The sequence below is a fragment of the Megalops cyprinoides genome, chromosome 24 (genome assembly GCF_013368585.1).
Source record: "Megalops cyprinoides isolate fMegCyp1 chromosome 24, fMegCyp1.pri, whole genome shotgun sequence".
Lineage (NCBI taxonomy): Eukaryota > Metazoa > Chordata > Actinopteri > Elopiformes > Megalopidae > Megalops > Megalops cyprinoides.
This window is the reverse complement of record NC_050606.1, coordinates 6,743,493-6,815,298: the sequence shown is the minus strand read 5'-3', so window position 1 is coordinate 6,815,298 and position 71,806 is coordinate 6,743,493. Positions and strand designations below refer to the sequence as shown.

Here is a 71,806-nt window from a genome sequence, read left to right as displayed (position 1 = left end):
GCCCTGTTGGGGAAAATGGTAATAATAAGAGTGTGAAGGAACAGCACTTGACACACCACTTCTAGTTCTAGTGCGCTTGCGCTTGCAAGGTTAATAATCCTCTTTATTTGAAATTGTGCCGGTGTCTGAAGGACAATGCTGCAGCCGCAGTTGCGCAAATGAACGTGGGCATAATTTGCTGGACTGCGTTCTAAAAGCAACACCATCTGAACTGGGCCGTAATCAAATTTGGGTCTGGCTGTCTGAGGTAATCACTTGCATAGCAGGTGCCCATGGCCGAGTAGACATGCAGCGCGTACAAATACAAATCTCCATCTTACTGTGCACACAGACATCACCGCTCCTGGGATCCACACACAGCCTATTATTCAAGAGTCTACCATCCTAAAGAGTACAACACATTGTTTCACACCACTGTTATTCTTATTGTGAATAGAATAACCACTCAGTGTGTGAGATATGCTAAATACCTTATTCTAACTCTATTTGTTGTACTTGTTACTGCTTGCATAAGAGGTCACACAGCTCTCAGTGCATCATAACAATGTACCACGCTCTCAGTCAGAGGTAATAAACGGTGTTTATGAATGATTATGGAAGTTGTCAAGTAGAGGCACGGATGGTAATGAAAGGTTATGAATACCACGTTGGAGTCATTTTTAATTTTTATAGAGGATGTATTACCCCGACAGTGATGTTATCAAAGAGTGTTTTCTTTAAATGTCTCCGCCCAAGGAAAAATCCCAAATATCTGGTTTCTGACCAAAATGAATTGAGAGGGGATCAGTGTTAAAATTACTAATATGAACTGCAGTAAGTGAGGGAAGGGGGGGTTGCTGAAGTTTCAGGGAATCTACAGGAACCACATTGGTCCTTTTTGACTTTTTTTTGCTGCATCACTCTGTTGTCCTGTTTCCACAAACTTTCTGTGCCGGGGACTTCCTGCCAAATTATAAACCCATCCATTTCTGTGGTCAAAATCACTGTCTTATTTATTTGCATTGGCCCGAGAAGTATCCTCTGCAGAGGAACGACGTTAATGATAATTGTGGCTGATTGCTTCACAGACACATTAGCCGTAGCGCGCGCTCCGAAGAATACCGTGCTCCGTATGCTGGCTCATGCGCTCATAAACAAACCCCCCGAATTTAGCCGGGGGGAAAACATGAGGATCCGGGAAAAGCTCTGGAACAGTTCCTCCGAGCCTCGCTGGTATTCATTTGCAATCCGCGTGAGGGAGAAAAACAATGCAATTTAGTCAATCAAATCATGGGCGTGTTTCGATCACATCTCAGGTGGCATTGCTTTCTGTTTTTTTTTTTTTTTTTTACTTTAAACCAACCTTTTTTATTTCCAACCAAAAATAAATTAGAAATGTTTTCAAAAGTAATAATAAAAAAAAACCTTCAGTTAAAGCCAGCCTGCACTGAGCTTTAATTGAATAACCTCCTTTAGGCTCAGCCCTCTCCAACTGAGGTAGTTATAGCTACATTAATTAGAGAGGTACAATGATTTACAGCTCGTAGCTGTGATACCGATAGCGGTGATAATTATTTCCCGAGAATCTCACCTACAAAATAAAGAGAGAAAACAAAGCAAGTTAATTTATGGTATTTATTTGATATTTATTGAACAACTGAGCTCCATCGCCTAGTTCTAGTCTCCGAACAAATGAGAAACTTTTCAGCAGAGCTGAATCGGTTTAATTTAAAGAGCACCCCACTCAGTCTAATAATGCAGAATGATCGGAGCACTGGTATTTCACACATTTTTCTTCCTTTGTGACCATTATCGTTCTGACACTGAGAAACATAATTACCTTACATCCAGAGAGCTGCTGAACTTTCTTTGATTTATATGTGATTGTTTTTTTGATCTACAGAGTACTTTAAAGCTAAAATACTAAGTTTGAAATTATGACCCATCTAATGTCACTCATTTTTAAATGTGTGTTATTCCCTTTGGCTTTGACATAAGACAACTGAAGCTGTATCCCCAGTTCTGCCCAAGCCTTATAAAATTCTCATGTTAACCCTTTTAGTCTTAATTCATGAAATGCATATGTTTGCTATTTCATATAAGCACGAGTAGCTATCAGGAGCAAAGGTCAGGCCCTAAAATAGGCAGGCACTCGCTACCCTGAGACACTGTAGCTGAGGGAACATTTCTTTTGTGTCTAAATAGGAATTCCTGGCTCCGTGAACCACTATCAAAGACTCCCTGGGGATGACCGGGGTCAAAGTAACTTTTTTCTCAGCAAAGTAATTCTGTAACACTCAAATATAAGATTTGAGTCCACCTTTGACAATCTGATCACTGGATCCCCCCCAAAAACAGAAAAATAATAGGTTAGCGACAGAATACCCACTGTCTAGGAGGCTTTGGTTTGTGACAGGAGTCTGCATTCCTGTGCTGACCGTGGAAGTTCTGTTTTAGACCAGGCCTCTTCAAGACTGTTACTAACAAGCAAACGCATCAGAATACGTTCATCTTAACCAACAGCAGAGACAGAACTGACTGTCTGGTAATTGTGTAAAAGATGTGTGCTGTTACTAAGCAAAGTCCTACAGCATGAGAGACATGCAAACAAGAAGAAGCCCACGAGATGCCCTCTGCATGCTCATTGATCATTTATTTCCCTGGTATGCCTTCATTAAGCAACCTGAACGGACAAAACGCAGCTGGAGGCGAAGCCTCACGCGTATCGACTTCTCATGGTTTGTCCAATCAACGTTTGCTCGCCACACAAATAAGCAGGTGTTCAATGCAAAACAATCCTAACAAAATATTTCAGTCTGTGAGGAGATTAGGGTGTCGTTGAAAATGATTTTTGATGATTTACTTTGGACAGCTACGGGTGTAATATCATAATCCATTGCGCACTGATTGCATGTTATTGTAAGGCTTTAAGAAGACATTCTGTTCTTTCCTGATTCAATCATTTACATTAAATGTAAATGTAATGTAATTTACATTGTGCATCAGTTATCTGAAAAAGGAAACTTTTTTTCCAAGCTGAGGAATAGCACTGATTAAAATGACCTGCTGCTCTGGAACTACTTAGAAAAAATGTCGAGTTTAAATGGAATTAATTTTTTATGTCCTTTTATAACAGATTAAATATATATTTTTTCTGAAATATGATACCAAGTGTTTTAGACAAACAACAAGCAAGGAGGTCCTTTTCATCATCACTTCCCCTGCCATCCCTGGCATTGCCTAAATGGCATCACAGTTGACCCAAATAAAAAGAACAGCCCAAGTCTGAAGTTGAAAAGCAATAGCTTGTACTTTCTTTAATAGGAATCTATAAAACCACTAAATGAATGAATCAAATTTGACTCAGGTGGCCAATTTTTTTTTTATTGTTCATTAATATTTATCATAATCAAGAATTACTGCCACGTTCAACGTGAGAAAAATAAAACATCAAGCGAGCATGCGCAATACAGCGAAATCGAGAAATTCATTAATGTGAAATGTTTACCTTAGCGATATTCACAGAAACGAGGCTCCTCTCTGCTACAGTCCAATGGCGGGAGCACCAGACTCAAGGACACCATGCTAATATGCCGCAAAACGTTGAAAGGCAACTTCCAGTTTCCCGTTGGAGCCTTCCATGGGCCCGTTTCTGTACTGCCCGCTTGTCGTCTTCCGCTGTAGATGGAGGCACGGTCAGCCTGTAAGCTTACTCATGGCCGGTGCTGAACCAGGGGAAGTCAAGGGTGTAATGTTCTTTTGAGGAGGATTTAATCAAACCCACCTGAATCAGTACTGCGGTAAATTACCACAGCGGTTTGCGGTTGTATTGTCAAATACAAGGGAGCCATTTTTAACCCATGTGAGAAGGCCACGTGGGAAATACAACTTTCCCCACCAATCGCTTCAAAATAAAATAAAATAAAAAAAATAACAATAAATACGATAATGCATTAAATTGGAAATAAAGCAGGGAGACTTGGCTGTGCGCAGCAATATTGGTTTACCTCCCCTCACACCATCAAAGCTTCAGCTGTGGCTAATTATGATTCTAATACCCAGAGCAGCCAAAACACCTGAGACTTGCCTCCTTCTAAGGAAGCCTGCCTCTAAATGTTTACAGAGAGTCGAACCTCCCCGTTCTGTTAATTAAACACAAAAAAGAAGTGCGCCTGATGAATAGATGCAATTAGGGAGCCCTTGTCGTTTTCCAAACGTCCCAAAACATCACATTTGAAAGTAATTGCTTTCAATTAATACATTAACCTGAAACGCAGCGGCGCTTCGAGGCAACCGCATAACCCTTTTGTCTCTGTACGTCGCAAGTCGGCTCGTCCAGCACTGCTCGGGCCTGTGGTTCCCGCTGTGAATTGTGGTTTGTCGAAGCGAAGCGACCCTACCCTATCGTGGAGCCAGGAACTGATCGGTTTGCGCGCGTGCAAGGTTCGGACTGGTCACTGCATCTGTATTCATTGTAGAGTTGCACTGCAGCGTCATTTCCAGTGTCCGCTCCATCCGTGCCCCCAGGCGAAGTACACACGCACACACAGAGGAACACCAGCCGACAAACTTTCACACATTTGAAATAATACTTTCTCGTTACGGCATGTCATATAGACATCTATTAGATTGTTAGATTACTTTGAACCATTCTGTATTAATGCAGTGGCAAAATTTGATGAGACGGAATGAATAACTCCACAGAGGCGCTGTTTTCGTGAAAGCGGGACGAAGAGCGTCTTCATCGCTAGCGGATGCACGGACCTGGCTGCAACTCCAGGCTACAGACATCCATTTCACAGCTTACAGCAAATGTTATATTGCCCTCTTCTGTTCCCTTCTCTCCTGCTCAATCAGAAGGGTATGGTCTTAATCTCATATTTCACGAGGACAGGGAATAAATCACTCCGCGATGCTACATATTGGATGTTTTCAGGGCCGAGTTCCAGTTTGTTAAATTCGGAGTACTTCTGACATTTAATTATGGACATTAACGAGCCCCATCCATCGTCTTGTGGCGCGTGCTTCCAGGGATTGTCAGTAAAAGCAGCCTTCTCTGCCGTGAACGCTGCCGTGTTATTGAATCTTTGTGTATTTCAGCAGAGGACTGTCAATTACACAAGAAGACCCCCCCCCCCCCCCAAATATCAAAGCTTAGAAGAAAAACACTGCGGACAAGTGCACAGTCAGGCTTTCCCACAATCCTTTGCCGGCCGTGACCCAGAGGCACCCGGGCCTCCCTGTAATGCGGAATGAATGCTGATTAAGCCTGACCCCAATCATCGTCAGATTGCGAGAGAGAGAGAGCCCTGTGATGGAGACGTCAGGCAACTTCCCCGAGAGCTGACAGCAGACAATGAGGGAAAGCTCAATTCACGAGCACCAGAGGGCAAACTGTAAAGAAATTAAGTTACTTATATGTGTCACACTTTATTTTAAGGACCTATTTATACCTTTAAAATATTCAGACTGTTGAATTCTATTTAAAAAGCATTTATAAATACATCACTAACTATGAATTAAATATGACTTATTTTTAACAGAGGTAAAAAAAAAAAATCTAGCCAGATAGCCAGAAGGTAGTGAATGGGTAACAAGTTTATAATTTTTGGATTTTCAATTAAATCAATACATAATTATATACATCATTTTCAATGTACCTTTTGAATGCTCACATTTGTTGTTATGAATTAATGTGAAGTCCTAATATTGACATTTACTACTGTTACACAATTGGTTACTTGCTGAAAAAGAGATATTTTATATTTTATTATCAGTTTACAACTTGCTTACTACCTGTTTATTAACTGTTTGAGACATTTTTAACATGAAATCTTACCAGTTATAACTGCATTGACTTTGACCATTCATGGAAAATCACTATTAATGTTTGTCTGATTAGTCTGTTGCAAAGAATCACAATGGGTTTGACCAGAGCTGAAACCTGGAAGCCACCATTTTCTGTTAGAAAAGAGAGACGTGAGAGACAAGTGCTGTTATTTCTTATCTCACCTATTTTAGCAGCATTGCTCTCCGGAGCATTCACTCCGGCCATTTCCAGCACGCAGCACTTGTGACACGAAGAAGGCGGAAATGAGGTAGGAGCTCGTCAGACCCCAATCGGAGCACAGCGAGTGGCCTCTCCAGGCAATCCCACATCGACACAGAGGCCCAGCAAGCATATTCATTGGGTGGTTAATGCCTCTTCACAGGGTGATGGGCTTGCGGATGCAAAATGGTCAGAAATGTGTTTCATTTCCTTGCATCTCTGCAATACATTGCACACAATTGACAGTTTCTTTTCTTTTTTTTTTTTGTTCCCTGTGAATGAACATTCTCAGGAGGCGTGGGATGAAAGACTTGAACCAATCCACTGCTGTCCTTCTGTTGCTACCTGTGACGGTGATTTTGGCAGGTGCATTTGCAGTGTTATTGATCAGAATCTTATTTGCAACTTAAGTGTCTTATCATATTATTACAATTTAATTGTTTTAAGATACATTACATAAATACAATCCTGATCTAATGGAAGCCTGAAAACTAAGAACATTAAGCTTTTAAGATGCACACCATCGCAGCAGAATAAAATCAGTAATGTGGGAATTTATTTTAAACCCCCACAGAAAGAAACACAGCTTAGTTAAATATTTATCTTGTAGATTTATTTACATTTTCTTGCCTGCCAGCATTTGACAGAAAATAAACATCAAACTTGCAAAATGCCCCAGTGAAAATTTCCCCTGGAAAAGTGCTGAGTGAACACTTTCTGCCAGAATCTGTCTTTTTTCTTCCCTTCATTTATTCTTCCTGTCTTGTACTTTTTCCCTCATAAATTCAGGGATTTCCTGTCTTTGAACCTCGCATCCTGTGTTAACATACATGCTGACAGCAGTTCATTAACAATTAGAATAGCATCAGCGCAGGAAGCTTCAGATAGATCACAGCGTCTTACGATTACTGCAAAGGTCCTGGCGTGATTGACTCTGGATAGACTTCATTTTAAGAGCCTGAGGAAAAACATTGAAAGGCTGACTTGTATTGACCGAATTTTGTAGCATGATTGCATTTTCACTGCCATGGGTACTTCATTGTATCAATACTCTCCTTATGATTGATAAAGTTACCATTGACACAAACAAAGAATTAGTCAAAAGAAAGAGGGAGAGTGAGAATATCTACGATGGCTACTGCTTGCATTTTAGATTTCGATTTGATACCCACACAAAGAAAGACAGGAGCCAATGGTGCATATCACCTATGATGATACAAGGGATTAAAATAAAACTGAAAGCACGCTAACTGCACTCCCAAATCTTTGTGTTCATCCCCCGCATTTGCTGTGGCGTGGTTTGACCTTGAGCGAGATACCGGTCGGTCAACGTTTAAGATATAACCGTCGTGGCTTCCTATTTTTTCGCGGAGTCCTCCGGGGACGGAGGGAGGGGGGGGGGGGGGGGGGGGCTGAGCTACCCCCGCACCAGTCTGGAGCGGCAGCCAGCTGTTGGCACCGGATCAAAAGGAAGCCGGCTCCTGAGTGCACTCCAATTATAACAGCACACACGATCAACTACAAATACAAATAGCACGTAACTGATAGCTCTTGTGGTCTAAATGATCACTGCCAGTGTGCAGCCAGAATGTTAATTAGGATACCTTTTGCTATGGGCTATTTAGGGAATAGCCTCTTATCAGCACAATCCCTTATGTGAAAAAAGGGGAAACCAAATCCCTGGTTGCTTGGTTCAAGGACAAATCACTGTAAAATATATATATATATTTTTTTTTTTTATCTCCGCTCATGGCCAATATCCATGTTAATTATTCAAAAGAATAATGTGCAAACCACATTTACTAAAATGAAATGAACTTGTATTTGTTGAGCGCGTCTGTGGTTTAAGAGGGAATTACTAGAAGGGGGTGGTTTTTGATGAAGCCTGTGAGATTTAAGAAATAATGGAAGAGGATTATATTTAAGTAGATTTATGTTAAACTGCAAAATGCAAGGTGTTGTGTAACGTACTCTCACCAAAATAGCTCAGTTACAGGTGTAAAATGTGGGATTTGCGACTATTGATGACCCCCACACCCAAAAACAAAAAAAAAAATAAAGACAGCAGTAGTCATTTAAGGGTCAAACAACGCTTGGGGCATCGTTGTTGTTGTATTTGGCCTGCGTAAATACTGAGCGCCATGGTAACGGGGTGGGATATGGTGGTATATAGGTGCAAGCGGGCTGCTTGTGAGATGTTTTTCGGAGGGTGCAGCGGTGGCCCGGGCTAACAGCGGTGCTCATGCCTATCGGGCTGTTACCGAGCGTGCCTCCGCTGGTACAGACACCCCCCCGGTCCCTGGCGCGGGTCCAGAGCCGGGCGGGGCGGCGGCGGGGGCGGGGGGGCGGTGGCAGGGGCCCGGCTGGAAGCACACATTGTGCACCACAGGACCCGGCGGCCGCGGCCTGAAGGCGGAACACTCAAGGACAACGAGAACTGGGACAAAGCTTCGCGGGCGCCCCCAGCTGCAGCCCGGACTGTGGGAGAAGTTTTGACACCGTCAGTAAATTAGCGCCGTTAGCCGCTACGGTGGGCTTCCAGATTAGTCGGCATGACGTGAGGTGCGTGGCCAAAAAAAAAACAAAAAAAAAAACGCTGCCTCTGAGTCGGTGGAGGTGCGCGGGAGGAAACGCGGGTTTGGCGGCGGGTTTGTAACTATGGAGGGGAACATGTGTAAACACGGCCAGGCCCCAAATCCTGAAGTCTTACCATGTACAGCACAGGTCAATGGGAGGAACTACATGTGCTCATGATTTCTGCACACTTTGATGTGCCTTCGACAAAACTTATGAATTTTTCCCATAGGAGGTCTCTCGCCTGAAACCCAGCTACTTCAGCCAGACCAGTTACTTTCTAGTTTTATGAAGCTAACCACATCTGTTATGGTGGGATGAAATATTACAGCTACTTTCTTGTGTCCATATTCATGTTTTTACTAGATTTGCAATGTTTTGACAGGTCTTTTCTCTGGTAGTTTTGCTCTTTGGTACCAATATTTGTATACTGTATATCTTTATATGTTCTGCAGCTAAACATACATGTAATGTATTTGAGTTTACTTTAGTATATTTAAAATTATATATAATAAAACAGGTGGCAGGGTTTCTTGGCTTCTGGGCTGTAAAATTATAGAATAACTTGCTATCATTTTTGAGAGAGACAGATCAGAGACAGCCTTAATGTTAAATTCAGACAAAATGCCATCTCTTTGGCTCCTCTTGCTTTGTATTTCTCTTCCTCTCTGTGGTGTCGTTGTGTCTATCCAGAGCTATGCTGCCATGGTTTAACTGCTGCTGAGGTGTCACCTCGGTGTCACCTTGGTGTGGGCTGAATTATCATACTGTGAAGCTATCACACTCCTACAATCAGACACTTACTACATGGGGGGCTGCAGGCCCCCTGTCCTGCTGTTCTTCCCTCACATGTACCCCACTGCAGGGAACTTCAAAATACCATGTCTGCTTCAATACGTGCTTTGCTCCGGATCTGTGCAAGGAAACCCAGCCTCTGGCCAGTGCAGAAACCCTGTTCTACTCTAAAACCAGGGGCTGTCTCCTCCCCTTCTATCTGTTGTGATCTTACAGAAAGCTACAGTACATTTTGTGCTTTGTTTATTTCCTAGTAAACTTAAATGGACACTAACTCTTAAAAGTGAAACTGTGAAGCTGCTCTTTACCTTACACTTTATTTGGTATGAGAATGAGGTGCATTAAATTGTCTTGGAGGCAGAGGATTCTCCTACTGGTTTTTCAGTTTTTACTCACAGAGTGTCGACACGTGACATTTCCAAATCTCTGGGAAGCCAGAAATGGAAGCCTACTTGAGGTTTGACTCCCTGCAACAAGTCAGCATGATTTACCATCTCACTAAGAGCCCTCAAAAGCTTAAAATATGCTGAATTCAGAAAATAAAGTTCCAGCTACAGGAAATGTGACACGCAACATATAACGTTAGCGGTTTAACTGTACTTGAAATATACTACATACAAAAAAATCTGGCTTTGGTGGCCACAAGGGAGGAAAGGGAAATTTTCCACTGTACTCTCCACAGTATGTTCTGAGAAAATCATATTCTCACTTTTTACAGGGTCTGCATAGCAAAGTGGCTGATCTAAAGACTGGACACTTTGAAATAGACCCCAAGAGAATCAAGATAAAGGGGGACATGTAGCAGCAGTAACACGAAGCCCTCTTGGCAGACCGCGCCTGTCGAATCAGAAACAGGACCGAAAGTCAAAAAGGTAAAGATTTAGAGATTTTATTTTTTTTCTTTCTCCCTTCCATTCAGGTTGGGGGACAGGCCCAATCAGAGCCAGCTGTGCCTGTAGCCCCCTCCTGAAAGAAAGCCCCCACGTCCGGCGAGCTCTGGTGACGGGGCGTCGGGAACACTTGCACGCGGAGAGGCGCGATCAGCGACAACACATCGATCGGGGCGGCCCCCATGCCGGGCCCTAATGGAAGCCGTGTGCCCGGGACGTCGTCTCCGGCCCCGCCGGCGGCGACCCCGCGGGGACCCGCTTATCATTTAAAGCAGCGGGTGCATCTCGGATTTGTATCTGGGCCTGCGTCGTGGGCGTCGTCCCGGCGACCGCAGGGCCCAATCCGCCGCCCCCGGGTTAATGCCTTACCGGACGCCGCAGCGCCGGGTCGATGCTTTTATTTCCATAAAACACGCTCGCGGTGAGGGCCGGGGCGTGAAAGGTGTCCTAATAAAGCGCGCCTCCCGGCAGGACCCGGGCCCCGCATCGATCCCCACGCGCGTGGCGCTGCGTGTCCCTTCCAGAGAGGGATCTATCTGCGCCCGTCCGTGAGAAGGATGGGGGTCCCGCCGGCTCTGGCTCCGCAGAGGTTCCCCAAAAAAACATCAGAACAACAACGCTTGCAAATCATCCAAAAGGAAAGACAATTACGCTGACAAACCTGCTGGGGAGATGCTCAATCTTTTCAAACGGACAGCATTTAAGGTGGAAAACAAAGTTGTTAAAAACTTCCAAGAGGAGTTTGCTTTCCTACAGCTCATTCTTGCTAGATGCACACATGGTGTAACGTGATATTTCTGCATCAATGTCTAATTAGTTAATGTGAGATGTTAAAACATGCTTTAATATTGTAGATACTCTTAGAATACTTGGCTGGCTGGTGCCTAAAAAGACTGTACAGCATACAATGCACGTTATGACAAGGAGTATAACTCCCACACACTAGCATTGCACATAATTGAGTTCTGATTGAATCTATCCAAACACTTTAAAGACGTGAGAAATAAAAAAAATCCCAAAGCATTAACACATTTTGTATCATATTCAAATTCTAGATCTTACTCCTTGGTGTTTTGCAATTCAATATTTTTGTTCTCTTTTGGTTAAAAGAAATGTTTTACATGAGGCAGATAGAGGCACCAACAAAGCAAAATAAAGCCATGCAGTTAAGCCATGTGCAGCGCTAGAATGCTAAGCAGCTGCAGAACCCGCATGAAAAATACAACTCTTAGGCTGGAACACAAAGCAGACAGATGTGCACTCACAGTATGAAGACCAAAGAGAAAGCTAACAGGTGAGGGGTGCATCCCAAACACACTCTCATGGGTTTCAAGAGGTTTTGTCTAAATAATGCTCACAAATGAAGTTCAATTTCAAGAAAAGGGGCAAAAAAAAATCAATACGGATAAGCTATGCAAGAAAGAGAGCAAGAGGCTCAGAGAGGGAGAGCGGCAGGGGCAGAAAGAGACAGAGGGAGAGACATTATGGATTTTTATGGATTTCTTGCCATCTCCAACTGCAAAGACTGAGATCTTCATAAGCTTGCTGTTGCTATGTGACAGACATAGTTCCGGGACTTAGCGTAGGCTTGTACATGTAGAGTGTGTTATCCAGTTTTTTCGAGGTATATTGTTATCCTGGGGTGACTGTCACAACTTACCTCTCAGACACAACGCCTACTACTTCAGCTGTGGGTTTCCTGAAGCAATTCAGGTACAATACCTCAAGGTACAACAGTGTCATACCTGACATTGGAACCTGAACCAAACCAGCACATAACCTGTCCCATACACCCCAGCCCAGAGACAGGCAAAGACTTGAAGGCTGATGGGTATACTCTTTCAATTAAACGATCAAATAAGTGAAAATACACAGCTGATGCTGGTAGGAAAACCACGATGAATGTCGGTCTGGGGTTAATTTGTGGTGGAGTTGCTGGACGAGGAGAGAAGTAAATATGTTTGAACTCCGTCTGCTCCAAAATCGCAGTGATTTTCCTGTACTTCGTGACCCTGAATGTGCTTGAACAGCATGACCTCTGTGTGGATCCCTGAAATGAATGAGGCCTTTCTTTTGGCCAAGAAATTAAAAAAGAAGAGAAACAAATTTGGATTCTAAGAAAGGGAAGCTCGCAAGCGCAAGCAAAAGCACATAAGTCGGTGCTTACAAAACTAAGACGCATTGCAAAAAGAGAAAAATCGGCCCAGGTTTAGATGAGGACGGGAGCAGCACTAACATCGGGAGCTTGAGTAATCACAGCTCTTTGTCTTCACGTTGCTTCGTCTTTGATCGCCTCACGTGGAGGCGATGCTAAATCCGCGACACGCTAAGAGAGAGCCGCGTTTCTGCAGAGCTCGCCGGCCCTCGCCTCATTCCGCAACACAATAATAGCCGGCTTTATTGTGACAGAGGAGGAAACAGACGAGGCTCGGCGTATTACCACGAGGGTTTATTTTTAAACCGTTATTCCCACTCCCGGGCCTCCGAACGGTGGACGCAGTTGGGATCGGGACAGGAGCAGCGGGGAGAGGAGGGGACGTTAGCGGAGCGGACCCCTGTCGCCCCAGAGCCGCGCCGCTCGTGTCCTATAAAGCCCTCCCCCGTCCCCTGGGTGCCACTTGGGCTCAGGCTGGGCTTGTTTTGCTCCATTTATTCGGTGTGACATATCTCCAATTAGCTGGAGAAGGTGGTGCATTTCCACATAACCACCCCTTATTCTTCCCCAAAGGATTCTGTCACACTCGTTAGCACAAACCCGACCAGCTTGTCACCTCTCAGCCACGACTGCCACGTAATTGCCGCTTTGATTATCCGCTGGCTCTGAAAAGGCTTTGATGTCAGCCATTTTTTTTTCCCCACGTCTCTCCAAAATATTGAGCGTGTGATTCAGTGGTAACCGCGTTTATGAAGAACATGAGGTACGCTAACTCCGCACACCACGGATGACCTAAATGCTGCCGTGGACGGGTGTGCAAAACCCCCCCCCAGACTGTGTTAACGGGGCGTACATATGACTGATCGCATTCCTTTTCCAAAAATTATGTATGCTTTCAGATACAGCTCACGTAATTTCAGCCAGACACTACTGGGATTCATATTTTAGCAGCTACCTTTGTTCTGCTCCAGCTTTGATTTGTTCCATTTATTTTGACAACCATGAAACAAAAAAGCTCTTCTGTATGTCTTGCCTTTGTGAGGCGAGCGTGATTATTGATAGTTCTGGAGAGTATACTCACTAATAATTCTGCAAATAGATCAGGAAAAAAAAAACTTGCAATTACTCTGCATGGAGTTTCCATAGGAATTAACAGCTCGAATCGATTTGTGTGTGCAGACTTACTGCGGTACAATGAAAAAAAAACCCTACTGATTAAAAGGCTGGCTTTTCAGTGTAATAAATTAACTGGCTGTGTTTTGGGGCGTCATGCTGCACAGATCCAATGACCATTAAACCATCTGGATGGCTCGCTGTGTTTGCAGGGTCTATCCTGTCTGCCTATCCGCACGCCGTACAGACCGGTGGCAGGACCCGCGCAAGGCCGTTAAGACACAGCCACCCCTCTCCCCACCGTGTAATGTTTCTCTTTGATACTCCTTTGCTGTTAGCAGCACTATTTTAGTGGCCTGCTGCCTCAGAGCAACGCTTCCTGTGCCCAGAATAGAAGCCGGAGGTGAGATGAGTTCTAATCCCGCCACCAAGTGCCTTTGTTGACCCCTCCTCCCCTCCTCTGGGCCCCCCCGGGAGGCTTGACTTTGGGCGACCCCGCTCCGTCGGCTGAGAGCGCTAGCTTGTGGAGGACGCTGGCAGGGGTGGGGGGGGGGGAGGGCGGTAGGGGGGTGCTCAGCACGGCAGGGCGATGCGCCACCCCCCCCCTTCCCCCCCGCACCCCCCTCCCGGCCCAGCGTCTGCCAGGCAGAGGCGCTGGGGGAGCCCCAGTGGCAGCTGGGCAGGGTGGGAGGGCAGCTGCCGAGCAGCAGGGCTGGGGGTGGCGCGGGATGCCAAGAGACGGCCCCCGCGCCACGCGCAAACTACCGGGGCGACCACCCCCCCCGCCCCCCCACGCTGCCGCCGCGCTCCAGTCACATGGTGCGGCCCCACATCTGGCGCGCCATCTGCACCCCCGCTCCCTTAAGTGACAAGTGGCCCCCTCGTTCCGGGGGGGGGGGGGTTGGGGTTGGGTGTAAACGCGATCCGGAATGGAGGGGAGGACAGCTGTGCTTCCGAGCGCATCTGCGAGGACGAGGAGGTGCGTGCGCGTGGGCGGGGCGGGGGGTTTGGGGGGGGGGGGGGTGGTGCCGCAGGATTCGCGCGCTCCGTGTCGGCGGCCACGGCGACCCTCTGCGCGCTCTGCCCTCCAGAATAAACAACAAGCCGGAGACCGCAGTCACAGCTCGCAGGGACGAGAGCTCGGGTTTCACTCAGACAACAGCGGGGAAAAAAAACACAACGGCTAAAAAAACAGTTCATGACCCTCGTGTTAAAAACACAAACCCAGTACTTTGCATTGCCAATACTATCAAAACGCTAACATCAGCTTCTGAGGCATATTAATGTTTTCATCCTTAAAAAAAAAGACAACTAAATTCTACATATGTTGTTGAAACAGGGATTTGTGAGAACTGTAGCTTTGTGTGCCGACGCCCGACATTATGCTCACAGTAAGCAGAAGGCGATGTCGGTGTCTAAGAGGAAAGCTGGGATAGTTCTGGTCTGTTGCCGCTGGAGATACCGGGTCACTCGGGGAAGCGGGCCCCAGAGGAAGACGGGATCAGGCAGGCCCGTGGTGCGTCCTGGCCGATCCCCCAATCAGCCCTCAACCCACCTGCACACGCGTGCGGGACGGCCATTATCTCCACCTTCCGTGCCTCTGAGGTGCACGTCCGCACGCGGCGGGCGGCCAATTAAATTCGGCTGCAACCGCGAGACATCCTTGACCCCGCCCCGCGGAGAGATTACCCTCCGCGAGCGCCGTCGCCGCGGAATCGCCTGCCTTCCGTGAGCCAGGATGCCGGGAGACAAAGACACGCGCCGCTTACCTGATTTCATATGCCTGGGAGTTGTTCCCGTGCGCACCGATGACCCGGGAGCGGCAGCAGAGAGTGACTGCAATGCAAAGCGGTCTGTAAAGCACTGCTTTTAATGCGCGCTGACAGGCACTGAGCCGAAATCTCACAAAACGCTTGGGTTTTACACACGCGCGCAGTTTAAAACGTCACCATCAGGTAGCGCTGAATGAAATTTCGATGGCGCCGTGTGATCTCAAAAAACGTTTCTGAACGTCAGAGAAGCAGGTGGTTTCTACCCTTTCCTGGGGACAGCACAGATTCCGGGAGCATTCTAAAAACCATTTGCATCTGCGGGACACAAGCAGGACTGTGATACGCAGTGCTAAGGGTTACTTCCACAATTTGTCTTCACAACTGACTTTCCAGTTTTCATCAAAAAACATTACTGTGAGATTACTGCAGAACTACGTTTTTAAACGTGAAAGGCTACAAATGTTCTCATAAAATATGTTTAACAGACATGCCTAACTGGCTTTTGACAGTTCCCAAATCTCAAAGGGACTATCATACAGTGGTATCACACTTTAAAAAGGGCTTATGTCAGAGCACGGCCCCTCACCCCTTCCTCATTCGGACAGTACCATACAAAACCACACCTTCTTGTACTGCCAGTGAAATTACTACTGAACCCCCTATTTTTAAACGTGAGTGTTTGAGACTATATACCGTTTCAAGGTATACTTATAGACGTTTTATACAGGCACACATCACAGGTACACCCTACCAGCCAAACCCACTCATTAATGTCGGTGTCAGTCATCATGACATCTCCACTCCATTCAGGTAATTCAGGTAATTGTTTCACGGGGTCTGTGTGTCATGGATTTTTACAGTTTAGAATTAAGCCCTTTAAAAATCATTCCCTTTTTTCACATGCTGTCAATAATATCATTTATATTTCTTCCAAACCTGGCACAATCAGGGTTGCCAAGTTCATACCACATATCACCAAACATGTAGCAGATAAGAGGCCACATGCCAGCGGAGGAGGAATCACAGCCATACCTGGATACCACACTTTGCTACATTTTGTGTCACAGTTGCAGGGCCCACAGTTGCAGCTTTGAATGTTACTTTAAAAGATATTTTTAAAATAAATATTCCTGTTTTTTTTTCCCATCCCTGTTCTCTAAAATATTAATACACAAGAGTAGTATGAAAAAAATTACAATAATTTATTTCATGTTTTGTTGTCACATACAGTTTTACATTGTAATGACAAAAAAACAAAACCAACACAAACAAAAGGATGTTACCATGGCACTTACAGGAAGTGGTGGTCGGAGAAGCAGCTTATTTGTGATTTTCTTTTAAAACGATACAGGATACCTCTGCCCCACTCTCGTGTGGTTATGTCCCTACACAGAAGGGTTTACAAGTAAAAGTGTTACACAAAAAAAAAAAAAAAATTAAAGATTCTTTTGATCAGCACACCACAGAGAGACACAGTGGCTCAAAGAAAAATTGGTTTATGTAATCCATCAGCTAAACCAATCCTCCAAGTGCTTGCTAAACATCACCAAAGTCCTAAACCGCTAGTACTTTACAATGGCGCTGAGCAATGGATGACGTTAGCTGGTCACCTGGCACCGGACTGGCCAGAAACCGCAATGTTGTCTGCGGTGCTCTTTCATTGACAAATGGAGCAGTGAGAACCACTGCAGCCACAGCAGCGAGAGACGCGGGAACAAGCTGCATTCTCACAGAACGGGGGATTCACAGTTGCAGTGCCCTGCTAAGGAAATGCATGGCTGACAATCAGCACACGCGCAGCCTAACGGGATCGGTCAGCCAGGCCATCAGCATTTAAAAGGAAGCCTAGGGTTATTCCTCTGGGGAAAAAAATGAAAGAAACCTCTTATCAACTGAAACCAAATTAAACCGGATACTCAAGGCTTATTCGAAGTTGTCCAGAAAAAAAGAAAAAAATTCAGGGAAGCTTTGCAGTTTGGCTGTACCAAAGACATACTCAGTAATTGTTTTTCTTATGCTGACTTGCGCTTGTGTTTTGCGCATCCATCCAAAGCCTTACTCTGGGTGCATGTGTTCTGAGTGCAGAGCCGGGTGCTCTGCAATACCACGCCAGAGCCACTAGATTTAATGAAGACTTCTGTTTGTAGAGTGAGTTTATACGCCCAGCACATCCATAAATCTTTACCGCGGAAAATCCTATGCTGACGTCATGTGACCTAATCCAGTTGTGGTTTCATACAAAAACAATGGTGTAAACAAAATGAAGTCAATTGAGATTTATTAAAAAAAAAAAAAAAAAAAAAAGTTTTTACCCCCCAAACAAAAAAATTTCAAGGACGAAAATGGACACACAAAGAAAAAAAAAAAAATTCTGTACTTGTTACCAAATCACTATACAAATTCAGTTCCATCTAAAAGCATAAAATACATTTGTACATCACATTTTTTTTTTTTTTACCTTGATACAAAATACCATCTCCCAGAATGTTACACAGACTAAACGATGCCCTGCCTTTGATTATTGCTTTGTAGAAAAAAACTGAACGAAACCAAAAGACAACGGATAAACAGACGCACTGCATAAGCCGGAAGTGGCAGGGAGCCTAGTCCCAACCGGAATGAAACATTGCTCCTTTCAGCATGAGAAATGGAGGGTCCAAGGCAGGTCAGTCTTTGGGAAAAGTCTTCGTCTCTGCAGCTTAATGTTTAAGGCATCGACTGTTTTCAGACCGGTTCACCCCAAATGCTCGAGTGCTCTTTCGGCACCGAATGGACGGACTGTGGGTGATCACCGTTCTGAACACCTCCCTCAAAGCGATCTGATCAAATAAGAGCTGCACTGAAACTTGATAGCAGGGCAAAGCGGATGAGACGAACCTGCGGAAGGGGCTGTGTGCGACAGTCGCTTTGTGTGCAGACAGAGAGTGGCGCAGACCTGTCGTGTACTGTGAAACCCCAAACGCAGGCGCAAACTACAAAAACAAACGACTCGACACATGAGAAGCTGGGGGATGACACTGTCTCTTTCAATACCTAGTCTCAAGAAGGCTCAATTTGCATTTTGCAGCCATTACACAGATCTGGGAACAGAATAAGGGCAAATTAGTGACTATTTTGCTGGGAAAAAAAGGGATAATTCCAGTCCCGAGGTCAGCGAGTGGATGCAAAGACAACTTCAGCATAGAATGGGGCTTCCGTCCCTCACTGCTGGTAATTCCCATACTGACCCTGTGGAGATACAAACAGCATGTACTGATGCACTGATGCCATTTCACGCAGTTAAAATAATGTCTATGCACACAAACACGCACGCACGCTCACAAGCATGTATGCTTACACACACACACACACACACTTAAACAGTATATCCTTATTGGTATGTTGTTATAGGTGAAAATAAATGAATCAAATTTAGTTCATTAGTAGCCACTACACTGAATAGCCACCAGAGGGCAGTGTGACACTATGTGAGACATCAGTCCATGGCAAGTGAAAACAAACATTTACAAAGTGTCACATCGTTGTAGAAACAATGTTAGTTTTCTGACTTGAAATCATAAGTGTTCACAATTTGCTTATGTAAAATCACTTCAGGATTTTACATTTGTTATTTCTAAACAAGAGTCAACTGGGTTGGCTTATTTCCCAAAGAAGTAATATTTTCATGAATAATCTTGATCATTTCAAGTTTTACACTCAACACATTGGATGTTTTTAATTGTGGTAAATTGCTGATTACCCTTGGTGAACAACAGAACAGCCAGTGTGTGAAACTGAAGATAATTTCAACAATTACACTGCTGTTCGACTACCACAGTTGTACGTTTGTCTGAATGGCATGTTGGTTTTGGTCAATGCAGGGAAATTTCACCTTTTGCTCACAGAAACAAAATTATTTCAAACCACGATTACAAAACAATGTAAAACAAAAACAGAAAAACAGCCAGAAAGAAGGAGAAAGGAAAAACAAGTCCGCAAAAAATTTCAAGGCTTTGAAGTGTCTATACCCAACGTCAATGACCTAAAATACCAATTACCTTAAAATCTTACAGATATAGAGACAGGGGCTCAACTAACAGGTCCTTAAATAGCACCATGTGGGTGCACCCCAGTCTCACCTGGTGATCATAGCCGTAGGAGCGCTGCTGCGGCTGCTGTTGGGCGGGGCCTGGCTGGGGTGGTCTGTAGGCCCCATACTGCTGGCCCTGCCCCTGGGGGTAGTTAGGGTATGGCCCTGGAGGTGCCTGAGAGGGACCTGTGGGCAGGAAGGGACAGAGACGGTTAGCCTCCCTCACAGTGACACTCTACATCACTCTGCTTGCTCATCTGAGGAGATCTCAGAGCAGAGGTCTCCAAGTGTTATAACGCATCACGCCCTGACAGCAAGTGGTTCTGTAAACTGAGATTTAAAAGGTATTTATTATAGATTTATTCCTCGTTGTATGAAATGCCGCCCCAGCCCTGTTGGTCTCTAAGCACCCTGACCTCTTTTGTGCGTCAGGGATAATGTCTTTTGACAGAAGCTTTCACAACATGTAATAATGTCAATGCTAATGTTGTACATTTTTTTTCATAATATCTAACCTGTTTCATGTTAACGAGTCCAACTTTGTGGTAGTTGTGATCGAAAGAACCAGCAGAGAGCGGAATGAGTTCAATCAAGGACTGCTGCACCGGCACCAGGCATGGATATTTTATGGGGAGCTTAAAGACTAGCTGTTGCACCCCAAGACAGCCTCATCTGGGACTCTCATTTAAGGCCACGTTCAAAGACCATCTCCGATATCTCCCACTTATCAGAGCGTGTGAAGGGAGGCACAGCAGGCTGCTTCAGTGGTCTGAGGAAAAGCCAGTTTGAGGTGCCGCTGCCTGTCTACAGGTCTGGTTAAATCCCTCTCCTGCTTTAAGCATGCCAACATTCAGACAGTCAGCCCCCGAAGGTCGCAGAACATGCAGCCCCAGTTTGAACCTTGTAGGTACGTGAGCTGGTGCGTGCTCACGGGCCTGTGCTCTCTCAGTGCTTGTTATTGTGATTAGAAGTGCCGCCCCTGGCTTGGACAGAGCGGCACTGACAGGATTGATAAAGACAAGGCCTCCTGCTCTGTCAGGGCCCTGAGCCACTGCCCATCAAAGCGGGCTTCGTCTTGAGTCTAACCCGCTACCTCCGTCCTACCTTGACCTCCCGCTATCCTTCCTCATTGCATCAGCAGCACATCATGTGCAGGTTCATGTAAAGGTCTTCCTGTAAATGTAAATACTACGCTGACACGTCAGAGGAAACGTCACGCTAGCAAGCCACACTTACTCCTACACACTGTGCTAGCTAACACTGCTCGCACATGGACAGCTTGAGACATTTTAATAGTTAAACCTGTTATACAGTACCAGTCAAATATTTGGAAACATCTACTCATAGAAAGGTCTGTCTTTATTTTGACCATTTTCCTAATTTCAGAATAATTGTAAAAACAATGAAATAACACAAATGGAATTATGTAGTGACCAGAAAAGTGTTAATCAAAACAAAACTCATAGATTTTACATTCTTCAAAGTAGCCATAATTTTTAAAACACTTTTTTGGAAATAAATTCATACATAGACAAATATAAATATTCAAACATTTAATCATTTAAAGTCTTTAGACCGAAATGCCTTTGAATGAATGCTTCCCCATCACTTGCATCAGGTGTGTCCAAACTTTTGACTGGTACCATATATCTAAATACACATTTTCAATACAAGAGGTTCATCAAAAGAGCATCCAACCAGGTGTGGTAGGTGTTAAATTAAAGACCAACAAGGGTGACTCAAAACCAGAACTCAAAAGTCAAGACCACTTCTAAGAAACTAACAAACAAAGGCTGACTGCGGTTGACTCTGAGCCTCAGCGTCGACTCCGAGGAGGTGGTCACAGTGCTCAGTTATCTGCTCAAGTGTCACTTCTTTTACAGGCCACTGACTTGTAAACTGTATAAACAGCATATGCTCCAGACAGATCTCGGTGCCCCTCTGACAACGTGTCAAAGCTATGAATAGGCTGCAAATGAACTCAACACTGCATTTCATTAAACACATTAGATGTGCATTCGCTGCTATGCTCCATAGGCTGGGAGTCGGTGGCATGGATCTCTGCGAGGGCAAAAGTGTCTAATTAAAATTCAACGGGGGCATTTCTCCGATAAAAGTATCACTCAGTCACCATTATATCTTTATGCTGGTGTCACACATCAGTAAGTGACTGAGATCATTTTTAGGGCATTTTGAAAAAGCATTAAAATATAGGGTTGTTGTGATACAATTTCTAAGTACAAACTTCTTGTAGTTTCTTGACAGTAGTTCAATTCAGTTTCATGATATTTGGTATGTTTTCGATATCAAGGCAAAAAAAAAAAACTGAACACGTAAAATAAGATTTGCTTCAATGAAGGCAACCAATGTGGACTGTAGGTCAAACAGCCCAGGAGCAGTAAATGCAATTTGCATAAAAAAGTTTCATCTGAATTTGTACTGTACATGTTTAGCAGAGGGAAAAGGATCTAAAATGGAAGCTTTTTTTTGGCTAGTAACTATCTCCATGTTTTACATGGGCGCAAAGCTGCAGTTCTCATCATACAAATAGACAGCTCTTGATACTTCGCAATTTTGGTACTAACTACATAATTAATAATTATGCATTATTAATGAAGCTTTAAACCGTTTTTGAAGTTGAATATCTGGTAGTACCCAAGTATCCGTATTTTTGACAAACCGACTAAAAAAGTACTGGAAAGTAGAAAGTGTTCAGCCGCACACCAAGCGAACGGGCTGTGCAAAGCTGATTTACAAAGTCCAACTAAACGCTTTGTGTGGGTTAAAGTTTCACGGCGGTTGTACCCACCGTATCCCTGCTGCTGGCCAGGGTAGCCCTGCTGGCCTGGGTACTGCTGCTGCTGCTGCTGCTGCTGGGGGGGGTAGCCCTGCTGAGGGGGAGGGCCTTGGGGATAGGCGTCCTGCTGCTGGTTGTACTGAGCGTTACCTAAAGAGGAGCACGTGAGCATAATCCTGTACATCCACCGATCCTTATATTATCTGGATGGGCTAACTGTGTACAGGGAACAAATGTGTCCAGCCTGCATGCTGTGGACTGACCCTTACAAATGCGGTCAGGACCATGCCTTAACAATTTAAAGACATGGAAAACGAATCTGTGAACAGAAAATGATTGCTTTTTTGTTGTTATATACACTAATATTTTGCTTTACTGTAATCATTGGCCATATTTATAATGACAATCAGTATTAAACACATGACCCTCTGGTCTGAAATGCAGAGTAAAAAGGTTAATATCAGGGTGAAGCTGAGTATTCCCACCTTCTGGTGCTCCTTGTCCCCCGTGGCTGTACTGCTCTCCATAGTAATCCTCCTGCGCTGGGTACTGCTGAGGGGGTCCTGTACACACAAGCACAGGCGGCATGGGCAAACGGCTCTGCCTCACTCTACGCTGCTGGTGCCGGTAAATGCCATTCAGTTCAGCAGTGCTTTACTGCCAGGACAACCAAAGCAGTTTCGCCAACACTCTAACGAACAATATTAGTCTATCTATGTAACAATGTTACATGTAATCTCTATCCATGTAGAGCAAAAGAAAACACACACACACACACACACACACACGCATACAAGTCAAAATTTGGCCACAACTTTTATTCTTTGCATTTGCATCAGCTTCTCTATTAATATTTGTCCAAGACACAAATTTCAAGCATTTAAGGCAGCACTGAAGTCTTTAAGATCAAAATGTCTTTGATTGCATGTTTCCCATTATCTTAAGCTGGTGTGTCCAAGCTTTCGACTGATACTGTATGTCAGAGTGGGTTTGAGTCTGTGTTCATCACTGTAGTGCTTCCCACTTTAAATTGGTATGAGGCTTGCACATGTCAGCCATTCCAGTACACAGCAGGGCTGCTTATTCCAATGCATTAACCCACGGTGCAGCAAGACACCACAGTGATTTCTACTGTCTGTATGGATTTTCTCTGCCCTATACTGAGGTTCCCTCCCAAAAAAAACACACAACTCAACTCAATTACAGTATCTGTATCTGTTTTGTTTCTGATCGTCGACCTCAGCGCACACCTTTCTCCCATCCAGCAACCTCTATTCCATTTTTAAGAGCAATGTTAGTGGACACTACCCAAGTTACAGTTTGCTAACTCCTCCCACAGCTGGCTGCTAACTGCTCCAGCAGCAATGGTCAGAGCCGGCTGAGCTGACATGGGGCAGCACTACAGAGGAGACACTGGAAATCCCGCCAGACGCTAAACTAAGCGAGCCGACCTTGTTCTACGAGGCACAGGGGTCCCAGACACAATGAGACCAGCGTTTGGTGCAGGATATATATGAGGCTCAAGTTTCTCCTTAATGGGCACAGTATGCCCACTCCTCTACTTCATTTCACAGGCTTTAGGTTTTTAAGAACAAGATGGCAAAATGTTAACATTAATTAGTGCTCATTCACCTGAAATTTCCCAGTGAAAAATGTGTCATTTAAACAATCTGTGAACTGTTTTAATTACAATGTTTCAGAGTAGTAGCTCGCAGATGAAGTGTGCCGTGGCCAGTATAATTAGCTCCTCTGGGCTGAGCTGCGCGATGTGCCGGCCTGTGTGTTAAAGCCAGGCAAAAGGGCAGTTGCAGGCTGATGCTATAAGGAGCTGCCGGGAAACAACAGCCCTGGGTGAAGGAGAGAGGAGGGCGGAGGGGCGGAGACAGGGCGGTTTACCTTGCTGCGGGGGTCTGTACGGAGGCATAGGCCTCTGGCCCATCACGTGGTTCCCCTGGGTGACCTGTCCCATCATGCCCATGGGGTTCTGCTGGCCCTGGTAGTGCTGGGCCCCTCCTGGGGGCATGTTGTACTGCTGAGAAGGCGGCTGCTGGTGCATCATGGGACCTGGGGACACAGAGAACCTCCGCATCACTAACCCTGAACCAAGGACCAAGTACCTTGGGTGGACTGCAGAACAGGGGGCGGTACCTAGGTTGGGCTGCATGTTCATTGGTTGGGCTGCAGAGTTGGGGGGCAGTACCTTGGTTGGGTTGCATGTTCATGTTGGGCCGGGGTCCGTAGTTGCCCATGGGCTGCCCGGGGGTCATGTTCATCTGGCCCTGCGCGGGCATGCCCTGGGAGGAGGGCGGCGCGTGGTTGTAGCCCCCCATGGCACCATGGCCGCCGGGCGGGACGCTCATCGAGCTGTTGGCCATGTTGGGGGGCTGGTTGGGACCGGGGCCTTGCATGGGCATGTGGTTAGGTCCTGGAACAACAACAACATACAGATACAACATACACCATTATCAAGACTGTGCTGCTACCTCCCACAAAAAAAATACACAGAATTCACAATCAAACTGTGTAGAATGCAAACTGTACATACGCGTTAATTTTAAGGATATAACAAAATTAAAAAGTTCACGATTTCCAAATCTTTTATATAATATAACAGTCTCATGTCAGATAATAATCCCAGGAGGGGCAATGCAACTATGGTCATGAGCAAGGGCTCCAAGCCTGAGTTGCTTCAGGACGTATCCAGCTGTATACATGGACAGAATGTCACACGTGCTGTGTAACTTGCCTTGGGTACTCAGACTGCATTGGCCATTGTGTGATGGCATGCATGCATGATGGAGCATCACCTCCTTGTTACTGAACTGCACCCGCTCCTCTGAACTAAAACCAACACGAATGGCACCATACATCCTATTTCAGCTTGTGTCAGGAAGAAAACGCTTGACTATCTTTATGTTCAACACCCTCCCAGCCCTAAACAAACGGCCTCCTGTGAGAAAGAACGCAACGGCGGCACTCGGGCTGCTCTCTCACACTGGCGATGCCGCAAACAGAGCGGCTCATTAAATCAATCCCTTTAATCACACTGAAGGAGCGGGAAGGCGTCGGCTCCAACGCAGCGCGAGGGCGCTCTGCTAAACCGCAGTGTGTGTGGGTATGAGAGGCGGCAGCGCCGGCTCCTCCGCACGCCTGCCGGGCCCCTCGGAGCCCCCAGGCCGAGCGCACCCCCTCTTTCTCGCCCCCCTGCTTCTGCGGCTTGCCGTGCGTGTCTGATCCCGACATGCATCTCCTCCACGCATCACTTGGGTTTCATGAGCGCTGGCTCACATCTGCTTGTACGCCAGGTTTCGGTATCTCGTCCCACTCTGGCTCTTGTGAAGCGTGTGCGTTTTACATAGCGAGCAGGCCCGCTGTGGAACGTATCTGCCGCAGCGAGCCTATGCCCATTCAAACCGATCGCCGTGTGCGGCCACATAACAAGGGCTGCGTTCGCCGTACTGCCTGCGCTCTGAACAGCCTATCTTTCTCACACTTTTCTTGCTGTCCACGGTTAAGCTTAAGAGCTTCAAAGGAACATTCAGAGGGGCGACCTTTCTGAAGAGCTGAGAGATGGAAAAGCCTGCGCTAGCCTGTTGAAAGTGCAGAACGATACCGTCACCTGCTGTACAAGACTGCCTTGAAGGTTTGCTGCAAGTGCAGCGAAGAATATGTGATTTACACTTCAAAACAGTGAGGCAACCTGCTCAAACTCTAAGCTGCGCCTTGGGAAACTACGAGACCCATCATGCACTGCAAATCCCACCCCACTATTCATACAGAACATGTGCTGGGTGTAAAATGTACATTGCTTTCTTGATTCTGTCGCATCTGTAAATCAGCTGGCATTTAGAAGACTGTGCACATAAGATCAAATGTAAGAAGGAGCATACCTGTATGTCTACATATTCATGAAGAAACTATACTGAGAGGCACCATAATTGATTCAAAATACAAAGGGAAGGATTAAGGGTATTTTCTAGGCAAAAACATCAAAACTTTTGTGGAGCAGTCCTTTTTAAAACCACCAGCACCAAATAAAGACAATTAAATTAAAAATAAGTATCAAGAAAACATTACTATCCAGAAGCAGTGCTCACCAAATATTTCTGCACATTCCCTAGAGGTATAAGGTGTTGCTGTTCTGGTAGTTATCATTTTTCCATGAATATTTAACATTTTTGGTAACATTTAGCAGAACATGAACAAAATAATGCAGCGTTTCCAAATGACGTTAAGCGACCATAAAGCAACCACTTTACATTGCCACTAACATGATATTAAAGGTTTGTGCTGCATTCTACATTACTAAAATGTTTTGGGATTATTTCAATTCAAGCATTGTAGTGCGCTAGCAATCTGTGAAATATGGACATTTTGTTACTTAAGAGCTGACTAAACTACAGATACAAAACAGTGTTTGGGAACGCTGCAGCTAAAGAAAAACCTATGGTATCCAGGAATAAAGCAAGACAGCAGCGCATAGCAGCTCTGACACTGCTTACATTCTCTCAAATGTTACTTTGCTCTTCGATTCTGTGTAACAAGCCATGGACTCTGGGGGAAAACTGAGGTTATTTAAAGTTAAGGTTACTAAATTTACAATGTCACCACGTTTTTCCCCAAATTATTACTCGTGTCCTGAGCTATAAAGTGCAACTGGCAACATTCTAGAATGAGCCATTTCTGATTATGACACAAGTCCGATATACTGATACACTGTCAAACTGGGAACAAATGTAGTGGCCCACATGAAACTTTCTGTGATGTTTAAGCAGCAGAGGGAGGCGCATAATTATTCATAAGCTCAATGCCGAATCACACCCAGGCCAAACAGAAGTCTCCAGTCAATCCGGTGTGAGCCTGGGCTAGATTCCAGCCCATTTTGCTCGTCATGGAAACGCCGCGCCTTTGCTAGAACCGCAGCCTGGTGGCACAGCTGCCATGGATGACCTCGCACCCCGCTCACGCCCGGAGGGAGGGGGCTCTGCATCGCCTCGATTGGGGGGGGGGGGGTGACGTCACCGTCGCCGGCACGGCCTCCCCGAGGCTCCTTTCGCGTTGCTAGGCAACAGGGAGGACCACTTACCGGGCATCTGTCCGTTCATCTGGCTCTGCATGTGGGGGGCGGGGGGGCCGCCGCCGCCCATCCCCTCGGAGGGCATGCTGTGGCCGTGGGGGGGCTGGGGGGGCCCGCTCTGGCTCATCCCGCCCGGTCCCATGGGCATGTTCTGAGAGGGGGGCTACAGACAGAGCGAAATAAACCATCTGAGCGACAGAGGCTACGGGGGGCTACTCCGCCCTCTCTGAGGGGACACCGAGAGGGGGGGAAGAGGAGGAAGGGGAGAGAGAGGTACAGAGAGACAGAACACACACAAAAAAAGAGGAGACGTGGTGCTAGAGGATGAGAAAAGGGCTTCACCCGGGAATTGGATCACACGAGTCAGGAGATGCTGATTAGATGTGGGCTCCGAGGCAGGAGGGAGGGGGGGGGGGGGGGGGCCAATTACACACCACCATATGGGCATCTGGGGTTTGTGCCGAAAAGCAGCGCCGGACCTATCTAAGAGCATAGGTCTATTCCGACTAATGCACCCCGATATCACACCAACTGGCCCATTCCTCTGCAGCCCCTTTGCTGAGGATGCTGCCGCCGTCTCACTGTGCCTTGTGCACAATATATAGCTGCACCAAAAATGAATTTGATCCTTCTCCCTCTTTACCCACAAGCTAGTGGCAGTACAAGCTTGGTGACTGGAAAATGGCAGCAGTAGTTCAGGTCTGTGCACCTTATGACAGCACTAATTCCCTTTGTGGCAATGTCTCCCACAACGGCGTTATATTTCACCGATGGCACAAATGATTGAGTATCTATACGGCTACTTGCTTAAAGCCTACACTGAATGTGCTTTTTGTAAGTCACTGTGGATAAGAGCATCTGCCAAATGGATGCATATAAAAGTAAAATAAAGGTAAACGCCTCTGCTGCTGTTACCCAGATCTACTGTGTGACAGAGCAGAATTTTTTTTGTCTCATTTCTCCCTTGGCTAGCACTGTAACTTTGGGAAGGGGAGTGTCCAGGATATCGTGAAAGAACAGGAGAGGGTATCCGATGGACCAGAGAAGATTTCCGGCTCAACTCTCTCTGCCTTGAGAGCTTTCAGGTCTGCAGCCCACATTGCACAGTAAATCCTTTAACAGTCAAGAACTCTCTTGATCACAAATTGTACAACAAATCTGACCTTTCTAAATTATAAATGACTTGCTTGAGAATGGCAATGGATACATGAGAAAAGATAGGAAAAGTGAAAAAACCTACTGGTACTCAGTGTGTGTATATGTATTACTTTAAACATGTAAATCCATTAGAACATGATAATATTCTCATATTAAGGTGCAAAATTTTATGTGCTTTTCTTATAATCTAAGATGAAAGTCTTCTTTACTGTAATTTTGCAACAGACGTGTCTTAATGAGCTCAAGATAAGATTGGCATGATCAAAAACATATAGAGACACACTAAACGACTACATGACCTACAGCCTTTTCAAACATTTTCTGGGCTCATGTTGAGCTAAACGGGTCAACCATATGTTAAAATGTTTCATACTCCCAACAGGGTATCTTCACAATCATGAAGTACACAGGCACATGGTATGCTAACCGCCTCTTAGGCTAAATATGACGTGAATGTTTCCACTTTCTCACACACTAAACGTGGGTTCACTCCAGTTCAAACGTGTTTCATAAAATGGCTTAAAGCAGAATGAACAGAGTTTCCAACCAGGCTTGAAATGAGACAGAGAGGTTGGCTACACCCTCACAGACAGTATGCTTCCAGGGCAAAATGTATGCCATACATACTAATAATGAGTTAATGACATAAACAGGCCAAGCTGAAGCTAAAGCTGGAAATAATGTTTGGAGTGAAGTACACCAGAAAAAAAGGGAGAGAAAAAAAAAAAAAAAAAAAAAAAAAAAAAAAACATATTTTCAATATGACAGTGGACATGCCAGAGATGGACCTCCAGACTGAATGACATGGCAACCCAGTGTTTGCTCTGTGTCCTGGCATACACCCCCTTCACATGGAACATGCTTTGTCAACTGAACTGAGCATGACCTACAACAGTGAAAAAAGGCACCGAAAGAATTGAACAAGTCCACTGTCACACAACATATAAACAGTACCAATGCTTTTAACATGTTCTATTCTTGTAATTTCAAGCCTGCTTGAAAGCAAGTTTCACTCTACTATAAGCAAACAAAAATCAACATCCCTGCTCCCCAGAGAACCCCCCTCCGCCCCCCCCCCCCCCCCCCCCCCCTCCCCCAATCCACCCTCAAAAACAGTGGTTGAAGATTCTACATCCCCTTGAGACATGGAACATAATCTGGTTTTATTTCCACAAATACTCACTTCACGCTTAACCTCTGTGGTGGGGGATTCAGACTTCTGAAATCAAGTACAGAAAATCTAGGTGAATATTGACCCTCTGTCGAAGAGTGAAACGGCACTGCTGCTTCAACTACGTCAAACTAGAACTGAGCTGCAGAACAGTACCATTTTCAATGCTTTTGATATATGACATCTCCTACATCTACTACAACACCCCATTCATAAAGTCTGATGCAAAACAGTATGACTGAACGCTTCCAATATAGCCTCTATGAGATACACTAGCTTTACTCCATTCAGAATAGCCTTGCCTCTATGTGAGATATGAACTGAGAGCAGCCATGGTTACTCAATATTAGTGCAGTAGTGTGTCTGCACACTTCATATCAGACAGGACAAAAGCAACACGTTCATAGAGACAAGGAGAAGACAATCATGTTCAAAAAATGGCTGTCTGGATTGAGTTCACTGTGAAGTCTTGTTTTGACTGGCTCTAATTCAACATTTTACCATGAAACAAAAGAAACAAGCATTCTGACCAATACATGTACTTTAAACCAAACTTTGCCCTTTGCTACAACCATCAAGTACATACATGGCACTACTGATGGTGGTGATGGAAAAACACGAACCACTATTTGCCTATGGATGAGTGACATTTACATTGTGTTTGGTGATACTGATATTCTACAGGAAGAAAAACTTCAAAAATAAAGATGTTCAGGGGATTGATCACTGCACAGTGGAGGGTGTAGACTTGACACTGAAATCAGCTCTGGAGACCTGCAAGTATGGTACGCCGGGCCCAGATTAATAGCAGTGCTGCCTCAGACGGTAACAAGGCGTGCACTGTCAGTCTACTGAAAGACAGTCACAGACACAGCTCTGACGCTGTGAGGTGTTCTGAAAACCCTCTGCTTCTGTGGTGTGATGGTGTGAAAGTGTTAATAAGGCAGAGGTGCAATGTAAATAAAGGAGGAAAACAGGGATGATGAACTCCTCCCTTAAAGATACTCACAGCAGGCAGCAGGGACTGCATGTTCTGATTGGAGTCTGCTATTGTGGCCAGGTAGACTAAGTTTCTATGGAGCATCTGCTGATACCTGTTAAAATGACAACAAAAGAAAAATGCCTTAGCCTATGCAATCCATAGCATTACAATGTGGTTGCAACACCACAAAAAATAACAGTATCATTATTACTAAATATAAACTATACAGTCACAACCACTTCTGCTAAAACTACTGCTGTCAAATACAACAAACCCTTCTCCTTTTCCTAGATTCCAAAATGAAGCGGAATTTCAATTACACAGTTGCATGTGTAACTAAATTGAAAGCAAACCAAAAAAAGAGCGTCACAGTTTAAATGTAGTGGGCATGAAAATAAAGTGAAAAGGGGACAGCAACATGATGAAGAGAAATTCAGTAACAAAACTGCGTTCCTGCAGTCAAACAGTAAGTGGCTGCTTTAATCTCTGAAAATTAAAAAAAAAATTTTAAAAAGTGTTTTGGGAATGTGTATGTGCCCATTTAATCAATTGGGGTGTCATGCGAACCTGACAGCAAGTACTACAATGGCCAGGTGTCAGCAGTGAACTTAAGGGGTACGCTAACGAAAAGTTAAAGAGAATATGTGGTATACAACAGGTAGTGTCATGCACCCCTCTTAATTTTCAGCAGTCCCCTTAATGGCTGCATTACTACATTAAACTGATGGCTCCACAAACTCAAATTAGACAGCCGATTCTTGGCAATATAGACCTAGGAAACCAGGATTGTTGCACTCCAGGAGATGTATAGCCTTGAAAGGCCACTCTCAGGAAGAACTTACTGTGAACATTCTGCGGTTTTTCCTTTGCTCTGGAAGTCCATTATGCATTGAATGAGCTGGTTGTTCTCATCTAATAACTGAAAGAAAGATACTATTAATAAAAACATGCAAATTCTCTCATACATTGTCATGAAGGTCCATGTGCGCATGTTAAAGAACCACACATCTTCCTGTAATAGTACTTCACATACACGTAATACACATTAGAACACAAAGTTGTAGGGCAGTGATTTCCATGCTTTGGCTTGTTATACTCTAACAAGCAGGGGAAAATACTTTGAGGTGTGTTCTATGACATTAGCTAACAAAATATCAAGCATCTGTATTCATGTGAAACGTTCGATGTGAGGTCTGATAGCAAATTTCGTCAAGCCAGCTACGTGACAGAATTATATCAACAGACTGTACAGAGGATGTGTTAACAGCTACCTACACACTTTGCTTAGTAACGTAATTCGGCGGACAAAGCAACGGGCTAATTTGTACCATTTTAACTCAACACACCAGCTGAAAACTACCAACAGTGATACTACCCAGACTACGTGTAAATTAAAGTTATTTTTACATATATTTTCTATTTCAGCTTCAAGACCAATTATTAGCTAAAATTAGCTACACTAGCTACTCCTTGGCATTATGTACGCGCGTATTTTGTTGAGAGCATCCGTTTTATTAGCGCTTGCTTCCTACCTAGCTAGCTAACAAGTTGAAACAAATAATTTTGCTATAAAAGACAGTAGTTGACAAGCCTCTGCCTTCACAAAATGTAGTTACGATGTACTTTTTCATACAGAATTTGCATTTATCCCTGGAAATATCAACGAAACAAGAAAAGCAAGCAGTTCAGACAGGGAGCTACCAAACAAAGGCAAATCCATGAATTGGTCTTGCCAGGAAGCTAGCTAGCATCTTAGCAGCTAGGCCTCCATCCCTTCCCGTTAATTAGCTACATTTTGCCCCTTAACGACTCCACTGGTTTAGTAGTTTCACTTTAAATGGCCAGTTAACTAAACTACTTTGTATCAAAAGTTTAGCTGTCTCTAACCTCATTCCCAATTCTTTCCCCGTACTGTGTAGTACATGATAGAGAGTTAGCCAGCAAGCTAGCATCCATGCGCGGCCTTGATTTCACTTAGCTAGCTGGCTAGCACAATGAGTTACCTTCTGTATTCCTGCGGGTGTTATATCACCCTTTCCCCGTTGCCTGTGAGCTGCAAAAGCCACCGACATGGTACTTTTTTCTTCAAAACGCAAAAAGTGAAAACGATAACGTTACAACCGGAGACAATTCACCAGGGAACCAGTCACACTGCAAAGAAGAGGATAGTCTTTTAATGCGACGTTCCTTGCGAGGGGAGGCTGAAGCACGATTCAAAGATTAAAGGTAAAAGCATGTCGCATTCCGTACTCAGCAACTATAAGTAGATCTTAATAAAATTCTAAATGTTGAAATATTTTAAATTGGTCTTGGTGTGTCGATTTAGTAAAGTTTATTCCTTTACAAAACTGATTTTTGTCCCCTGTTGTAAATGATCTGCTCCGACGCGCAACTACAGCTTAAGAGCCTTAAAAAGTGGTATGTTCTGAAGCGGTGGGGGTGCTCAGGCTATGTGAACAGTGAAGGTCTAGCTACTAGCTAATATTGGTTGCACAGGCTTCGTAGAAAATTTTCATTTAACCTTTTTAGGTATGTGGATACATTTTTAACATTGCACATCTCACCGTGTCGTGCTAACAGTACCATTTTATTATTATCATTGTTCGCAGTAGGAGTATTTTATAGTGAGTTTCCATAATCACATTATGTCTGCATTTCCTAGACAGGCATTTTCCGTATACTGCAACCTGCAACCAACTAATTTTGGTTAGAATTGCTGGAAGCACCCGGGATGACGGCTGTGTCTCACTAGGACACCAGCTGGCTGTCACTACCATTTAGCTCAGCTTCATAATTTACTTATCATATCTGTGGACTGTGAGATTAGAGACCCGTTAAAAAGCACAGTCTTGTTACTCGTGTGAGCCACACAAGGAACATTTAAAGAAAATGCATATTGATATAGGCTTAACGCAAAAAATGCCACTGACTTCATTAGTTCAAAGGCACTAATTGGAAATTGCGAAATATAACCCCATATTATTACTGGTTGGTATGATCCAAGTTCACAGTTCACACGCATGCGCACCATCAACTGCGATCCTGACTCGAACTCTAAGCCGCAAGTGAGCATAGGATCCGATACATAAATTGTAATCTGAATTGTCTGATTTGATCAAGGCATTGTTAGCACAATGGCGGCGAGATATGACAGAGCTATTACAGTCTTTTCCCCTGATGGTCACCTGTTCCAAGTGGAATATGCCCAAGAAGCTGTGAAGAAAGGCTCAACTGCTGTAAGTGTTATTACCATTAGTTAACATAACGGGCTAGGTAGCTAGCTTCACTGCGAAACATGCCGGATACCGGCTAGTTAGTAGGCTAAGTAGCCACTTAGCTTGTATGGTACCAATTGGTTGAAACACCGTTTGCTCGCCATAATGCAGGTAAACTGGCCGGCTGTGGATCTGTCTTGCCACACACATTCTGAGTACCGTTGCTGGCTGTCTTGCCTAGGAATTTGCCTAACATGCCTAATTGGATAACTAGCAAGCTAAGTCTAGCTGGTGTAGGCGAATGCACTGCTGTCTTTAGATAGCAATACTAAAGCCTTTGCTTTGTAACTTAATTACACGTGGAGGGACATTTTTTAAAGGTCAGACAACAATGAACTTCAACATCAGGCTTTTACCAAATGTTTTCACAACTCAATTATAGCTGTGGTGCAAACACTTTCAATTATTAGACGGCTCATAAACACCCTATTCACCTTTTACTTAAATGTAAAAATGAACACAAAGTTTGTTTTTTTTCTTTTTATTTTATGTCATGTTTCTAGGTTGGTATTCGAGGGAAGGACATTGTCGTCCTTGGCGTGGAGAAGAAATCGGTCGCAAAGCTGCAGGAGGAAAGAACCGTGCGCAAGATCTGTGCGCTGGACGAACACGTCTGCATGGCCTTCGCAGGTGAGCACGGAGTTCCAGGTCAATTAGGCAGGGTCTGAACCCTCACATAATAACACTGTGTGGACACGCATAAAGGCTAGGCAAAGAACGCCCTACACATTGCTTAGGGGTGTTCTACTTACATTGTTGTGATTTGGTATTACGCACCATCGTAAAATATCTTTGAATGGAACATTAAATTTACAGTGAAATTGGTGAACATTGAAATATTCTGAGAACCCCCTGCAATACCCCCACTGACCCCAGGCTGAAAATCTCTTCTTCAAGGGATACAAGATGTAGCTAGTGTTCATACAAAGGAAACCGTCGTAGCAGTTGCAATCTAGTTTCAAAAGTGCTCAGGTGAAAGGAGAAATGCTTTTTACCTATCCAAGGTGACTTTTATTTTCATATATTATGTAATGCATCTATGTATATATCTGTGCATCTGTATAAGACCTAAATGAGAAAGGTTGTGCACCTTGCTCAAAGACAATGTGAACCCATGGGATGTGAACCCAAAACCTTCTGGTTTCAATGTCAGTGAACTGTGTTACTAGAAACATTACAATAACTTGGAGAGAAGTTGTAGCCAATTCCTAGGTGTTTGTGTCCTGTGGTTGAGAATTAGAACAGCCTCTTCTGTGACTCATTCACATAGTAATGCTGGACTGCCACAAGCTTATCCTTAAACCATGTCTGAAACACACATGCTGCAGTGTGTTCAGGTAAGAAAAATGGGGAAACCGCTGAACTGACCTGTGTTCTCCTCCAGGCCTGACGGCTGATGCTCGTATCGTGATCAACAGGGCCAGGGTGGAATGCCAGAGCCACAGGCTGACGGTGGAAGATCCCGTTACCGTGGAGTACATCACACGCTACATCGCAACCCTTAAGCAGGTAAAGAGCCTCTTGCTCACAAAGGTAAACTGTCCCTCGCACTCCTGGAGCAGTTATGTAAGGAACCTAAACCCAGTGAAAGCTTTTGGTTGGACATACTATGTATTTGTAAGCCAGCACTATGGAAGTCATTGATGTGTGCCTCCAAAAGAATTATCTTTCTCCAAAAGCTTAATTATTACCACTTTATCAATTATAGTTACCTATCAAATGACAATGACTGTTTTTGAGTACATCTAGATAAGTTCCCTTTAAGCATGATTGTCAAGGATTATTTTGATCGTTTTCCAGTTGTGTGTTTATTTTTAATATCTTTATCCAAAAAGATATATAAATTTTATATTTACTTGGATATTTACCATTGATATCTGAACAAGGGCTGCTTTTAATGCAAAATTATTTATTCAATTCCAGCCTAATGAGACTTAACAGAATTAGGTATAAGGATTATAAGACTCAAGACTCCAACAGTCATGCATTATGCTTGGGCTGGTTGTGCCCAAGGTGTAATCTACAGATAGACAAAATGACTAAACTAAGAGTAGGTAGTCCTTGCATGTGTACATTAGCTTTTGAACTTCCAAATTAACTCCATCCCCCTCATATACGGGCTGTTACATCAGCTGACAAACAGGGGGCGCTCTTCTGTTTTCCCTCCTGCAGCGCTACACCCAGAGCAATGGTCGCAGACCATTTGGTATCTCTGCTTTGATTGTGGGCTTTGACTATGATGGGACTCCAAGACTGTACCAGACCGATCCCTCTGGAACCTACCATGCATGGAAGGTGGGTGAAGGTGACTTAAAGAAAAAAATGGATGGGAAGTTGGGAGATATGTTTTATTTTGTGTAATTTCTAAAATTAATAAATCTAGCTTCCTTCCAAACATCACATATCTATGAGGGAAAATCAGATCATTATCCATCTAGGCAAATCAAAGCTGTGCTTTAGAGACGAATATGCGGCCACTCATTCCATGCACATTTTTGAATAGAGCTTATTATACTGTATAAAAACGTCTTAATAAAAGGGCTGAAACCACCAAAAATGCCTCCCTGCCATGAACAGAAATGAGGTAATCATGAGGGAAATGGACAAATATTTCCCCTCGGGCTTCTAAGCAAATTTAAGCAACTCTGAGGTAAGATGGAACGATGAAAGGTCAAGGGAGTATCATTAGTTTATTTTAACCAGAACCAGTAAGAATTCCAGCTTTTATAACAACAGAACAGGGCTTTCGGTGCCATGGATTTGTCTGTGTTTCAGCGGAACACTCTTTGTAAACTGCAGATTGCTTTGCTTTGGCAGCCATAGACAAGCCCCTCCCACTACTGCTCCACCACAATAGCCAATTAAAGTGCCAATAGCCAATTAAATTGCCAAGTTAAGTGAGGTGGCAAAAATGAAATGTAAAGTATTGAAGGCAATTTTTGTATATACTGCATTAAATGTATATAATTTAAAAATAACAGTTGTAATTCTGTAATGTTGTTTTTCACATCTCCCCGTCTCTGAGAACAGGCGAATGCGATCGGTCGCAGCGCAAAGACGGTGAGGGAATTCCTGGAAAAGCATTACACAGAGGAGGCCATTGCAGAGGACGATGACACCATCAAGCTGGCCATCAAAGCATTGCTTGAAGTAAGGATGCCTTAAGGATACTACTCTCAGATGTGCTACATAACAGTGTTATGTAGCACATCTGAGAGTTGTAATCTGGGTAAAGCCGGCAGGGTAGCAGGTAGCAGAGCAGTTAGCAGAGCAGTTTCATTGGTGACGTCACTCCCTGAGACTTGGTTAGCTGGTGTCCTTGTCTGTGGAGCTTGGGGTGAGTTGCCTTTAGCTCAGCTGGTAACGCGTAAGCTGTGCAATGTGAACAGAGGATTAGATCTTACTCAGGGCAGTGCAGACCTCTCACATTCCTTATGCTTGGGTTGGTGTTTAAATGCAGTTTATCAAGAAAAACTCTGTTTTAGTGGTTTGTCGTGAACCTTCATAAAGGGTAGCCATGATTAAGAACAATAACATAATTTGTATTCATTTTCAGTTGTGAAAGCAGATCCTTGTGCAGTGAATCATTTACACGGAAAGATCTGGAATTTCACACATTTTCCTGCTCTGTCTTAAAAGCCATAGAATATTCAGCGTTTACACGCATTGAAACACATCTTGTGTATTTCCTGCCTTTAGTCACGACTTCGTTTTTTCAGGTTGTGCAGTCTGGTGGGAAAAACATTGAACTTGCCGTCATCAGAAGAAATCAACCACTGAAGGTACTGAATCGTCACGGAGTACTACCATCCCATTTTAATCCCATCCCACCTTCTTCATAACTTTATCCATAGTTTCAGCTGTTTTAGATTATTGGGTGATTAACAAGAACATTTGAATTACTCCCATCTTTAGCAAACTTATGTTAGTACATGTTACATCACATTACATTAAATTACATTCATTTATCAGACACTCTTATCCTGAGTGACTTCCAGCACAAAGGAAATGTATCCATTCAAGTTGAATGAGCAACAGTGTCAGACCAGGCTAATAACACTCCCAGACCAGCGAGTGTGAGCGTAGCACTATTCAAGCCCTACCACAAGTAAACGTGTGCAACCTGACTAGACAAGGGAAATCAAGCATACTACCATGCATCAGTCACTAGAATTACACGTTGAAATGTACTTAATGTTTTATCTGTGGAAAGGCAACCCCCTCAAATGTTTTACCATTATGATGATGAGTGGATGAGCTGAAGTAGTTTAATATTAATACCAACTCATATTCACAGCTCAGGAGTGTTATCAGACTCCCGTGTAATGTTCTTTTTTCTGTCTCCATTTAGCTGTTGGAATCAAAGGAAATTGAGAACCTGGTGTCTGAGATTGAGAAAGAAAAAGAGGAGGAGGTGGAGAAGAAGAAACAGAAGAAGGCCACATAACTGTTTGGCGCTTGCAGGAGAGAAGCCGGTTGTTACGAATGGTTTACTAAACTCATACTGCATTACATGCCTTCGGATGTGTTACAAAAAGGTCAAAAACCTCTGGAACCTCCGTGTCACGTTGCACATGTTCTCTTCCGTTAAATTCCCATGTGACTTGAAATGCTGAATGTTGAACACTACAAAGAAGACCTGTTTATATGTCAAATACCTTAATAAATCTTCTGGTTTATAGAATCGTTTGATCAGTTTATGTTGTGCCTTTGATGATGCGTTTTCAGAAATGTTCCCTTGCCTGAAGATGGCTTAAATTTTAGCCAGATGTATCTGCGACATTGAAACAAAACAAAGAAAATGACAGGGTATCTGGTTTATTGAAGTGTCAGAGCCACCAATCTCAATAAGCCAAGGGTGCTTGGGAAGGTATGGTAGAATTGTTAATTTGGAACAGTTTTCAACAAAATCATACATAGCTTTTCCGTTCATCGTTGATACATGCTGTATAATGTCAGAGCTACTACATTAAAAGGTAAAGTTCAGTTCTGCACAAACTAACTAGAAATTTAGAACTAGACAAAGTGAGTAAGTGAGATTTTAAATACTACATACAATTAAACAACAGTACAGAATTTATCCCCCAGTTCTATTTGAATTCGCATTATACTCTTGTATTTAGACTGTATCTGTGGGTAAATTAAAATCTCATCTGCTTTTCATTATATTTATGCATAAACATTGTCTGACAGCATGTGAAAAGCTACTATCTGGCCATACTTCCTTTTCTCAGCTGTTTGAAGCTGGAGGAAACGCATAGGAAGTGTCAAAAAATGGGCCATCCAATCAGAAGTGCCTTTTTTCCTATCTTGTCTTTTTAAAAAAACGTTACCTTAAACTTGCTTATCATTCAATTGCTGCTCGGAATTTTCAAAGACATGATTATGGCTGTGGGGCTGATGCTTAATGGGATCCAGCCTTCAGACCCGTTGGAATCTTCAATGGCTTTAATCTGTCACCCCTTGAAAGCACGAAACTGCAGTGTGGGGCTCCGCCTGGGGGCGCCTTCAGCTCTCAAAGACATAACGGCGAATGTAAAGTACTTAATTTAGAGCCTTCACCCCTCCCCCCCTCCCCCCCAGCCAGGATTTCACTAAAGTGACTGACTGCCATGACAACAAGAACTGTACATTTTTTGGTATGAATTTTTAAAAGTATATATTTTTAATCTTCTCTCTCTTTTTTAAATTTTTTTTTTACTGTATTCTCTCAGCCTTGGCGAAGATGTTATCAACCGTGCTGATAATTGATCTGTTCATTCCAGCGCGCTTTGATGTGTGTTGTCGGGAGACAGTTTTTTTAGAAAAAAAAAGGCGCATTAATGAAATGTGGCAGTGCTTTGTGGGAATTTTCCATGTACTGTGGGGGGGGGGGGGGCACCCCCCCCAGCCTTTGTGTCTCTGTGCCTTCTAATGGCGCTTGTACATACTCTCTTAATTAGCTTAAGTCATGCCATCTTGCATGTGAAACCAAAGCTGTGTCCTAGGGTGCTACATCCTGGGCTGTTTAGCTGGGGTAGTGTGGAGTCAGGGCTAAACTGGCTCGTGTAATTTTATACCGGGCACAAAGTGTTCCAGCCCCACCTTTTGTATGTAGAAAGGACAGCGCAGAAGCACATCCATTTGAGTGGGTGTACCGAGATCCTTTAATTGGTCTCCTGTAACGTTCTGTTTCCCTATTACAAATTCTATTAAGAGCCTGTGTCTGGCTTTGATGGGGTTGTTGACGAACCGTGACCCCTTTGTGCCGGTGGATTGTGCTGGAGCTGTGGTTAGCTGCCAGCGGTTGTGTGAGGAAGGATGTGGGTTTACGACTTGCTGATGAAGTGCTCAGCCTCCTTTGCTCCGTAAAAAGGAACAGCAGATACAACAGGTCACACTTACTTTAAAAAGAATTCAGTTTGATTAATAATGATGAAAACCACCAATTCAAGCCTCTGTGGTCAACAACATTTTCCATCTTACGAGTTGAAAGATTTTATGGACTTGGTGTAGTACTCCTTTGCTTAATGTGGATCTTCACATAATGTCTTTCATGTTTTTGATGTGTGCAGGCACAGTTAAAATGGTGCACTTCCATATTCAGTCAACCTTGAGTGCTTGGAAAAATAATTTAGAAAAACTAATTAAAAATTGAATCTATGCCTTTTCAGCAGTGTCGGTCTTTTAACACCACCCTGATCAGGCTTGGGTGCTTCAGGAAGAGAGCCGGCGCCGAGAGGAGAGAAGCACACCGAGGCGCTCTGAAACTCCCGATTACCCAACGTGAACTTGTGTTCGGAGCGGAAGTTGTCCGAGCTGTCCGGCTATCAGACAGGGGGAGGGAATTAGTTTTCGATCGACCGCAGCTTGCAGCTTTATTAGCAGGGCCCATGGGAGCCTGCTGCACCATCGCCGGGCCTCTGCCCGCCTCAGGACAAATCCAATATCTCAGATGACTTTATGCATCCAGTCATTAATGTGCACAGTGATGGCTCCACTGGAGGTCACCATCCGAGGAGAAAAACCGGGGGAGTGGTGGTGGGGCGGGGGGGTGGGGGGTGGTCTACATTCCCTGCAAGCAAACCTGTATCCATCCTCCAGGCTGGAGACACACTGTCCCCCTCTTGTTTTTATCTATCCTTCCCCTCCTCTCCATTTCACTCACTCTCTCTTTCAGTCGCTGTCTCTCTCTCTTGCTCTTTCAGTCTCTCTGTCTCTCCCTGTCTATTTCTGTCCCTCCCTCCGTGTTCCTCTCAGCCTCTCTGTCTCTCCCCGGGGCATCTTTTTTTTCCCAGCATGCACGCGGGACAGTGAAGTTTTGTGCTCTCGCAGATCCATTTGTGATTCGTGAATAAATCGGATCATACAGTACGCAGACAAACTGTCGCCGTGATGCCACTCCTACGTCAAGACGCCCTTTGGAACAAAGCCAGTATGTAAATATATGGTCAAGTGTGAGGTAAAATGGAAGGAATGTGGTTTAAATTTGAGTCAGTTATATTCAATACAATTTAAATTTTTATCAGTTCCAGGTATGCATGATTTTGTGAAAAACTGTTTAACTTACATTACACCACACAGTATAATGTCTCGTCTACATTGTATGTGCACAAATATAGCATGCATTGTGCTTTGACAAGTATTGAAAATATATTCCAATGATATTGGGTTTTATATTTTAACATATTATTTTTGATAAGGGTCTGTAAATCTTGGTGGCAGATATCAAAGAACAGCAAGTCCATGCGATCCAAAGCATAAAGACCTTCATTAAAAAAAAAAAATGCACCCAGCATTGACTAACAGCCAGTGACTGAGTCCCATCCACAGCTGTTAGCTCACAGGAGAAGAGAGTCAAAGTGATGTTCAGCTTGCAGGCTGAATATCTGATGCCTGGCCTAACTAGCTGCCGGGGGGCAGTGGTAATTTGTAAAGACAGGAACGGGGAAGACAGTGTCCCATGTTGATGGTAAGTGCTGCTCCAGCTGACAGCAGCAGGCTTTTCAAAAGCCACCTTCTAATCACTGTAACTTATTTAGTTGTATTGTTATCGGTAATATGATGACAATAACAATAATTTCACCGGACTGTCCATTTGTCTTTTGTAGACACTAGGCTTGGGACTGATTCTAGGTGAAAATGCCCAAATCACATTTTAAAGACCAAAGACATTTTTTGAAAAATCGTTAAAATTTGTAATTTGTGATATTTTTTGTTCTGTAAATTTTTAATCATGGACAATAAATGTATTGCTAACAGAAGCAGCATTACCCTCTATTATCCAGACACATACCAGGCAACGTTTACCATTTTACCCCATCCACAGCGGCATATTTTCCTTTCTGGAATCAGAGCGGAAGAAGTCTGTGTACAGTATCTTTTCACAGCTTGTCAGCTTTCTTTTCTCCCTGACAGGACATTACCCCAGGTCTCCAGCAGGTGGCAATATTGACTTAAAGCGCATTTGAATCGTTGACCATAATACCCCCACTAATTAAATACAAAATTTGTCACTCATCCGTGGGCACTCAGGCAGCTAAAAACGTATGCAAGAAGGGAATATATCTCTTACAAATAAAAGACGACTTTTCCAGGGAGGAAAGGTTAGAGATAGTCCAACAGAGCTAAGGTAGTAATGCGCTTAATGCTCTCAGCCATGAAGTATAGGTCCTAAAGCCACTGGTTTTGCAGGACCAAGGAGGGAAACAGTAGGCATTCCCAGACACCACATAACATTAGAGGATGATGTTACACCAAAATGTCAGCCACACATACGGAGAGTCCACTGGCCCGTAGGATAATTTGATTGCCTGCGGGCTGTGCAATCTTGCGCTCCCATGATTCCTCTTTTTCCACCCACAACCTCTTTTTATTGCTGTTGCGAAAAAAATATATATATTTGCATTATTCATGTTTCCATTTTCCTGGGTGTAGTTCAGCACAGTTATATTTATGAGTATATATTTCCCCCCATAACCCCCCAACCCAAACATACACACAGAACTGAATCTGTGATTTTAAAGATACTGTTTTTGAAGGGTTTATGAATATCAGATGTTTCAATTCAGGAGCTTGAGTCACAGCAGATGTACCCTTTTGTTTTTTTTGTTTTTTTGTTCCCCCAGCGCGTTCTTCGTCTCTCAGCAGAAAGATGAATCCATGATGTCGTGCCATATTACTCTGATAGAAAGCATAACCATTCCAGCCCCCTCTCCTCGGTGGTCTGTAATGTGGTGATATTCTCTGAAACAGAACGGCCCACAGGTGGCTGCATCTCCCCCTGGTTAAGCACACAATTCCTGCTTCCATATTTCGCCTTTTATTCGAACCATTTGAGCTGCAGTACACAAACAAATGGAAATATTGATACAGATATTGTTTAAATATCCATATCAATGCATTCCAGTATTTGAATGTTTTCAGTCTGAATCTTAAGTGGGGACTCATCTCATGAGGCCACCATCTGAATGGGACTATAACAATCATAAAGCATAATTCAACTGTAATTCTTATTAAATGTGTGTGTTGTTTTTCATCTTTACTACAGTAGGACTCTAGACTTTATTCTATTTTATTAAGTAGACTTTATTTTTTAGAATTAGAATTTTAAATTTTTGCATGGTTTTGTGGCCAATTACGTAGTAACCAAAGACTCATTCAACCCCCGGAATGCATTTCACACTTAAAGGGAGTGAAGAGGCCCAAAGTGCCTCTCTATGCCTGCTGGGAATTGGAGGCAAAGAGGAGGAATTGTTGACGGTATCACTACCCATTTCAGACAAAACCATACAGAATTATAACAACACATTAATGCAGATATAAATGGAGACAGAACTCTGTATCCATTCACTTCTCACTTACCGGAGAGGGGGAAATGTCACCTGTGAGTAAAAATTGAGAAACCAGTGGGAGAGCACTTCGCTCTTGACATGTTTCAGTCTGCTTCATTTACACATCAGGTAAGTGTAAAGAAAAGGACAATATGAAAAAACAATTGTTCTGTTTGTTTGGTACCCCTTTAACAAACCACAATGATCTAGTCTACAATATTTAACCCTGCTGTATATCAAAGCTTTATTAATGTACTGTCTGTGTATCCCATACTGCCATTGACACGTTGCCATAGACAGTGGGAGGCAGGTGATGAGACTGGAGATACTCAGGTGAAGGGCAGTTCAATGTGTAACACATTTTGTGCAGGGTACATAGAGTCAAACATCTAGTGTCTTGTAATGTGGATTATAGAGTGAAAAATGTCGCAGTATGTATTGTATACTGTGTGACCTGATGTTGTGTAGTGTGTAGAGTGTAGTTCATAGTGTATAGTGTATAGTGTGTAGTGTGTAGTGTGTGTCCTGGAATTCATTGTGTATAGTGCACAGTGTGGACTGTGTTGTGTGCAATGTTTTGTGGTGTGTGGCCTGTTGTGTGTGTGTTGTGTAGTGTGGGGTGTGAAACTGAAGTCAGGATAATGCCTTACTTACATTTCTGATGAATTAATATTACATAAATTACATCTACTACAATGACTGTTTTCAAACCGTTCCTATAACTACATGTGTACACCTAGAGATAACCAAATAATAAGAAACTCAGGCTTGTGATTAGTCCTTTGGGAAAGAAAAAAAAATACATGGTACGATTGCATCTTTTTCTGAGATGATGGTTAACAAAGCTCAAAGAGCTCATAACACTTTGATCAGTGGCGTGGGCAACGGAAATCGGTAGTGTTATGCAGCACTTAAACGCGGGTGACAGTGAATAAAAAACCCGCTGACGTGGCAGGAGAGCGCTACGCTCTGATGATTAAAACGAAAGAGGGCGAAAGAGCCGCGGGGCACGCAGGTCACAGAGAGGGCCGAGATCCAGTGTGAGACCCAGTCCAGGAAAACAAGAGACGTGGGGTGGCCTGGAAAGACCTGGAACTGAAATCACCAGAACGAACGAAAACCTAATGAAACCTGTAATTAAGGAGCCTTTACAGATGTACTGAAATGCCATCTTAATTGGTAAACAGTGATTAGGGGGGAGAAAACAATGCCTGGAGCAGCAAAGCTGAGATATCAAGCCTGCAGAAACCTGTACATAATGGAAGTTTGCTGCAGCAAGGGAATCGGTTATGTAACCAACACACTAATTGGCCTTAGAAGTAAATCTGGCTTGTTCCTATTCTGGAGATGTTTCACATGATAGAGATGTTAGCAAGTTGCAGTGGTTACAAATACAAGAGTTAAATCAGGATGGATCAGATAAGATGAGGTGATTTTTTTACATAGATGTAAAAAAACTGCAAAAGAAATATTGTATTAATTGTCTAATATTTGTATTCATTAGGAGAAACATCATGACTTCATATAAACACATAGTTTGCACATTTTATGAGCAAGTTAAAGCTGATTGAGAGCTTTAACATTTATTACACGGAATTTAACATTGATCATTTCCTACCAGGTTGGTTGAGGTGTTGCAGTATCATAAGCAAAACTACTGAAAGGCGATCAAGGCTCAGAGAGGGTTTGTGCATGTATCTGCGTTGCCTCTAGAACTGCCTCACAATACCAAAACTGTATATGAAACAGTGCATGGTTATCCTTCATCAAGAGTAAAAAAGTGGGGTCATTTTAAAGCGTGACCTTTCTTGTGCTGGGCACAGATTGACATCCAAAATACATTTGTATAAGCTTTCTGCCAAATCTTGCTCTATCTCTTTACATCTTTAACGCCTTTTATAACTTTCTGAACCTGGTACAGTAGAGCACTGCACTGGCAGAACATTGATTGGCTTTCAGATTGTTTTGCCCTAGACTCTTTAAAGTTGGTTAAAAATCAGTCCCGCCAGGCAACAATGCGGAGATCTTGCAATCCTTTTCACAACATGTGAACTTTTCTGTTCGTAGAACCGCGGTTGTGTTGATTCCTTTTTACTGTGGCTTACAATATCACAGGACTGTAGCTGTCTCCTCCTCAGGTAGGCTGTGTTTTGAGTCATTCCAAGCAATGAAGGTCCAGCATTGGGTGAAGTATTATGAGTGGGTGTGACTCTTTCGTTTTTGCTTGCTTTGTTCCTGGTTCCAGGTGACGTTGCCCCACTTTCAGTCAAGGCTTTACGTTCACATCCAGCACACCATTTCCACCTACGTCCCCCCGGGGACTAAGAGGCAGACAGAAGCAAGGGCAAGTCTGAGCAATTTATCGTTGGAAGCAGCTACCAAATTCATGTGTAAATAACGCACGCGTCGACGGCTTCGCTTTTTTGGGTTACGCCATTACCTCCATGTTCCGCATTCGACTTTGAGGTAGAGCGCTATTTGCGGTTTCTACAATGGACGGAACAGTTCCTGTGTAATCATTCATTTTTCATTTTGCAAATCTGTTCCTGCCAGAATTTTTAGCTGCAAGGAATCACAGGGTATTTAGTGGTAAATTGCCTGGGGCTTTTCAATTTCTTGGGTCCCAGCAGTTTTTTTTTTAGTTCTGTGATGTAGCCGGTCTGTGCTCACAGGTCATGTTTTGCTGCTGGGGTTTTTAAAAATTTGATTTTATAGCTTAGATTGTTAAGTTTCAGCTCCCAAAGGTCTCAGCATAGCAAATGCAGAAAGCAACAAATAAGTTCATTTACATAGGCCATGTCTCCACAGTACGCAAAGTGTTCATTTCGCCATATCAATTTCTTCACTTTTTGCCCGAGAGAAAAGGCCTCGCTGATTGGAGCTTATTTTAATTGAGCCCTCATATTGGAGCTAGTTATAATGTTGCCCTTGGCAAATTGAGAATAGGAACAAATTAATGCACCTGAAGTCATGTGTGTGTGCACACCCTTGTAAGAAACGCTAGAAAAGCAAGACATAAATTGAAGATTATATTGATATGATATTATATGATATATGTGAGTGTGTGTGTGTGTTTGTGTGAGTGTGTGTGTGCGTGTGTGTGAATACAGTTTTTGGATTGTGTCTTCATTCTTATAAATGGAACTATTCCTTTATTGTTTTTCTGGATCAAATACACTAAAATTTTAAATTGAGCATGCACTTTACTTGTATAGCATTTTTTGGGTGAATCTCATACAGATACACTAAATCTCACCCACCCAGAGAACCGGAAATTAATGTATGTTGACTGTATGAAATTTATGTCAAGGTATTCTTAATTGTGGAGTTTATTTGAGTCAAATCCATTTGTGCTTAATTGTAAAAAAGCATGTTTCCACCAGACACACATAGGATAGTTTCAAGCTAGGAACGTGGAAAATTAGTTTACATTTGTACTTGAATTACACCACCAGTAACTGAACGCAGTGGATAGGCGTGTCCACTTCTGGGATTTACCTGTGACGGCATATTAAAATACATGTTGCAGCACTAGCCCTTGGAGTGTTACAAAACAAAACCTGTGCCTTCCCCAATCTAACGAACTGAAAACAGTTGAAAAGCTGGAGATGAAAACACCTTATTGTTCAGACTCAGTGTATGATCTTATAATAAAACAATAAAACCATAAAACAAACAAACAAACATACGCACCAGCTGGCGTGGGAACAGACAAAACAAAGACATGCAAATTGTAGCGGGGCCCACGGCAGCCAGGACTGCAGAATTGGCTGTTAGATTCCTGCGGCTATGGATCTGAAAACGACGGGTATTTACACTGACTGGAGTCATAATGGGGACCTCTCATCCCAGATGAGACGATGATGTGGGTTTTCTGCTCGTGGAGTGTATATCTGCCATTGCTACTGCATAGTTATGATGCCAACAAACCCCACCAGTTTCATTAAGGTCTGGGTTTAAAGGGCTTTTTTTGTGTTTTTATTGTCAGATTTCATGTTTGCATATATTATTCTGCACTGCTGTATTAGCATACCCTGCACCACTTCTTTTCATCTTAACCCAAAGGATTTCTCACCCCAGGCCTCAATCTGGGCTGAAGTTCCTGATCTCAGAGGGACTTTCTTCTGTCTCATCTTTGTCCTTTCTGCCAAAGTTTTGAGAGGGGCTGTGCTCGTTTTTGGTTTGTGTCAATACTAACTGGGCTATATCCAGATTCTGAGGCTTACTATTCATTAGAGTAAAATGATATGAGGGGATTGTAATGTCTAAACACAAGTCCTAATCTGTCCAGCCCGATGCGTGACTGTGAGTTGGCAAAATGAATCTTACACAATCTCATTAATGCTGTCTCTGTGAAGTGCTGTGCAGTAAAAAGTGTGCAGTGCAGCGTTCTGGACAAACTAGGTTCTCACATCACGTGCACTATTACCTACTTCACAGCGGGTTGTTGGTGCAAGCCAACCAAAAGGACGCACATGGGCTCCCATGGGATTTGAACCCAAACACCGCAGGTGTAATCCACACTACTGAAGTAGCCCCCTACGGGGCATCTATATTGTCAGTCTCTGAAAGCCTTGCAGAGAACAAAGGACACTGCACTGGGCTCCGGCATGTGAGAGGTGATGTCGGTCAAGCTCGTTTGACGGTCACGTCTCTCCACGCTTTGTCTTTGAGGTGAGGAAGAGGAGGAAGAAGAGCGTAGTAACAGAACACTTCCTGCCACTTTTTAACAAATTTATTGAAGGGTGGAATCGAAAAGCTGTTAATGAGATTTCACTCTGCGGAGCGTCGCTTAAGGGCACTTTCAATTTAATGAGTCGTTCAACCTCTGCTGGTGAGTGACCGCTTCTCTCTCTCTCTCCCGCCCCATTTTGCACACCAGTACAGCGTTCCAGTCCTGTGATGGATAAAACAAAGGCAAGCACATTTAGGAGCTCTTTACTTATTTCATATCGGCAAATAGGGTCATTTCGATGCACCACACACGAATTCAAAGCAAAAAATACATTCATAAAAAGTATTAAAAACACGATGGAGGGCAAAAGGTAAATTTTATTTTTGTGAGATAAAGGTGAAGGATTTTGGATGTTTTGCTTCATTTTCTGGAGTATGTGTATATGAAAATAAATGATTAGAAGGGATAGTTTATTTTTTCCCACATACAAAGGCTTCATAAAATACTGACTCTTTAAAAAGCATGCTTTCACCTTTCTCAGGTTCCAGAGAATTACAAAGGACGCTGGTTGCTGTTGAGTTGCTGTGAATCCCCAGGGTTTTTTTTTTTTTTTGTTTGTTTCATTTAGGACGTGGCCCGAGGCCTTTCCACCACATCCTGTTGAGCTGACCTCCTTTTCAACTCTGCACTGGCAGCTGTGCCACCGCGCGTCCCCTCTCCCTGCCCCCCCCCCCCCCCCCCCCCGGGGGGGGGGGGTCAGTCATGTGACTCACGTGGCCTTTGACCTGCCACGCAGGACCAGGGCGACGTGCAACCCTCCCTCGCACCGTGGGCCGAGACCAAAACTGGAGAGGGCTGGGTGGTCTGGTGACATGAGGCAGGTTCTCAAACCCAAGCCCCACCCCCCTCACCAGTCAGTCACGGGGAAACCGCTTCAGGCCCGACAACCCTGTCAATCAATGACAGTCACTCAGCTAGCGGGGGATAAAATCTGTTCCAGCTGTTCAGCTGCGCTACCTTTTTTCACACTGATGGTTTTTTTCTGTCTTCCACAGGGGCTTACTAGGAACAACAGCCACATTCATTGTGTGTGCCCTAAATATGACATGTTACACATGTTAATAAATAACTAATTTGCACCCTCAAGGCACTCAACTGCAGCTTCTGTCAGGCTTAAATATTCACTCCCGGTTCCATAAAAGTAGCCAGCACGTCAGCATTCATTAGTCCAAATACTTTGTATAAGGCTTTGAATTTGTGTTTCAACATATTAGCTGTTCAGGTTTTTTCCTTGAGGAAAAAAAAAACGAGTTGGAAAATAATTTCCCTGTCGACCTAAAGTCAGGCTGCTGTGTGTAACTATGGAGTTATGGTAAAGTATGCTTATGGTTCAAGGCCACCCTCCAGTTTGCAAATCACAGACATGTCTTGGGTTGGCTCATTTTGTCCTCTTAAAAAAACAAGAGACAAAAAAAATCCATTTCACTACATCATTGAGTCCAAGTTTTCATTAATCACATTTCATGATCTGGCTCTGAGAATTGAATTTCCCAGCTTTACACAAAAGAACGGATCAAAATCAGCCAGGGTTGCAGGCAGGAATAGCAAAACATTACAAGCACAAACACCAGCCTGATGCTAATGTTTGTTATGCCTTGCTGGGGGACATTGGGTCAGTGTACAAGGGCCTAAAATAACAATCATCTATGTCCTGCCTTTATTACTGTGTCCAAGAGAGGGCCACACTGACATCTTTTTGAAATCAGGCTTTAAAAATAACTAGAGATCCTTTAGGACTGTAGAGAAGCTGGCCAACACTTCTCACATAAATGAGCAAAAAAGAGCAAGGGTTATAAATAAATAAAAAAACAACAACTTATTTTAAAATCCAAACAGACAAAGAAACCTGCCCACACAAACTAACAGCAGGGACAAAATGAGCCTCTCTCCTGTTCTCCAGCTACACCTGTATTTGATCAGCCTCAAATTAACCAGGTGTGGCTTGTTAGCCAATAGGCTGGTTCCCCTACAAATTACCAACATGTGCACACAATTAACATTTAGTTTCTAGGGAGAGGTGAAGGCTCCCCTTCTCAAGGACATTTCCATCTATATTGTCACAGATCAGGTGAGTTAATTTTTTCAAGCAAATGCCACTGATTCCTCAAGGTGGTATGGCTAAGTACTGGAGGCCCAGAGAGGCAGATAATTGACAAGATTTTTTCTAGTTTGTTACAATAACTGCTTGATTAGCTCAGTGGACGCTCTCATACATGGTGACTGGCATCCAGGTTGGTTAGGTTATATGTTGCCAACTATAATATATTATACATTATATTTTACTTCTTGATTTTGCACTGAAGCAATTCAGGCTGATTTCCTAGCACAAAAGGAATATAGCAGATTCCCACCTAGACACTGAACGTGCAACCTTCTGGACTCGACTGTAACTCTCACCTACTACACTACACTGCTGCTGTATTACTAATTGAAGCAATCAGCCGGTGTAAACAAACACACAGAACGGATGTCAGTTTGGTGCTCCAGGGCAAAGGGTTGTACCAGGATGGTCAAACCATTGAGTTTTTTTACGGTCATAACAGTGCATTAAGGAGAGGATAAACCCTATTTTACCCGTGTGTCTGTTCTAAACCTCTCTGGGTCCCGACAACCGCAACGCAATCATTACAATGCATCACCACGCAGGACCTCTCTAAAACCGTTCAAGGTCCCCTCTTTCTGTGCGTATCATTTTTCCTGTAAACAACATCAGTGTGAGACAACACTGAGGTAACGGTTCGAGACTGAGATATCAGGTTTGCCCTCGCCCATGCTAAAGCCTGTGTTTATGGCTGCAGGCAATCCCTGGGGACGGGGCGGGAATGGGCTAGGTTATTATCTGACATCAGACCCCCCACCTTACCCCCAGGGGTGTAAGGAGGCACCAGGCTCTATACATGAGTGACTCTGTTCTCCTCCAGGGTGCTCTGCCTGTCTGTGTCAGAGCTGCTCCCCCCCTCCACCCCTGCAGGGAGTTTTTCTCCTTGCATGTAGGAAGGTTACCAAATTAAAAAAAAAAAAATTATTATTACTATTTTCCCTGTTTTATATACATATACCACTGGGAAAAAAAGAAAAAAAAACCCTCACACACAGCCTGAGGCATTATCCTAAACTTAAAGTACAGACCAGCCTTTGCTGACACATGCATACATAAAAGCAGTCCCTGCTGAATAAAACAGCCCTCCTGCATGCATAGTGTCTGATATCACAGCTGTTGGGGAGGTTTCGGTCAGAGTAGGTCACACATAGACTGCCAAGCAGACACATACGTAGAACACAATGCTCACTTCAAGTGACGTCAGTAGGGGGTAGTCTAGCTTGGACATCCTCACACTTGCAGGTGACTGATCGAACGTGAGAGTCAGGGGAATTTGAGCTGAAGGAGCAGATTAGTCGTATTGAATATTCTGTGTTGGTTTAGCTGAATTGCTTACTAATTCGTAGTTTACTCAGTTCCTCCTCCTTGGGGCTGGTAGCTATGGAAATCAAACACAGTTTTTGCCAGCCTAAACTGCATATATCACCCAAAGCCTCTGAGCAATATTACCCAGAAGGCCTTGCATTATTTGTGCCTGGAGTTTTGTTTTCCTTTCTTTTCTTTCCTTTTTTTGCTGAAGGCTAGAATATGAATCCTCTGGGAGGCTCTGGGCCCGGCTGTTATCCACGATGGTGTGATGTTGTAAAAGGAACAGAGGGGTGGGGTGGGGGGGGGGGGGGTGAGAGGAAGAAGAGCAGGAGGAACAGTAAACCAACTCCAGCCACTTATGGCTCCTCCCACCCTCCTTTGCTCTTTAGCCAATGAGAGTGCACATCTTTTTCCCAAGTCCTGCACAACAGGTGACAGTGGTAGAATTTTCATCAGGCAAGCTGGCTTCAGAAATTTGATGGAGTTTGTGAGTTTGCTGTAACTCCTTAGGGCAATTTCATTTCATGTTTTATAGCCTGTATGAGAAGTAAACTTACCGGGATACTCAGATTCTACCTTGTCGATGCGTAGGTAGGTGGGTGTAGTAAAGAAGCTGAAATAATTCAACGTTTAGTTCTCACTCGCATTTCAGTCCTGTTCATATGCCTGAAGGTTACCATAGCTGTGGAAATGCATTGGCAAGTGTGCTAAAGTCAGTGCTAATCGAGGCATTTTTTGTTCACCTTATGGAGGTGAGCCAGATCTGAGTTTAAAACCATGAAGGAAATGAGGAAGTGCGTGAACATATTGGGCTGCATTTATTTCACCGCGCCCGCTTTCTGTTCTGTAAGACAAAAGCTGTACTCTCATTTTCCCTGCCTTTTCTTCCTGCTCAAGGCATGGATGGGCAGACATCTTATCACTTTTACTGATCTCAAAAAATCAACCTTACTGAGTGTCATTGTATTCTGCAGAGCACCCTGAGTGTGAGAAAGACACCTGGCAAATAAAGTTTTTTTTTTTTTTTTTATGGTGATGATTATTATCATTGTCATTACCATCACCATGCCTGGCTCATCCTGTTCACTATACCCACAGCCGATCCGCCCTCAGCAAGGATGTATGACTGCGCAGAAGTCTGTACAGCATACCTCTGTCAGACCAAACCATTGCAATGTGGAGAGGCTTGATCAAAAGACATTATCAAACAGAATCATTTGGTTACAATTATTCTGCAGTATTACAGTATTTATACGGGTAGAACTAATATTTGTTTTCCACCTTAGTATCCAGGGGAACTGAGGCTATAGCAAAAGAATGAGTGAACATTTTAAATTTAAACCAAAGCCAGTTCACATGGGTTTGCGTACCATGTTGTACAGTACAGGTTTCTGTGTACTGATGCAATTAACAAGGCATTTTTCATCCTCGGTTTGAATAATGTAATGTAATGTAATGAATGCAGCAAAAGGATGGTACCAGTTTCCCATTCACATCCAATGCATTGTACATGGCAACAATGCTGTGCGAATAACTGTCTATATAATCTTCTGAAATCACGATTTGAAGACATCCTCCGTCGGTGCGGTCTACCAAGAAACTACGGGTCTCGATTTTGTCCATTTTATTTAAGTTTTTATCTGACAAAAGCAGCCTTTTTTTGAGCCCCGGTGCTGAGCCCGAGTACGAGAACAGAGGAACAGCAGCATTGGACTAAAGCCTGTGTCTCCGCCAGAGGCGAGCGCATAGCTTAACATTAGCGATGCGGGCCCAGGGGCAGAAACAAAGCAGAAAGCGCCCGAGGGGCCGCGCCTCTCACAGATAATGTATTTATGGCTCTGCTGAAAGGCTGCCATTGTCTCCCATTCCGCCTCCAACCCTGTCTGCCCTCCACACTTTATTAACCCCTGACTTATCAGAGTGATGGATGGCCGGCCTTAAAGAGCCAGCGCAGGAGCCATTAAATGCCGCACAGAAACGCGGGGTCCGCCTGCTTCACAGCTGCGGCTTCGAGCAGCGCTGTAAACTGTTTTTACCTCACTGCGCACCCATCATGTACCTGTGACTGTGTGTGTACATATATATACATACACAAACACACACACACACACACACAGACACACAGTCATACACACACACAGACACACAGTCATACACACACACACACACACACACACACACACGCACAGTCATGCACACACACACACACAGTCATGCACACACACACACACAGACACACAGTCATACACACACACACACACACACACGCACAGTCATGCACACACACACGCACAGTCATACACACACACACACACAGACACACAGTCATACACACACACACACACACACACACACACACACACAGACACACAGTCATACACATACATACACCCCAATAGTCTGCAATGCTCCAAATGCTCTCTGTTTTATTATACATCCCCCTACATTTATCTCATTCCAAAAAGCCATATGTGCATGAAAAAAAAATCAGGACATACTCATACATACAGTATATGTACAGTATAGTATATACATACATAACGTCAGAGATGTAAAAAAAAAAAAAAAAAAGTATTTTGAAATAAGAAAAGCATTTGGCACAAGTAAAAAAATAAAGCAGTTTAGAGATGCTTTTAAACAGAAATTCTGCAAGTATCATTATGTCTGGTGCCCTGAAGGCTTCTAGCCATTGGACAACCTCATGTGATTTCGTTATCCCACACCAAAATGATCTGGCTCACTTACAAGCTTGTCTTTCTGGCTTTTGTATCTCTTCTGATAAAATAAATGAATAAACAAGACAAAGTGAAATGCCTTTTTTCAAAAACTGTGCATAGCGTACAGTTGGAACATTATCATATGCATTGTGTGGCCAATCATGTTTTCCCTATGGAAATGCGTTATTTTCTATTGAGGGCCAAACACTCACCTGTCTGTAAGCCTGGATGGGTCTGCACCTTCCCCCCTGGATCACAAAGCCTCAGTGTTAGTTTTGATGGCACGCTACCCTTCCCATAGGGCACCACTTTAGTGACTCAGTTCTACCGGTACTTCCTCATGACCATTTCTCATCACCTGCTCTACCCAGCATTGGATCCAGGCCCTTGTAATATCCCACTTGGACTACTGCAACTGTCGGTAGGCTGGGTCCATGTCTGTGCCACCAGACCTAGGCCCAGGCCAGTGCTGCTCCGCTAGTCTTCAGCCTCCCACAAATACCTAAAAACTCTTGCCTCTCTTCAATCTTCCTTCTAACACGTTTTATTTATTTTCAATGACCATCATAATGTTGTACAACAAACAAAAATAATGTTATTCGTGAGCACAACACTCATAGATTGAGGAGAGGACATTGTCTTGGGGTTCATTGACCAGAACAGCTTCACATTGTGAAGATGTCGTGACTCATGAGGATTAGGTCATTTTTGGTCCTTGCTGGTAGACATAGTCTTATATCTCTGAAGGCTCAAATTGCCAGTTGCCAGTCTCAAAATTCATAGCACTGGGTCTCTGTCACATGCTGTTAAATGTATTATACTTGTGTTTGTACAGGAAAATATGGAAGAAAGGGAACTAGGCCTTTTTAGGACTGGAATGAGTTATGAACTGAATAATTAAGAACCACAAGTCTGCAGGCACATGCATCAGATGAACAGCATTGCGTCTGCTCCAAGCTGCTGGAAATACTTCATTGAAAATATTGGGTCATTACGTTTTAATAAAGGGCCTAATGGGGCCCTCTCTCCATTTAAGTGTGCAGGTCTGTGCTTCCATCTTAAATCAACTCCCTGACCCACTGTGAAGGAGAGGAGAGCGGGAGAGAGTAACAGAGGCCCCGAGAATGGGTGTGCTCACACAAGTACCCAAAATTACTCTCTCAGCTTCGAGCTCTGCCTCACACATTAAGCCGATGTGACTGTCGGACCGTGGAACAAGTGACGGAAGTCGACTGATGGAACGTGACTATGATTAAAAAGAGTGCGTCGTTCAGATTGTGTGTCCGACGTGAAAAGAGGGAAGAACTCCCCTTTAGTTCCCTGCATGCTACACAGGAAGAGTCCCCCCTTAGACAGGAAGTACTCCCCCTCAATTGTCTACATGCTAAGCAGGAAGTGCTTCTCCTTAAATGCAAACACAAAATCAGTAGCCCCAAAAATCAGTGCGTGAAAGGTGCTATGCTTCTTCATGGACATCCAGTTACAGTGGCTGCTATATAAATCACAGTCTTTATGGTACATGGATGTTTTAATCTACTCATCTGCACCCATTATCAGAAAACATGAACAATGAATTAGTGTCACAACACAAACAATAGAGGACTTGGTTGGATTAATGAGTCACTGCGGCAGTGGGTCCCAGTATTCACTTTCACACATTAATACTATGTAGGTCAGCTGTTCAATTAGGCAGCTACTCGAACTGTATAGCACTAATTTTATAGGAGTTTATAGTATTTAGAAGGGTAAATATTATACATGAACCTGTAAATGTGTAATGACTATAGCTCTTTCCAGGCCATTTATTTATATGCAAATCCCTAATCCAAATGCTTTTTCTTCTTTTCTTTCCAAGTGGCTCAATTCAATATTACTTACGGTTTGTGTCATCCATCACATTAAACACAGAGCATTATAATACATTTGCCTCCCTGCTTGAGATGAGAATATTTTCTTTGGCCTCTATACACTTCACGGTTGATCAAACGGATGAGAACAAATGCCGTTTACTGCATATTAATATTCATGATATGCTTCGTAAATGCAAATAGCACCAGACACTCCTTGTTCTCCTACGAGTGACTGTATGCGTGTGTACAGTTTGCGTGATCTTTATCTTCATTAGACTGCATGCCGTGATGGTTAAACCTTTATTTGATATCTCTGCTGCGGATCGGTGGAGGGCACAAGCTTTCGCTATTCCGAAACGGAGATGCTTGTGGCCCTTTCAGTGTTGCTGTAATTCAAGCATTAAAACAAAATCACTTATGCCTCAATTATGAGCCCTATGGTGGGAAAAAAGTGTTTCCATTTCCTTCCTCCTGGGGGGCAAAGTGCCCTCCTTGTACAGAGGAACCCATGTGACCAGGGAGGGGGGGTTCAATCTAACCGCATGGTGCACTACACCATACGTAAGCAAGGACTTTTCTCCAGTTTCAGCAAATCAATGTTGTAATGATGTGCTTGCATTTAAAAACAGACAAGAAAAAAGGTCTGCACCAGTTGGTTAAGAAGTAATGGGGGCTGAGGAGTTCCATTTCAGACTGACCGCAAGGAGGATGTGTGTGTGTGTGTGTGTGTCTGTGCATTCATACATGCATGTGTAGTAACCTAATACATGTCTACACAATCACACGCTGGGTGCAGACAGTTGAAGGTTATCATGTTGTCTATACCATTGTTTCAATAGTTTTATTTAACATTTTGTTCTACATTCATCCTGTTTCACTTATAGGGAGTTTATTTAAGTCTCTGTACATTAGGGACAATTGAAATCTGTTAATAAATCTGCCAGTATCGATTCAATGACTTCATTAAAAAAACTTCTATGGGGTACTGAGACCAGATGCCAGTCAAATGAGCTGTATAGACACAATCATGACTGAAATGCAAGTACAAAAATGACAATTGTATGAATTACGAACAAAACAAACTTGTACAAACATTTTTTTGCAGTGTCACTTAATCCAAGTTTATAATCAATTGTCCCTCCATCTATTTAGTTTAGACTGGGTTAGATTTCCCAGGCAAAGACAGTGTTGAGCGCTTGCTTTCAAAAACAGAGTGATCCTTGCTTGTTGAACATAAGGGGATCTATTTAGAGGCTGCAAAAAGATGCTGTCATGGCCAAACACACACATATGCTAGCACATCAATATTTTGGGATGATGCATGTAGGGAAAAAAAATGACACTCACGTTGACGATTCTCTTCTGCCCCTTTCTTAGCTCTTGCACCAAGTGGACGTGGCTGTCCTGATTAGCCCATCAAGGTCACACCTCCATCACACCTCCAGCTCGTTAATGACTTTTTCCCCCCCGCACACCTGCTTTGTGTAGTCTAGCAGAGTTAAAGTACCAAAACCAATCTGGAGACATCTCATTGGCAACAGTGCACACGCCGTGATCTGTGCAGTACAAAGTACATTACTAAAAAAATACTTCCATAGTTTCTACATTTCACTCAGAATAAAACACGTTTCCATTTGTAGCTTGTCATTTTAAGCCTTTTAATTAACATATAACAGAACTTATACCAGCTCGATCCAGATTCAATTGTATTAATATCTTGGAAATATTTTATATATTTTGCATTAAAAAAAACAAACATTGGAGTCTGACAATATGAAAAATCCAATGTGTGCCTGTGCCTGTAACATTCCAGCTTTCCCACAGACATACTGATGTAATCTGCTCCATAACAGAGGAAGCACACGAGACTGGAATCACATCGAGCGTGACCAAACTGCTGTGATAATCCTGACCTGCATGGGAATGTGACTTTATATGTCTCAAAGTTTTAAAACAAACTTCGTACTCAGGAACGTGCAAAGGGGAAGGGGGGGGGGCTGCAGAGTCTGTCAATCACAAAACTCCTAAGGGTTCAGATTCAGATGCTTGTTGTCTTCTAGCAATTAAAAAAATTATAATTTTTTTTTAATTCTCTTTGTGGTTTCTCAGATTCCAAGTCAATGCAATGTAAAAAAAAAAAAAAAGACCAAAAAAAAGTCCTGGTTTCCACCGTTGTGAATTCTGGCTGCCTCAGAGAAAGTCCGCCGCTCTGTGGAGCGAGGGGGGTGGGGGGTGGAGTTGGGTGGGGGAAGCCAATGACCCCGCCCCCTAGTCCAGCTGCTCCTGTTTTATCCTGATGACCGAAGGACAGCGCTGGCTCCTCCTCACCTCCCTCCTCAGGACGTACTCGCTGAACTGGGAGGAGTCCACCCCCCCGCCGCAGGAGCCCGCGATCTCGAACCCGCGCTGCTGGAGGCGCTCCAGGACCTGCGGCACACAGAGGAGCACGGGGGTGTCGTTACGGGACGGTCCCTGTGAAACTGAATGAGACACCTCCACCCCACTGAAACACCACTGCGGTGACAGGTCACAAAACAGTCATATCAGCTCCTACACCTCAAGACAAAAATACAGTAGATAAATGAATAAATAATATTAAGTCAATGATACATCCTATCATTTTCAGTGTCAGCATATGGGGTTTACACTTGGTGTACATGATGACATTGACTAGCTTCATTTAACCAAGCGTATTTCAAATAAAAGCACATAAGTTAGTGCCTAGTGCCCATATTATGATTACTGAAAATCACAGAGCACTGTGAGTGAACACGACACGCATTACAAGTGGGCTGCTGCAGAACCAGGGAGGCTGGGGCTGACGCACCAGAGGGGGAAAGGAAAGGAGGGAGAGAGGAAAGTGACACAGAGGGAGGGATGGATGGAGATCAGGGAGGGGGGGGGGGGAGAGAGAGAGAGAAAGAGAGAGAGAGGGAGAAGGGAACAGCATGAGTATTCAACAGCCCTCCAACTCCTCAGCCTAATAAACCCGAAAGCGGAATCAGCAAATGCTGCTGCTGCCGCCGCTGCCTCGTAGACATCTGCAGACGCGGCCGCGGGGCCTGGAGATCACATTCCATTAGAGAGCCCCCGGGGGTGCATTGTGGGTATTCTGTGCCACTTGGCATCTCGGGAGCGCGGCAGTCTTCCCCGCTCCGGGGCTGGAAGGCATGCCAAACTACAAAGGTCTCCCACTGCCGGCGAATTCCATCTCCTCTCCATTAGCGCAGATACAGCACCCGGCGGCCACTTGTTTTAATAACCCTGTAGGATTATACCGGGCCTCCAGACAGCCTGTCCCTGCCTGCTCTCTCAAGGCCGGCTCCAGTGGAGGCCCGAAAAAGTCTGCTCCCTCTCTGAGAATGAGCAGGGGACATGCAGGGCACGCTGCTGGCTGGTGCTCGGAACTGCAGCTGGTTTTTTTACTCTTGAGTACAGATTAGACATGTTAAAGCGCACATAGAAACTCAGACGTGTTTCAGAACGAGACCCACAAATCTTGGAAATCTATGGGAAATCAGCCATACCAACCAGCTGCCTAAGATTTTACTACAGATACAATCATATTATACTGCTTCATTAAGCGGCATATAAGGACAACAGCATCCATAACAAATTCATACAGGTACTTAACATTTATAAGCATTCATAGCCACCTATTACTACTGACATCAAAGGTTACAGAGCACGCAAGGTAACAAAACAATGCGTCCAGCTCCAAGACAGTTCCTGCAAGCTGTAATGTACGGCTCTTTATGTTCAGGGACAATTATGAATACTGCTATGCATTGTTATGTCGGAGTTATGAACGGTTAAGAATTTCGGCCATTTCCAGGAGGTCAGTGTAGCATAGTGGTAAGGAGCAGGACTCGTAACTGACAATTGCCAGTTTGATTCCCTGCGGGGGCACAGCCGCTGCTGTGCCCTTGGGCAAGGTATTTAACCCACAATTGCCTCAGTAAATATCCAGCTGTATAAATGGATAACATTGTAAAGAACTGTAACCTATGTAAGTCGCTTTGGATAAAAGTGTCTGCTAAATGAATAAATGTAAATGTAAATATATAAATGGATAACATGTTAAGAATTGTACCCTACATAAGTGGCTCTGGATAAGAGCATCTGCTAAATGCCAATAATGTAATGTAACGTCAGTCTCACCTGGACGGAGTTGAGGTGGCAGTAGCCGTTGAGCGGGAAGCGGATGACGTGTGTGGAGTCGTGGTTCCAGCCGGCGTTGACCGAGTTGCACATGACGTCGCCGATCTCGGGGAAGACGTCCTCGATGAGCGCCTTGTCCCCGCTGAGGGTGATCCTCTCGCCCAGGTCGGGTGCCACGCGTACCACCAGACACTCGCAGGGTCGCGACACGCGGCCCTGCTCCCTCTCCTGCCGCCAGCGCTCCAGCTCCGCCAGCAGCGGCTGCAGCTGAAAGTACCGCGCCTCCTCGTACAGCAGGCTGTAGTCCTGCGGGGGGCAGCAGAGAGCAGTTCCGAGGTTTATTCTTTATATTTGTTTTAATATAGTCTTGTAATATAGTGTAGTATATAATGTCTGCCTCTTGTTCTAGGACCCAAAACAGTAAATTGAGCAATGAATTAATTGGAAGCAATTACATTGGGTATTAATTTCTATTTATATCAATTTGCCAGTTCTCTTGTAAAAGAATTTTTTGATCTGAATGGGACTTCCTGGTAAAATAAAGGTAAAATAAAATTTGAGGGTTAAATAAATAAATACGTATACTTATTTAATAAGAACTAACACATCAATTTGAGGGTTAAACAAAGAGAAATCACATGAAGAAATACATAAACATATTTAAATAAGAACTAACAAAAGACTGATGCTTGATATCAAAACCATATTATTCAAATAATAGCGTGATCATACCCAACAAACTAAAAGAGCCACTTCCAGCACAGTGACTCCCCAGCACCAGGGTTACGAAACACTGAAACCTTTTATTCATATTTCATAAATTTCTGTTGACTATGAAACTGGCCTTAATTTAATTTCCATATATGGCTTAATCTGTACTTCCTTCATATGAAATCATTTCCAAGAAACAGTCTCAGAGAGGAAAACCACTCAGCTCGTGCAGTTATGGGTTTTCTCCCAGGGCAAACTGGTAATTAACTAAGAAATGATACATTTCAATTCATGAATCACACACAAGCATTTGACATTACGGGGCTGCAACTCGCAAGCCGTCATCTCTGCAACGAGCCGGCAGAAGTCTGGGACTGCTGGAGTTTCACAGCCTGAAACTAGCCCAATGTGCTCAGTGCACAGATGCATGATTAAAGCACAGAGCCTACAACAACCACTACTTCAAAAATACACACTAAACCTTCATGAAAAGTGATGAATGTTAAAATATAGTAACTAAATCTAAGGAATATATTTTAGCCGTTTCAAGATATGCTGCATACTTTATAAACTCTTATGACAATCAGGTACATTGTTTGATGCACAAAAATGATAATTTCAGTTCTCATATTAGAACATATGTTGGTGGTTTTCATTTTCAATGCAGAATTGCACTGCTGAATAGTAATTTCCATCTGCAAGCGAGGCTTTTTTTATGAATAAAACACTTTCAAAGACTCAGCCGAGCACCAAATGTGCGCGATGCTAGAGAGACGCTGTGGCAGGGCTCTTACTTTGAAGTCGTCGGGAATGAGGAGTTTGGAAGTCCTGAGGAAGTTGAGAATGTACCGGAACATGTGTCCATCCCTGTCGATGAAGTAGTGCTGTTTGAGGCTGTCCAGGACAATGGGCTCCGTGCCATCAAAGAGACGGCCAATTCTGCGGGATGGAGGGGGGCAAAGTCGTCTTTGAGGAATGGGCAGCACTCATTAACACGGTAACAGTGTGGACCATCAACAGCTGCCATTCAGATGCCATTTTACTCCTAATCTCACTAATACTGCCTTAATATCAAATGGCATTATAGAAGGCATTACCACAGTTTCATAGGAATATCTAGATGCAGAAATTTAACAGTGGCAACTGCCAAAAGACAAAATCTTTAATGTGTCTACCTGCATAATTTTCTTGGAATATGGTATAGCTATAGGCAGACTCTCTAAGTATTTGTACTCTTTGTAAGAAAAATGCCTCTTGAATTAGGTAAGGTCTCATGCATCATTATTGTACGTCATAACAATGTTAATAGTATCCACACAAACACACAGTGCAAACAAGTCAAGGTGTGGCTAGGGGTTTAGCAAGCCTGATCCATTACCAGCAGTCTGTAGGTTCAAATGCCTGTGGGGAAACTGCTGTTGTACTCTTAAAAATCCGGAATCCTCCCAAGAAAAAAAGTGGCAAATGTACCAAGGCAAAAATGGAAATAAATAAATAATGTAATGCAATGACATTTTTAGGAAAAAACCACATGCTTCTTCAAAATTCCAGTAATCACCATTGCAAAATGATGACTTTGCCAAGAAAAATATCTTAATTTTCTGTTTCTTATTATTTTTCCATCACAACGTTTTATTCTCTCTCTTACAAAGCCAAGCACAGCTTTCAATCAGCTTTGCACATGACAAACAATGGAATGGGGCCACTTGTCTCAGAACAAACAAAAACTAAAAAAATAAAGAAAGGGAGCAAACAAAAAGAAGCACACAACTTCTATCTGCACAGCAAGCAACAGTGCTAGTATTTACATGAACGCAACATTCACGGTGTCTTTGCCACTGAAATTTCCACAGCCCTGCACCATCATATGCAAGTCACATCTATGCATAGTCAGTTGGCAGTGTCCCAAAGCAGGGGTGACTGTCACTTCTGACATTCTCTTTCCCACAATGCCATCTGATTCTGTCCATGTCTTTACGTAGATGAGTGTGACACAGCGGCATTTGTGTCACTATCGATTACATCATCACTCATGCCTGGGCGCAGTCACAAATGAACAGAAGCCATGGTATAGTCTGGAAATGTGATTAAAAATATACTGCTAATATGGAAAAGATAGGACATAGTACAATGTTTCAGAATGTATGGGGGCCATTCAATCCCCACATTTTTTAACTGTCAATCTGCACAAATCCAGACATATTTTTTATTGAAATACACAAAAATACAATCCAAGAAAATGAAAATAAAACTTTTAAGTGCAGAAACAAATAAATCTTAAAAGCATTATCTGGCTCCCCAGCCACAGTATGCGAATGACTACCCAACATGATTTTCATGTTTCATGTCCACAACAGCTTTGAATAATGCAGGCAATTTCACAATGGACTTCTACCTTAATGGGATAGAAAGTCACCAAGTGATGCAACAGAAACTCAGCTAAGCTGGGTAATTGTGTAGCTGGAAGAAGGTAAGGTAAATTATTCCCTGTTGACATTTTAATGCCTTATTTAAAAAATGACACCTTAACCTTTCAAGAGGTTCAAGAATTCAAATGATTGCCTCTGTAAGTACGTCAAGCCTTTCATTAGTTCTGCTTAAAAGAACTGCACCACATGATCAATTCATCAGCGAAACATAATAAACAGAAATCTAGACAAGATTGAAGCACAATCACCATTTCAATTCTGCAGGCTTGCATACAGAGTGCAACCTACATAATGCAGACGATAAACTGTTTTCCCTATTTTGTGATTTTCAGAAAGTGGTATGCACACTCCGTGGCATAAAAGGTACATATTACAATAAATGAAACGCAAGGCACACAAAGCCAAAAATGAGGTATGACGGAGGGGTGTCACAGATGAGAAATGACCTGATAACGTGGTCAGCGCCATCTGGTAATGACGGCCCAGGGCAGAATGCCAGCCTGAGGGCCTGCTTAAGGCAGCCTGCAGTCTAAAGATGGCTCCATCCAGATGGCCTAGGATACTTCGCTATTTTACTGCTGTTGTGACATCTGTCAGGTTAACACAGAAAAAATACCTGGCTGATTTTTTAAAATCTTCTGTTTTATTATTTTTGTATAAAAATCATTGGTCTTAAACCAATTTTTTGCTACATATGTTTTGCTTTACCAAATTTCTAATGAAGGAAAAAAACAAGCATGTTTTGTGTGTTTAACGTATGGATCAAGTAAATTAATGAACAAAGGGCCACAACGGACAACAGTGTTTTAATAATGGTTTCATGTGCCATCCTTATGGTTTGTTTATGTATTGTATCCTATCTGAGTGGATAAAATTTTACCTACATAAATCAAACAAAAATCAGAAGAGGTTCTGGAGTGAGATCACAAGGGGACAAGATATCATCATCATAAAAATTTAAAAAGCTCCTTTTGCAATGGCAACAGACATATGCCAGCGAGACAGATAAAGAGCTTGGCTTGGAAAAGAGAGAGGTAGCAATTGGGTCGTGTCGGAATATTGATGGCATGAAATGGTAATCGATTCGCTGCGCTTTCCAAAAATACGCTCCTTACAGAGATAAGAGCTCATTCGCATTCAAACTCATCAGCTTCACTTCATATTCAAACTCGTATTTCTAAAACGCTGTCACTCGTCCGCGCTGTGCATTCAAGACCAATAGGAGTGCCACCGAGGGAACCGCAAGCCTTGCCAATGCAATAGTACTGCTGAGATGCTTTCACCGAAATTCTGACTCCTGACAGACGCAGTATGACATTAATTGCAGCTTCCTCAAAAGAGGAAATTATCCGATCCTGGAACGAATGAATGCAGACAAGACAGACAAAAAAAAAAGGAATCATAATATCCATTTCATGTAGTGACTCACTCCCTGCCCCCGAAGCACTTTAGAAAGAAGCAGGAGTCCTATACATTAGTTTGGAGGCGCGGAGGAGAACCCCGCATCTTCAGCGCTGTCCTTCAGTGCTGCGGACGGGCCGCCATCGCGTCAAGACTGACCAACCCTATTAAAGGGGTCAAGCGCTGAGAAATGTCAGCGGGACGCGGCGCGGTGAATTTTCGAGACTCATCCCGACCGTGACAAAAAAGGGTTCGCGGCTCCTGCCCTGAGGCGTGTCCTTGTCCTTTAGCGAGACAGAGATGTCAAGGCGGTCGCGTCTGCTGAGCCGAGGAATCCACTTCCTGCCGGGCCCGCGCCTCATTCTAAGCCCTCCGCTGCAGATCTTAAAGCCCTCTGTAGAACATCCCCGCATGCCATCACAGCATGCTGCCCGAGACCCGGGTCTGAAGAGATCACTTCTGCTTGTTGGACGTGTTTGTACTGACGCAGCATCCCCCCCCCAATCCTTTCCTCATAAATGTGGAAAATCTTACTTATACCAATGCCTAGTATTTCACACCCTAAAAAAAGAGAACTGACACTAAAAGAAAAAGGTATCAGCCTGGAAGATGATTTTGGGCCATGAAATTAAGAATACATACTCATTTTTTCAACCAAATGTGTATGTTTAAGCAGAAAAGTATTAGAGTTACTAAGAGTGAGGACTATGACATCTGCTTCTAGCTGACAGTACATACACTATTAAAGTCCTCTTCTGCAAAAATCAAAATGCACCAGAGTATCCATCATATTAAAAATAATCATTAACTAGATGGATCATTAAAACTGGAGGTCCATGATATTCTAATGTCAAGATATTTCCAACACAGGGCTTGAACAGCTTGTGCCTTAATACTAACATTAGCCAAACAAAAGAGGTGATATGCAAGTAAGCAGATGCTATTACCAGCATTGATTAACATGGGAAATACAATGGAAAAGCATGGCACCAAACCTAGGGCTATACTCAGCCTTTGGTGGGGAATGGAGTCTCACCTGGACTCGGGGTACTTTGTTAGCGTGGCCAGGCTGCTGGTGTACATGTGGCCACCCACATCAATGTGGACGGGCGCATTGGACTTGGTGAGCTGTGCCGGAGTGGGGATGCCCTGGGTACTCAGCGGGGATACAGGTGACCGTGTTGCCATGGGTCTGGACATGCTGGATCGGCTATCCTGTATCAAACATTCAAGGGAAAAACACATTCATAAAAAAATGGCAGACAAACTACAGGCAGCTGAATAATTTTTTGATGTCAAATTTTCTTTCTCAGCATCCAATGAAAAACAGGCCCGTAGAGACAAGAAGTTGCATGCTGTTGTGGATGGACTCACTACCCAGGCGTTCATTTAAATGCAATTCAAGATGTACAAAAAGTACACAACTATCACAATCAGTGGTAAACGTGTTTTGACAATACAAAGCAATGACAACACAAACCACGTGGCTGGAAACTCTCAGAAGAAGGTTCTGATTACATAAGATCAATAAAAATGTATAACAAGTTATAAGTGACAAAGGGAGACAAAGGCAGGTGATACAGCAACTTCCATCAGAAAATGATACTACAGCATATATGTGGGGCAGAGAAGCAACATTCGTCAACTCATGAATAAACTTAAGGGGAAAAAAAAAACTGTTCAAAGTCATGTTTAATAAAGACTTTTGCTAGTGCTGGTAGGTAACATTTTATTCTATTCCTGGTTAAATATTGTTAGGATTGCAATGTATTTGCATTGCTCTTCTGGAAAAGTTGAGGAAAAAGAAAACAATGGTTGCTGATGAATATTCTTAAAAAAAAAAAAAACACGGTATAAAATACATTTACACATGTAGCGCACAACTTTGTTGTGTTGACAAGATATAATAACCAGCAACACACTGGCTCATCAGGCCAGTATTCCACCTGCTCTCCCAGCCAATGAAAGCAAAGCATGTCGTCACATGTTCACGCCCCATTTCATTATTTAGGTTGCGGTATTAGGCCCTTTTTCCCTCTGTGCCTCATTTAGAAGGCTGAGCTGATGTGTACAAGCACAGGAGATTTGGAGTTCATTCTTTCCTCTACCCAGTCTGCTCCGGTCTACATTAAAAAAGCCACAGGGACATTGAGCGGCCTTATACCCGATTCTAAAGTAAGTGCACCAGGTCCCCTCACCCAGGGGCTTTTGGCCACAGCCCACCTGACACCCACCCAATCTTCTTGGATCGTGAAGGTTAAACCAGGTTAGGCCTTGTTAGCATTGTTAGCGTTTGTTCTTTAAACCCAGGTGAAATTCCTCACTAGTTCACCTCTTTACCAGGACGTTTTTGTGCCTTACCTTTCAGGGGACAAAAAAAAAAAAAAAACAGCGACTGAATAATTCCTCTTAATTTTACTCATCAATGTCTAGCACTGACTTCTAAATGCTTATGTAAACTACACAGGCACATACAGTAAACATTTTTTCGGGAAGTACACTAAAAACCTATGAAAGCTTAAATGCCAAATATGGCATGACATAAAAGCCCTTGCAAGAATTTCTTGAGATTAAAAATGTATGCGAAAAATGTTAGTGGCGGCGTTTATGCCTGCGCAAAATCAAATGCGTCTGACTGTAAAAACCATAAATCATTTGTGGCAGACAGCTACCTCTGAGTAACCTCTGCGCATTTTAATCTCATTACATCAATTCACTCAGCATAGCCTCCCCAGGATTAGCACCAGATGAGTGTTAAACAAACAAAAAAGGATTAAGAGAGGGGTCTTCGCTTACCTAATTTCGCCTGCAGAAACATCATCTCATTAAATGAAAGGAAACAGTTGGGGGGAACCTTACTGGCCTTAACACACTAGTTATAATATGCAGGAGCAGTTTCACACCTTGATAGCCAATTAGCAATTAGCTGTCCTTTGAGTTTCAGAACTTTGGTGTGGCGTCAGATCCTGAGCTCATCTGCATGCGGTTTGTGTGAGCAACGATAAGAGCAGGCAGAACGTATATTCAGTTTCTGAATGTAATTCTTTAATCATTTGAGAGCCAGAGGCCCTGCAGGGTGTGGGAGGAAACAGGCATGCCTGCTCCTTCAAAAGATCTTCACAGCTCGTGCATAGAAGAAAAAAAAAAAAAAAGTGTGTAGGATCGCACCTCCAGAACGCAGGTGCTCTGCTCCCTGACAAATCTGCCGGGATGAGAAATCGGCTCACGCAAAGATCAGGCGCAGCACTGGGGTGGAACAGTCTCAAAGCCCTATCGTCCTGGAGACAGAATCCACCTTCTGAGCGGTTGCTGTTGCCGCAGGGTAAAAGGTAGGAGTCTAGGGCTCTAATGAGCTTTCTGTTAATCAAGGTTTATTGAACTTCCAATTTGTTGCAACACCAACTGCTATTTTCGAAGGAAGGGGTACAAACACACAAGGAACTCTACCATACACTTTTTAATGTGGGCTATAGTAAAATATAAAGTATGACCTTATCTGACCTACTCATGTATATAAAGGAACGATGTAGTTGTAGTGTTAAAGACCAGCTGAAGACCAAATGGATGTGAGCAAAATGCAATGTGGTTTTGAGGGACTGGACTAAGTTTGCTCCTGTGACATGCAATTTACAGCCAGAGTGTGTCTAGGAATGTACCCTAATTGATCCTTAGCAAGGCCCCCATCGATGAATTAATAAGGACACACTACTCTGCATGAGTAGCTTGTAGTATTTTTATTAATCTTTTTTATTCTTATGAATGCTGATAAACCCTTTCTCGCTTATTCCCCATCTGCATACCTGACGGCAATCTGAGTGCAATTCCCGTCCTATGTAGAGACATTGTGCAGAGTCCTAAGGGTGTGACTTAGCCAATAAGCAGGAAGGGCAAAGGGCCCCGGAGTTCACACCTGGCCTATCACTCTATCACCTTTCTCCAGATCAATATTTCATGACTACAGGGACATCAACAGCCCTGTATGCCTTCACTTGTCAACTTACGCTGGACTGCCCGTTATTGCCATGTAACATATTGACTCATTTACATACTCAGAATATCTTTTCTCAATGAATTCCACGAGTTTATCTCCCTCAGCGTTTAAGTCGGGGAACGTTGCCTGCGTGTGGTGCAAGCACGTACCACCCACAAAGAGGGAACTTGCAGGAAGGTAATGCACAATGATGAAATGAAATTCCCTCACTGAAAGCATATGCATGTTAAACTACACTTGCACACATTCCACATTCACTGGAAAGGTGCAGGTCACACTAATATGTTAGGGTGGCAGTGTAGCATAGTGGTACGGAGCATGACTTGTAACCGAAAGGTTGCCAGTTTGATTCCCCACTGGGGCACTGCTGTTGTACCCCTGGGCAAGGTACTTAACCCAGAAATGTCTCAGTAAATATCCAGGTGTATAAATTGGTAACATGTTTAAAAAAAACTGTAACCTATGCAAGTCACTCTGGAAAGGACTGTCTGCTAAATGCCAATAGCGTAATGTAATGTTGAGAACTGGGGAGGCTCTGGACTTGAGCCTTTCAAACGGAGTGTGAGTTAGGTATGGAGGCAGGGGCAGGAGCAGAGAAAGAGGCATGAAAATTCAGGTGTGAAATCGGGACAGCCCCAGGGCAGGTGAGCTGATACCAATTACGCCAGTCCTTGGAATTTGGAGCCCCAGTCCTCTGTTCCTAAGTCGAGTTATCGAACCAGACATCACATGCAATTTCTTGTCACCCATTCACATTGGCCTATTTACACTTTAGGTAGGTGGCTCACTTGCCAGTTAACATATGAGATTAATAATGTGTCATTGGTCTCACATCAACCCCTCCAGGTCTGCTTGAGCCAATTTTACTCAAACATAATCCACCTCATTCTATATACACATAAAACCGTCATGGCGGCAGTGTATGGCTGCGAATACATGAGTGATGGACATTTGAAAACTGAAATCTGAATTCATTTAAACGTCACAAGTAGAGTATGAATGAAATAAGAAACGCGGCGCAAGGCACTGAGTCTCAACAGTGACCTCTAGTGCACATTTTCCCATTCTTACGTTCAGACGTTATCTTGAAACATCGTCAATTGTATATCTTTTTTTATATTAGTAGCACAATAGACGTTAAGATCTACACTATCGTCCTCTCGGTAAAAATGTATTTCCCTCAACGCATTGATACTGACCATATGCCACATAATCTTCAGGGGTATCTAAATCTGTGTTTACTAAACTATCTTGTAGCTTCCGCATGATGGTGCTCTTAAAGACGTTCGATGTTAGTGAAACAAGATTTGCACGTTTTTAATTTATCTACAATTTTATGCAATGTTTCCAATACTTACTTTGCAAGAACTAAGTATTGTGCGGAAAAAATACCTCCGACGGTGTCATACTAATTTTTTTTCCCGTCCCGGCAATGCAATCATTTGGCTTTTCACTCGACATAACTCGAATACAACCGAATAATGTAGCTAGATCGCAGCTAGACTATTATTCTACCATCTCAGCGGTCAGGAACACGTAGTATGGACTTCGTACACGTGTACTCCGTTCGTACAACCGAATCACAATCTTATGTGAATTCATTACACTTGACAATGTGGCGTCCAGCGAACCTCAGTAACATCTGCACCGTGTTTTGTGGCACCACTGGGTATGGGAATTTCAGTTTCGGACTTGCGTGGACTTCAGTAGAAATGTAGTTATCCCGAACAAAACAAACCGATGAAAACTACACTGGTTTAGTTTCATGGTTTCACGTCAGCATCCAGTTGTGTTATAAGTAGGCAATTTCCCTTGTTTTCCAGCCAAAAGTCGTCTGTCACGCTAAAGCCAACTGGTGACAGATCTACGTTTTAGACCACGTATTAAAACAATAAGAGCTTTCCACATAGCGCGGAACATAAAAGAAACAGCATAAATATCTTTATAGTACTTTCAGCTCATGCATTTTGGGATCAGGTTTGTTTAAAAGACTGGTTGGTAGAAATTCCACAGAAAATGGGACGGATGAACTCCGTGAAAGATCTTGTTCTCCCGCACACAGACAATACAATTTCTTTTCTGTTGGTTTTCAAAGAGAGGGAGTCTCGTTACAAAAGGACGGTAAGTACAAAGAGGTGATTCATGGGATTAACACTGACGTTTGTGGAATAGGTACCTCCTGTCTTAAAAAAAAAAAAAAAAACTCAACTTGCCCCCAGGCAAAATTACTCCACAATGGCGTCTTTCATTAGCTTTCTGGGGCACTCGGGAAACCATAAACCTCCTTACGGAAGCGAAACTGGTATCGAACAATCAAAGATAGGACAAGACTACAACATACATTTAAAGACGTTATGATAATCTATGAGAATTTCACTCCGCAAAAAAGGAAGCAAGGCAGTTTGTTTCTAGAGCTTTAATGCTGTGCCAGAAGCTAATTCAGAACGAGGGCGCAATGGTTTCCCATCGCCAGTGGAAGGATTTCCAGTCGAACTATAATCCACGTTTTTCGCTTGTCGGCATTTGAAAACGGACACGGCGACTAAACACCGAACATTTCCCAGGAAGTGGTTAAATTATTTTTTGTTACAACTGTGGCGCTTCTCTCTTGGCACATGCGTAAAAGCGGCTGCGCGCTAAATGTCCTAGCCACACCAGCCCAAGCAAATAAAGCTAAACCGAATTTATCATCACTTACCTGAAACAACGACGAACATCAAGTCTTTTTCTGCTT

At 43.5% G+C, this 71,806-nt stretch overlaps 3 protein-coding genes across 5 annotated transcripts in view; 1 reads left to right on the top strand and 2 right to left on the bottom strand.

Annotated features, from left to right (window-relative positions):
* Positions 1–17,645: 17,645 nt before the first annotated feature.
* Positions 17,646–32,971, bottom strand: LOC118771412 (protein SSXT-like). 3 transcript variants are annotated; one of them, XM_036519395.1, is made up of 11 exons: positions 32,585–32,971; positions 31,424–31,500; positions 30,609–30,693; positions 29,612–29,647; positions 27,280–27,433; positions 24,394–24,618; positions 24,090–24,257; positions 22,679–22,756; positions 22,206–22,343; positions 19,446–19,582; positions 17,646–18,555 (listed from the first exon to the last, which is right to left on the bottom strand). In XM_036519395.1, exons 1-11 carry the CDS (start codon positions 32,651–32,653, stop codon positions 18,529–18,531), a joined length of 1,194 nt encoding a protein of 397 aa, XP_036375288.1. In that variant the 5' UTR covers positions 32,654–32,971; the 3' UTR covers positions 17,646–18,528. The 3 variants fall into 3 exon arrangements, with proteins under 3 accessions (XP_036375288.1, XP_036375289.1, XP_036375291.1); XM_036519396.1 differs by having other exon boundaries at positions 29,612–29,644; XM_036519398.1 differs by lacking the exon at positions 29,612–29,647 and having other exon boundaries at positions 18,529–18,555.
* Positions 32,972–33,624: 653 nt separating this feature from the next.
* LOC118771177 (proteasome subunit alpha type-7-like) lies at positions 33,625–38,489 on the top strand. The gene is made up of 7 exons (XM_036519081.1): positions 33,625–33,817; positions 34,360–34,486; positions 35,241–35,365; positions 36,029–36,151; positions 36,887–37,006; positions 37,576–37,638; positions 38,208–38,489. Exons 1-7 carry the CDS (start codon positions 33,716–33,718, stop codon positions 38,301–38,303), a joined length of 756 nt encoding a protein of 251 aa, XP_036374974.1. The 5' UTR covers positions 33,625–33,715; the 3' UTR covers positions 38,304–38,489.
* Positions 38,490–58,569: 20,080 nt separating this feature from the next.
* The window catches only part of LOC118771334 (BTB/POZ domain-containing protein KCTD1-like), a 13,466-nt gene continuing 229 nt past the window's right edge, over positions 58,570–71,806 (bottom strand). The window contains exons 1-5 of the mRNA XM_036519297.1: positions 71,771–71,806; positions 66,118–66,296; positions 62,046–62,190; positions 60,541–60,846; positions 58,570–58,806 (exon numbers count right to left, since the gene is read on the bottom strand). The exon at positions 71,771–71,806 is cut by the window's right edge and continues 229 nt beyond it. Coding sequence (XP_036375190.1) covers positions 58,648–58,806; positions 60,541–60,846; positions 62,046–62,190; positions 66,118–66,281 — 774 coding nt within the window. The 5' untranslated portion in view covers positions 66,282–66,296; positions 71,771–71,806 and the 3' untranslated portion in view covers positions 58,570–58,647. The remainder of the gene's footprint in view (positions 58,807–60,540; positions 60,847–62,045; positions 62,191–66,117; positions 66,297–71,770) is intronic.

What these genes read in the sequence shown, in the direction of transcription:
- LOC118771412 (XM_036519395.1), bottom strand. Translation starts at nt 32,653, where the DNA reads ATGTCGGTGGCTTTTGCAGCTCACAGGCAACGGGGAAAGGGTGATATA. An exon ending in CCACAGAGGTTAAGCGTGAA is followed by an intron (nt 27,434 to 29,611) that starts GTGAGTATTTGT and finishes CTCTGTCTGTAG; the next exon opens with CCCCCCTCTCAGAACATGCC. An exon ending in CCTACGGCTATGATCACCAG is followed by an intron (nt 18,556 to 19,445) that starts GTGAGACTGGGG and finishes GTATCTCCACAG; the next exon opens with GGTCAGTATGGGAATTACCA.
- LOC118771177 (XM_036519081.1), top strand. Translation starts at nt 33,716, where the DNA reads ATGGCGGCGAGATATGACAGAGCTATTACAGTCTTTTCCCCTGATGGT. An exon ending in CGTCTGCATGGCCTTCGCAG is followed by an intron (nt 34,487 to 35,240) that starts GTGAGCACGGAG and finishes GTTCTCCTCCAG; the next exon opens with GCCTGACGGCTGATGCTCGT. An exon ending in CCATCAAAGCATTGCTTGAA is followed by an intron (nt 37,007 to 37,575) that starts GTAAGGATGCCT and finishes TCGTTTTTTCAG; the next exon opens with GTTGTGCAGTCTGGTGGGAA.